At 48.0% G+C, this 72,089-nt stretch overlaps 1 protein-coding gene across 1 annotated transcript; it reads left to right on the top strand.

Moving 5' to 3' along the window:
• The first annotated feature begins 35,391 nt into the window (after window positions 1–35,391).
• On the top strand, window positions 35,392–70,710 carry LOC125724004 (V-set and transmembrane domain-containing protein 2A-like). The gene is made up of 5 exons (XM_049000836.1): window positions 35,392–35,807; window positions 36,582–36,748; window positions 54,333–54,383; window positions 56,163–56,485; window positions 70,038–70,710. The coding sequence occupies exons 1-4, from the start codon at window positions 35,729–35,731 to the stop codon at window positions 56,472–56,474; spliced, it is 609 nt and encodes a 202-aa protein (XP_048856793.1). The 5' UTR covers window positions 35,392–35,728; the 3' UTR covers window positions 56,475–56,485; window positions 70,038–70,710.
• The last annotated feature ends 1,379 nt before the right edge of the window (window positions 70,711–72,089 follow it).

The raw sequence follows: 72,089 nt of genomic DNA, 5'->3' as shown, positions 1-72,089 counted from the left end.
CTAATCCGTTATACCTGTGCCATGTGTATGCCCGGCCGCATGGGGCCCCTCCTCATACCCTAATCCGTTGTACCTATGCCATGTGCATGCCCGGCCGCATGGGGCCCCTCCTCATACCCTAATCCATTGTACTTGTGCCGGGTGCATGCCTGGCCGCATGGGGCCCCTCCTCATACCCTAATCCATTGTACCTGTGCCGTGTGCATGCCCGGCCGCATGGTGCCCCTCCGCATACCCTTATTCATTGTAACTGTGCCGTGTGCATGCCCGGCTGCATGGGGCCCCTCCTCATACCCTAATCCGTTGTACCTGTGCCATGTGCATGCCCGGCCGCATGGGGCCCCTCCACCTACCCTTATCCGTCGTACCTGTGCCATGTGCATGCCTGGCCGCATGGGGCCCCTCCTCATACCCTAATCCGTTATACCTGTGCCATGTGCATGCCCGGCCGCATGGGGCCCCTCCTCATACCCTAATCCGTTATACCTGTGCCGTGTGCATGCCTGGCCGCATGGGGCCCCTCCTCATACCCTAATCCATTGTACCTGTGCCGTGTGCATGCCCGGCCGCATGGTGCCCCTCCGCATACCCTTATTCATTGTACCTGTGCCGTGTGCATGCCCGGCTACATGGTGCCCCTCCTCATACCCTAATCCGTTATACCTGTGCCATGTGCATGCCCGGCCGCATGGGGCCCCTCCTCATACCCTAATCCGTTATACCTGTGCCGTGTGCATGCCTGGCCGCATGGGGCCCCTCCTCATACCCTAATCCATTGTACCTGTGCCGTGTGCATGCCCGGCCGCATGGTGCCCCTCCGCATACCCTTATTCATTGTACCTGTGCCGTGTGCATGCCCGGCCGCATGGTGCCCCTCCGCATACCCTTATTCATTGTACCTGTGCCGTGTGCATGCCCGGCTACATGGTGCCCCTCCTCATACCCTAATCCGTTATACCTGTGCCGTGTGCATGCCCGGCCGCATGGTGCCCCTCCGCATACCCTTATTCATTGTACCTGTGCCGTGTGCATGCCCGGCCGCATGGTGCCCCTCCGCATACCCTTATTCATTGTACCTGTGCCGTGTGCATGCCCGGCTGCATGGTGCCCCTCCTCATACCCTAATCCGTTATACCTGTGCCGTGTGCATGCCCGGCCGCATGGTGCCCCTCCGCATACCCTTATTCATTGTACCTGTGCCATGTGCATGCCCGGCCGCATGGTGCCCCTCCGCATACCCTTATTCATTGTACCTGTGCCGTGTGCATGCCCGGCTACATGGTGCCCCTCCTCATACCCTAATCCGTTATACCTGTGCCGTGTGCATGCCCGGCCGCATGGTGCCCCTCCGCATACCCTTATTCATTGTACCTGTGCCGTGTGCATGCCCGGCTGCATGGTGCCCCTCCTCATACCCTAATCCATTGTACTTGTGCCGGGTGCATGCCCGGCCGCATGGTGCCCCTCCGCATACCCTTATTCATTGTACCTGTGCCGTGTGCATGCCCGGCCGCATGGTGCCCCTCCGCATACCCTTATTCATTGTACCTGTGCCGGGTGCATGCCCGGCCGCATGGTGCCCCTCCTCATACCCTAATCCGTTATACCTGTGCCGTGTGCATGCCCGGCCGCATAGTGCCCCTCCTCATACCCTAATCCATTGTACTTGTGCCGTGTGCATGCCCGGCCGCATAGTGCCCCTCCGCATACCCTAATCCATTGTACTTGTGCCGGGTGCATGCCCGGCCGCATGGTGCCCCTCCGCATACCCTTATTCATTGTACCTGTGCCGTGTGCATGCCCGGCTGCATGGGGCCCCTCCTCATACCCTAATCCATTGTACCTGTGCCGTGTGCATGCCCGGCCGCATAGTGCCCCTCCGCATACCCTAATCCATTGTACTTGTGCCGGGTGCATGCCTGGCCGCATGGGGCCCCTCCTCATACCCTTATTCATTGTACCTGTGCCGTGTGCATGCCCGGCCGCATGGGGCGCCTCCTCATACCCTAATCCATTGTACTTGTGCCGGGTGCATGCCCGGCCGCATAGTGCCCCTCCGCATACCCTAATCCATTGTACCTGTGCCGTGTGCATGCCTGGCCGCATGGGGCCCCTCCTCATACCCTAATCCATTGTACCTGTGCCGTGTGCATGCCCGGCCGCATGGGGCCCCTCCGCATACCCTAATCCATTTTATTTGTGCTGTGTGCATGCCCGGTGGCATGGAAGCTGTGGTTCACAACGATGATTCACAAAAACTGCATAGTAGCTGATGCAACCGAACATGCCAAGCACATTAACTTGTTGAGAGTCTGAAGTAGAGATGGCCAAACCGACATTTCACAAACCATATTCTGTATTTTTTGACCCCATTAGATGGTGCTCCCTGTTTAAAAAAGGGCTCAAAGTGTGTCCCAAAGCAAACCAATTAATTTTGTTTTGGTGTAAGTTAATAAGTTTTGGATTCACATTCCCATAACCCTATTTTTCCCATTGATATGTGTATTTTACTATGTGATTTTCGTGAATGTGAGTTTTTTTAGGAACGCATTAGTCGCATTGTAGCAGGACTGACTGCAGTAGTTCTTCTCTCAGTGTTTCCAAACCTCAGTCTTTGTCTGAGGTGTCCACTGAGCCATTGGCCATTAGATACGTTTCATTCCTCCGTGAAAAGGTGAAACCAGCACTGCAGCACAGACTAACACTCTATTTTCTGTTTGCAGTCTATAGTGCTAGACTGTTTTTCAGCCATATATACATTTTTTTTAATTTAAGCCATGTCTGTTGCATATGTCCTGGTTTATTAAATTGATTACATGAGTTTAAATTAAGTTAATCACTTCTATTTTGTGGTTCAGAATTACAGTGCAGTGTTTAGCACAATTGTCTCACACCTGAATACAAAAGATAAGTAGCAATAATAATAAAGCAAATAATTAAATAAATAGATAATAATAGTAACAATAGCAATAATTAAAATAAAAATAATAACAGGAAACGGTTAATATGGTGAAAAATGTGCATTGCAATATTGAAATATACTGAAGATATTTTGGAAGGCTGCCGTTTCCGTTTTCTTACACTCCTGTAACATTTTGTAACCGCTGTACTGCTCTTCCTTTTCAGAATTCATTCTACTCCAAATTGATATTGGTCCTGAATGGCTTAGTTCTGTTTTGCAACTTAATTATTTGTTTTCAGGAGAAAAAAGTGTTCCTCTCTTTCTAGCGGGAGCTGCCCCAGGTAACAGACGTATGAATCTGCTTTTTAAATTAAGGAATCCCGTGGGTAAAATCTTCAGACCTATTTGTAGCATGTATTCATAAAAGTATATGCAGAGGACAAATCAAGAAGGCTTGTACTATACAGCATCTATTTGTCAGGCTTATTTGAAGGCTTGGGCAACTAGACCGATACGTCCTCAGCGCAGATATATACTATATACACAGCATGGCGGCCGCCGCGACTCCGCGCGGATTGAGTTTGCCTGCACAGATATATACTGTATATATACACAGCATGGCGGCCGCCGCGACTCCGCGCGGATTGAGTTTGCCTGCACAGATATATACTGTATATACACACAGCATGGCGGCCGCCGCGACTCCGCGCGGATTGAGTTTGCCTGCACAGATATATACTGTATATACACACAGCATGGCGGCCGCCGCGACTCCGCGCGGATTGAGTTTGCCTGCACAGATATATACCGTATATATACACAGCACGGGGGCCGCCGCGACGCCGCGCGGATTGAGTTTGCATGCACAGACATATACCGTATATATATATACACAGCACGGCGGCCGCCGCGACTCCGCGTGGATTGAGTTTGCATGCACAGATATATACTGTATATATACACAGCATGGCGGCCGCCGCGACTCCGCGTGGATTGAGTTTGCATGCACAGACAATGTGACCCCGATTAGGACAAGCAGTTTCAGACAGATGGAGGGATGGATGAATGGATGGATTAAGTGGAATATCATCAAATGGCAATCTGGCAACCACAGAAAAAAATATATGCAAAAATAGTTCATCCATACTGTAGTTTGTTATGACCATTATAGGATGGACCGGCATCCGGTCCAGGGTGTCCCCTGCCCTGTGCCCTGCAATGGACTGGCATCCCATCCAGGGTGTCCCCTGCCCTGTGACCTGTGATGGACTGGCATCCCGTCCAGGGTGTCTCCTGCCCTGTGATGGACTGGCATCCCGTCCAGGGTGTCCCCTGCCCTGTGCCCTGTGATGGACTGGCATCCCGTCCAGGGTGTCCCCTGCTTTGTGCTCTGTGATGGTCTGGCAGGAGCTAGAGCATGCTCAGAGCGCTTGGGCCAGTTTGAGTCCAATTGAACATTTACATCTAGGAGTAAATCGACTCCCATTTGCATTATCTGGGTGTCTTAGTCCGACTCTGAGAAATTCAATTTGGCACGATTTCTGTCGGACTGACATGTTTACATGCACTTTAAAAGTCAAATTTAAGTTGGACTAACTCAAAATTAAATTTTCTTAGTGTGCATGTGAATATAGTGATTATGGTATTGAACCCCAAACCCTCCATGAAGACTCTTTTCAACAAACAGTTTTATGCACACAAAACTATTCTGCATGAAAATACTGTTTTGTGTTGAAACAGAGCCATTCACTCTGGAAAAACATGTGTACTGATCTCGGATGCTGCCGCACCCATGATATGAGGTGATGTGAAACTGCACAATGGTGTTGATATCTGAACAATTAAGTTACATACATTACTCATGAATATTTTAAGAAAGTGCTGCTAAGCATTGAAAGTATTTTTTCCTGTACATGTTTTGGTTGCTATGATGATGAAATTACTGTGAACTTGGAAGGAAGATAGTAAACAGCATAGAAAAAGTGCAAGTTGAAAATACTGCACTTCCATTTGTGGGTTTTAGTTTTGTGTTTGTGTGTCAGGTAGACTTGCAGGGTTTAAATATAGACAGAGCGCAGGTCCACCATCTTATGTCCAAATCGCACCTTAGAGAGTGCAGCTCCGCCCATTCAACGCTAACCTTTTTTTCTTAAACTCCCAAAATTAGTGAAAGATTCAAAGTGAACGGCTTAAGAAAAGGTTAGTTATGCGCTAACAATCATGCTTTTCCATCAGCTTTAATGCTGATTTTCATTACTTGCTCTAATTTCTCAAGTCACTGAGGTCTCCATACATGACGCCTTCATTTCTGCTCCATATGTTTGCATTTTGACTTATTTTTCTTACCATACCGTTGCCAAAACTTCACTTACTAGCTAGACTCTGCTAGAGGTAAGATGTGTAAAAGACGTAATCTGTGATATCTATATAATTCAGTTGAATAAGCAAGTATGTTACTTGTAGCAAATTTTGGTGCATTTTTAAGTTTCATTTACATGTTATGTTTAAAAAAATTCAAGTACTATGTAACAGTACTATATCCACATCAATCAAATCAAACACATCAGTATTGTTTTAACAGAACATCTTGGCAAATGATCTTAGTGCGTCGAGAAGAATGAACATAAATATTTATAATAACAAGTGATCTAACGTTGAGAGAGACTAACTGAGCACCTACCCCCCCCCCCCCACCCCCCCGCCTTCTGTACCTCACAGGGCCCCCTTCCTGTCTGTTTCTGATGTAACCCTTGTGGTTTGCCAATTATACGGCAGAACAATGAAATGTGTCCTATTGTTGTTTTGGCTCCCAAACTGGGGCAGCACTTAACACTTCAAGCAGATACGAGAAAGAGAAGATAAACTACAGGAAATGCAGTTCAAAATGAGCTCTTTAATGTACATGTCCTTTCTGGGCCAGTGCCGCATATATGTTGATAGAAATCTGGAGTAATATTGCGTCCTCTGGAAATATATATTTTTGGAAGTAATAGTAAGATTTAAATTTCGCATGTTAATGTTGTCACTCAGCTTGGTGTTGATTTCCTAAGCGTGTGTATGTCTTATAATGTTATAGTGTTTTATGTTAGCAGAGCTGATTTGGCTTCTGCATGGACGTCGTGTTGTACAGAGATGAATTCGTTCTCAAGTAGCAACAATCTGACAGAACACTGCAATTTCAATAAAATCCCACTGGCCTTGTTAGCGTGTGTTATGGTCTCCCATCAGGAGCCACACTGGTTTCCCAATTTGGCTATGTGGGAAATTAAATTATTTCAGGAAGCTGGTGAACAGACTGATACCAGCGGAGGGAAAGAGCTGGCGGATCGCTCTAAATTAAGCGGCATTAATTTAAGTGGTTAGTGCCCGCTGACTCAGAAGGCCTTGGCAGGAAGAGAGAGCTGAACTTTAAATTGGCAATCTGCTCCTGTTTCTGGAACTCAGAAAAAGCATTCAGGTTTTTTTCCTCCTCGGTGCTGTTGAAGCCCTTAGCTGTATTCTAAGTAGCATGTAAAGCCATGTTGCAATGGACAAAAAGACTGCCATGATCTGGACATCCAGCCCTCATGTGTGCCACGCCCCCCAGATCGACCACGTGTGCTGCCGCGCCCCCCTGATCTACCTCATGTGTGCCAGGCCCCCCAGATCGGCCACGTGTGCTTCCGCGCCCCCCTGATCGACCTCATGTGTGCCACGCCCCCCAGATCGACCACGTGTGCTGCCGCGCCCCCCTGATCGACCTCATGTGTGCCACGCCCCCCAGATCGACCACGTGTGCTGCCGCGCCCCCCTGATCGACCTCATGTGTGCCACGCCCCCCAGATCGACCCCGTGTGTGCCACGCCCCCCAGATCGACCCCGTGTGTGCCACGCCCCCCAGATCGACCACGTGTGCTGCCACGCCCCCTGATCGACCTCATGTGTGCCACGCCCCCCTGATCGACCACGTGTGTGCCACGCCCCCTGATCGACCACGTGTGTGCCACGCCCCCTGATCGACCTCATGTGTGCCACGCCCCCCTGATCGACCACGTGTGTGCCACGCCCCCTGATCGACCTCATGTGTGCCGCGCCCCCCTGATCGACCTCGTGTGTGCCACACCCCCCTGATTGACCTTGTGTGTACCACGCCCCCCAGATCGACCGCGTGTGTGCCACGCCCCCCTGATTGACCTTGTGTGTACCACGCCCCCCAGATCGACCACGTGTGCTGCCACGCCCCCCTGATTGACCTCATGTGTGCCACGCCCCCCAGATCGACCTCGTGTGTGCCACGCCCCCTGATTGACCTTGTGTGTACCACGCCCCCCAGATCGACCCCGTGTGTACCACGCCCCCCAGATCGACCTCATGTGTGCCACGCCCCCCAGATCGACCTCGTGTGTGCCACGCCCCCCTGATTGACCTTGTGTGTACCACGCCCCCCAGATCGACCACGTGTGTACCACGCCCCCCAGATCGACCACGTGTGTGCCACGCCCCCCTGATCGACCTCGTGTGTACCACGCCCCCCTGATCGACCTCGTGTGTGCCACGCCCCCCTGATTGACCTTGTGTGTACCACGCCCCCCAGATCGACCCCGTGTGTACCACGCCCCCCAGATCGACCTCATGTGTGCCACGCCCCCCAGATCGACCTCGTGTGTGCCACGCCCCCCTGATTGACCTTGTGTGTACCACGCCCCCCAGATCGACCACGTGTGTGCCACGCCCCCCAGATCGACCACGTGTGTGCCACGCCCCCCTGATCGACCTCGTGTGTACCACGGCCCTCTGATCGACCTCGTGTGCTGCCACGCCCCCTGATCGACCCCGTGTGCTGCCACGCCCCCTGATCGACCCCGTGTGCTGCCACGCCCCCCTGATCGACCACGTGTGCTGCCACGCCCCCTGATCGACCTCGTGTGCTGCCACGCCCCCTGATCGACCACGTGTGCTGCCACGCCCCCCTGATCGACCACGTGTGCTGCCACGCCCCCTGATTGACCTCGTGTGCTGCCACGCCCCCCTGATCGACCCCGTGTGCTTCCCCGATTGTGCTCAGCTGTTTCCCATCAGTCTGATGTCATGTCCTGCATTTAGTCGGCGTCTGAGTCTGTTTTCCCCAGATCTGTCACTGATGTTAGTCCGTCGCCGTCTGCCCTGTGTTTCCCCTAATAAACCTCATATCCTGCATCCTCGCCTGCCAGCCTCGTCCTTCCCCGCTTCCTACCTGTTCACCAGCCGGCGATCATTACAAAGACGGCAAAGTTAGATCTCTGAATGGAGCTGCTTCTCAGCTATGAAATGCTAGAATACTGTCGTATGCAGTGTCAGCATGTACATAAATGCACGTCACTTATGCTGCTTGGAAGTGTATTCAGTGTCTTGCTGATTTGTAGTCTGGTAGGAAAATGTAAATCTGACGAGTTGCACATTGAGTCTCAAAATGTTTCTTCTATTGTGTTCTTGAGGGAGGTGTCAGCTCCTATTTTCCTTGGTAAAATTAATTGTGCTGTAACTGTGATCTACCCCCGAAACGAATGCGATTATAACAAATTTCACATGTGTACTTTGTTGCTAATATGCTGCAGGCTTGTCAACTTTGGTCAGCTGGTAAGACAAATCTGCACACACATGCAAATATATTTACATGTTTGTAATAGTTTTATTCCACTGTAAATAGTCAGAATAATATATTTGCTGTGAGATTCCTTGCGCGAGAGTCGGGAAGGACGAGTGTCACCCCAGATGCGCAAGAGTCTGGAAGGGTGAGTATCATGCCAGATGTGCAAGACTCTGGAAGGGCGAGTGTTACGGCAGATGTAAGAGAGTCTGGAAGGGTGAGTGTCACGCCAGATGTAAGAGAGTCTGGAAGGGCGAGTGTCACGCCAGATGTAAGAGAGTCTGGAAGGGCGAGTGTCACGGCAGATGTGTGAGAGTCTGGAAGGGCGAGTGTTACGGCAGATGTAAGAGAGTCTGGAAGGGTGAGTGTCACGGCAGATGTAAGAGAGTCTGGAAGGGCGAGTGTCACGGCAGATGTGCGAGAGTCTGGAAGGGCGAGTGTCATGGCAGATGTAAAAGAGTCTTGAAGGGCGAGTGTCACGGCAGATGTGCCAGAGTCTGGAATGGCGAGTGTCATGGCAGATGTAAGAGAGTCTGGAAGGGCGAGTGTCACGGCAGATGTAAGAGAGTCTGGAAGGGTGAGTGTCACGGCAGATGTAAGAGAGTCTGGAAGGGCGAGTGTCACGGCAGATGTAAGAGAGTCTGGAAGGGCGAGTGTCACGGCAGATGTAAGAGAGTCTGGAAGGGCGAGTGTCACGGCAGATGTGCGAGAGTCTGGAAGGGCGAGTGTCATGGCAGATGTAAGAGAGTCTTGAAGGGCGAGTGTCACGGCAGATGTAAGAGAGTCTGGAAGGGCGAGTGTCACGGCAGATGTAAGAGAGTCTGGAAGGGCGAGTGTCACGGCAGATGTGCGAGAGTCTGGAAGGGCGAGTGTCACGGCAGATGTGCGAGAGTCTGGAAGGGCGAGTGTCACGCCAGATGTAAGAGAGTCTGGAAGGGCGAGTGTCACGCCAGATGTAAGAGAGTCTGGAAGGGCGAGTGTCACGGCAGATGTGCGAGAGTCTGGAAGGGCGAGTGTCATGGCAGATGTAAGAGAGTCTGGAAGGGCGAGTGTCACGGCAGATGTAAGAGAGTCTGGAAGGGCGAGTGTCACGGCAGATGTGCGAGAGTCTGGAAGGGCGAGTGTCACGGCAGATGTAAGAGAGTCTGGAAGGGCGAGTGTCACGGCAGATGTAAGAGAGTCTGGAAGGGCGAGTGTCACGGCAGATGTAAGAGAGTCTGGAAGGGCGAGTGTCATGGCAGATGTAAGAGAGTCTGGAAGGGCGAGTGTCATGGCAGATGTAAGAGAGTCTGGAAGGGCGAGTGTCACGGCAGATGTGCGAGAGTCTGGAAGGGCGAGTGTCATGGCAGATGTAAGAGAGTCTGGAAGGGCGAGTGTCACAGCAGATGTAAGAGAGTCTGGAAGGGCGAGTGTCACGGCAGATGTAAGAGAGTCTGGAAGGGCGAGTGTCACGGCAGATGTAAGAGAGTCTGGAAGGGCGAGTGTCACGGCAGATGTAAGAGAGTCTGGAAGGGCGAGTGTCACGGCAGATGTGCGAGAGTCTGGAAGGGCGAGTGTCATGGCAGATGTAAGAGAGTCTTGAAGGGCGAGTGTCACGGCAGATGTGCGAGAGTCTGGAAGGGCGAGTGTCACGGCAGATGTAAGAGAGTCTGGAAGGGCGAGTGTCACGGCAGATGTGCGAGAGTCTGGAAGGGCGAGTGTCACGGCAGATGTGCGAGAGTCTGGAAGGGCGAGTGTCATGGCAGATGTAAGAGAGTCTGGAAGGGCGAGTGTCACGGCAGATGTAAGAGAGTCTGGAAGGGCGAGTGTCACGGCAGATGTAAGAGAGTCTGGAAGGGCGAGTGTCACGGCAGATGTGCGAGAGTCTGGAAGGGCGAGTGTCACGGCAGATGTGCGAGAGTCTGGAAGGGCGAGTGTCACAGCAGATGTAAGAGAGTCTGGAAGGGCGAGTGTCACGGCAGATGTGCGAGAGTCTGGAAGGGCGAGTGTCACGGCAGATGTAAGAGAGTCTGGAAGGGCGAGTGTCACGGCAGATGTGCGAGAGTCTGGAAGGGCGAGTGTCACGGCAGATGTGCGAGAGTCTGGAAGGGCGAGTGTCACAGCAGATGTAAGAGAGTCTGGAAGGGCGAGTGTCACGGCAGATGTGCGAGAGTCTGGAAGGGCGAGTGTCACGGCAGATGTAAGAGAGTCTGGAAGGGCGAGTGTCACGGCAGATGTAAGAGAGTCTGGAAGGGCGAGTGTCATGCCAGATGTGCGAGACTCTGGAAGGGCGAGTGTCACGGCAGATGTGCGAGAGTCTGGAAGGGCGAGTGTCACGCCAGATGTAAGAGAGTCTGGAAGGGCGAGTGTCACGGCAGATGTGCGAGAGTCTGGAAGGGCGAGTGTCACGGCAGATGTGCGAGAGTCTGGAAGGGCGAGTGTCACGGCAGATGTAAGAGAGTCTGGAAGGGCGAGTGTCACGGCAGATGTAAGAGAGTCTGGAAGGGCGAGTGTCACGGCAGATGTAAGAGAGTCTGGAAGGGCGAGTGTCACGGCAGATGTGTGAGAGTCTGGAAGGGCGAGTGTCACGGCAGATGTAAGAGAGTCTGGAAGGGCGAGTGTCACGGCAGATGTAAGAGAGTCTGGAAGGGCGAGTGTCACGGCAGATGTAAGAGAGTCTGGAAGGGCGAGTGTCACAGCAGATGCGGGAGAGTCTGGAAGGGCGAGTGTCAAATAAAGTGACAGCGAGTGTAAAAATACTTTTAGCATTTTTAATGTTTTGATTGCAGTTACAGATTTTTGTAAAATTGAATTTTCTTTTGTGAGGACTGAAAAAAATGGTCAATACAGACACATGCACGCGGACACACACACACACACACACACATGCTAGGATAAACCTTTGGTTAGTTCCTGCTTTGCAAGCTGAAAGGGCCTTGCCACAGGAATGCGTTCCTGTAAACACAGTGCTGCGGGGGCCTTTGCAAACGGAGTGACAGCGGTCCTTGATTTTATAAGACCTTGAGGTTGTTCGAAGATGGCTTTCAAAATCCGACTGGAAAACTGCTAAGTCTCTTTCCAGCATAGGAGGGAAAAGAAACACGCTTTTTGTGCCAGTTTGAGGAATCAAAATAGTCTGATTTTGATCCCATTTCAGAGTCCGGTAGAGTGAATGCATGGCATCCCGCAATGGGTCACTTAGCTCTTGACTAACCTATGAATAGTAGTTTCATGTTATTTTGTTCCTCAATTTTTGTGAAATCATTTTGATCTTCCAGTCACTGGAGAAATATGCAGCATAATTTTCTGTGTATCTTCTGTGTTCAGTCTCCTTTCCATGTAGAGTCGATGTAAACTTTTGAGCCTGTTTGTATTTCACTTTTTAATGAAATTTTTCAACTGTTAATTCTAATGTAATGGTCAAAATGAAGACCAGGTTCATGTATAATGCAGACCTGAAGGGTCTCCTCTGGGGGGGTCCATGGAATCCCTGGTTGTTATGTACAGCAGATACCATTTCCCATACTGCTTAGCTACTGTGAACTTGTCCTCACCTGTGCTGGTCAATCTCCTGTAATCACAGCGCTTCTACATGATGCTGAAGTATTTTCTGTGATGAAACACAAATATACCACGAGAAAACCAAAGAGCATCTATATTTTCCATCATATTAATCTGTGGTGTAAACACAGCAGTCTAAATATTGCTGAAAACCGGCATTTTGAAAAGGCTAATTTGTTGTGAAGGTTGGGATAGCTAGTTAACATTTTTACAGGTTACAGTATGAGCGTGAGACAGTCTCACTAGTTAGAGACGATCTGAACAGTCGGTCAGGCTGATTTTATTAGAAACCCCGTATCACCCAAGGTTATTACTTTAATTAGTTTTTTTCTTCTGAATCTGTCATGATTTCAGTATGAATCAGAATGAAGCCCAGACCGCAGCGCCTCTTCCTTCACATGGAGCTGCCTCAGCAGGACCATGCTGCTCTTCTGATTGGATGTTCAGAGAGCCAATGCCCTGGGCCCATGCTCCACAGCAGCAGCAGGGGGCAGCAGTGGGCACACAGGCTCGCTCCGGCCCGCCAGTCTGCCATACGATCCTGGCATGCCTGAGGAAGAAGCCACCACAGAGTGAGTAGATTTGTGTGGCCTAATGGGTATGAATGTCAATGTTAAAAACCGATTAGCGGAATGGTGGACAGTCTAATGCAGTACAATTTGGAAGGTTTGTTGGTTTTGATTTAGTAAATTATGTAGTCAAGAATCTTTTATCTGAAAATAAGTAAATAAATTAATAATTTTGAAATGAATAATCAAAAGTGTGTGCCCTGTGATGGACCGGCATCCCATCCAGGGTGTCCCCTGCCCTGTGCCCTGTGATGGGCCGGCATCCCATCCAGGGTGTCTCCTGCCCTGTGACCTATGCTTCCAGAATCTCAATTACCAAATATTTACAGGATTAATGGATGGATGGGTGGACCTTTTTTATTCATCCTTGTCAGATCAGGTATTTTGTTCATGGAGTATATTTTGATAACAGTTTTTGATATCCATGATATTATGGACAAGTGATTGTATTTCAAATTAGTTGTAGTTAAATTAGTTCATTAGCCAATAATTGACAAGCATCACGAACACCCAGTCATGTGACATGGTAACACAGTGGTGTCCCTAATTACAGTCTCAGTGACTTAAAAAAAAACCTCTTTGAAGAATACATCTGCAAAATTTATGTACTAAACTGTTGTGGTCTAACTGGGTTCTTGAAATATGAGGTGCCAAGGGAATGGTCTAATTATAGTTTAAAAAGATTTTATGATATGTAAGGATTTGAGGAAGATGTTTGAATTTAAAAACTCATTTAATGTAAACTAAGGGAAGCAGCCCAGGATCACCGTTTCCCGGGGTCACCGTTTCCCGGGGTCACCGTTTCACAGGGTCACCGTTTCCTAGGGTCACCGTTTCCCAGGGTCACCGTTTCCCGGGGGCACCGTTTCCCGGGGTCACCGTTTCCCAGGGTCACCGTTTCCCAGGGGCACCGTTTCCCGGGGTCACCGTTTCACAGGGTCACCGTTTCCTAGGGTCACCTTAGAGATGGCTAAGTCACACAGTCATAAAATATGAGTCACAACCGGGGAGCAGGAAGATGAGCAGGCGGTGCTGGTGCTCCTTCCTTTCAGTAGTAGTAAGGCAGCGGGTCATACTGTGCATGGAGGATGACAGGCAGAACGGCGAGCTGGACCGAAGAGACCTATAGGCTCAGAAACAACAGATGAGATCATTGTAAAAACATGTGTTTCTTAATAACAGCACTTACAAGTCCTAAACACAGAGCAACCACATCTCTGACAAACATGACAGGGAAATGCAGGGAGATATAATGCCGGATGGTAAGGCACACGCACGGTGGGTAATTTACACAATAGCTAGAGACGTGTGGGGATCAGATGGGATTCACGAAGGACACAGGCAATGGCACACATGACAATCAGGAGCACAGAAAGTTCACACGATAACACAAACATGGGATAATTACAGTATCTCCCAGCATGCTCAGCACTGTTAATACACTCCACAATATGGAGCCTTATTGCTGGTGCTACAATATTTTTGTTTGAGTTTGTCCTGCTAAGTCTGAGGGATGTTAATTAAAACAAAGTTCAAGAGAAGATATGTACTGAAATCGTGTGTGTGACAAGGGGAATAAGGAATTGGAAGGGATACTCACTTTTGCTCTGCTTTCCCATTCCCCAGTGCGCAGTGCTTTTTGTACAAAATCACTTTGAAATTATATTGATAAAAAAAAGCAGCCAGAGGATGCATCTAAAAATAAAATTAATCCTAATCAAGAAAGAAAAATCAGAAAGTCAACAAGAAAGTTAGGATCAAAATATTAGTTGAAGCACTGCCTTTGTTAGTGAGGCTGATTTTGTGTTGAATATTAGTTATATTAGTAATGCACAGTGATTTACTTTATATTTAATTAATATATACCTTATACACTACAGGACAAACATGTTATATGAATCCAGTTGATACTAATACTAACTGATTGTTGAGGACTTACACTCCTGAAAATACACCAGGTCTACTTACATTTCGGATTCTCTCTCAATATCTGCATTGGATGTATGGTTCTATATGGGAAGGCATTCCTACTGTATATTCTCTTTTCCTTCAGAAAGTGAAGTGAAAAAGTGTCATTGTTGATGCACCACAGCACGCAACAACAAAACATGCCCTCTCTATAGTACTGGGAAGCTACTGCTTAGGCAGAACATTGCACATGGTACCTTCCTGGGCAGAGATTTGATCCAGCAACCTTCCGACCATAAGTACCCATCCCTAATTTTTAGGCCACCGCTGTTAACCTTTGGATACTCTCAGCATGAAAGTGAGGTTTACTTATCTATTTAACAATTCTCTCTTCACTTAATCTTTTAATGAATAATGAAATAAATTAACTGATGGTATAATCTTTCTATATCAATTAGAGTTTTATGGATCTATTCATTTTGGCTGCAGGGAGAATCTGGAGGTATTTGAAACACAGCTTGTAAGTGTATTCACATCCATCCCTAATTGTGTTTACTTTGAAGGCTGGCCTTCTCTGCGAGGCCCGTATTGATCAGGAGAATATTTCATCTTGCCGTTTGATATTGTGCACTTTTTTTGTTCATAATGAATAAGAAAATGCATCTGAAGCTTAGTCAGCTTTCTTTAAGATAAATGGGAAACCAGAATTATGAGTTATTTTCACTCAAAATATTTCCCTTTATTCTTAATAACTTTGTGTTAAAAACTTTTTGTCTTTCCCTTGAAATACTTCTAATTACTATGATTGCTATCATCAAATAAACCCATTATTTAGATTTTTTATTGCTTTAACAGTTTACATTAGAGTTAAAACTGAAAACATTGGTATTTTGTGTTCTGTAAGATTATCACTCGTGCCGCACCAGATTCCAGTCCGCAGTTTTGGTGATCAGGCTTAGCCAGATCAGACACATCCTCACCAGAATGCCGGAAATGCCTGCAACCACAATTGCAAGTGATGCCAGTCACCCTGCACACAGACTGTTCAACCTCCTGCCCTCTGGAAGGAGGTACAGGAGTCTCCGTTCCCGTACCACCAGACTCACTAACAGCTTTGTCCACCAAGCCGTCAGGATGTTGAACTCCTCTTCTTCCAGCCCCAGAGTAAACAATTCGGACCCTGTATCCTCTGAGTCACAAAAATAGCAAGACTATCCTCATATATGGAAATTGCACAACCTGCTGCTATTTTTTATTTATTATATTTATTTTTATCTATCAATGCTGCTATTGACTTTGCACTGACAACTCATTGCTGCCAGACCCTGACTCTAAGTCTCCTCGAGTTCAATTCACATGCACTTTATATGTTGTTCCCTGACTACATACTGCAAAAATTGTTATACACGCAGGATACGTTCTTGTTATGTTGTTGTTCTGTGCGATTTATGGTTCGTCCCGTCCTGTATTGTTTGTCTATCGTACGCAAGGGATAGTGAGAAACGTAATCTCGATACCTTATATGGCTAGTACATGTAAAGGAATTGACAATAAAACTCTCTGACTCTGACTCTGACTCAGTCCATCTCATGATTAGTCTGAGGGAGATATAAGGCACCTGACTGGTCTAGAACCTTTGTGAGGCACTGAACTTGCTGAACTGTGTTTAGTCTTCAATATATAATCATTTAGCAGGTGATGGGCGATCATTGTCTTGGATTTCTGGATGGCTTCAGACCCTGCTTATGGACTGTCATGTGGTCGCTGGTTAATATACTACTCTGGCTCATTGGAGACCTGAGCTAGTCTGTTTACCTTCATTTGAAGCAGTAGTTCTGAAACCACAACTGAACTTGGATCTCTGATCTCGATTAATACATTGAGAACGCCCCCAAATCAACGGGTGATCTCTGTTTTATTCTGTAGAGGAAGTGGATTGGGTACGGGCTGCTCTGTGCTGCTGCTCGTAATCACGCTCCACTGTAGTGACCCACTAGAGTGAGCAACAGCTGGAGAGAATCAGAATGACGCATCACCCTGTTTCCGGAATGCTCCGTGCCTCTGCTTAGCCATCGACAAGCAGGGAGACCTGCGTTCTTCAACAAGCCTTTGCGGGGGAAGCCACACAGTCACTGGTCCTGTCAGAGGGAACAAGTCATTAACTTTCAAGTAACAATTAAGTCTCAAGTCCTACCACTCAAGTCCTAAATCAAGTCCTAAGTCAAAATAGGCAAGTCTCAACTCAGGTAGTCTAACACCAAGTCAATTTCTGACTCAACAAACCAGTGTCTTGAATCAAGTCTCAAGTGAAGTAATGTAATGTCATGATGAAGTTATATAATATAAACTGTATATACTATATAACTTTGCTGTGGCATTAAATTAGAAATAAAGGAATTCAGAATTGCAGCTTAGGACTTGAGACTTTACTTGAAACTTTGGTTTGTTGACTCAGGACTGAATTTGGTGCTATTTTGATTGGAGACTTGATTTGGGACTTGCCTGTTTTGACTCGACATTTGATTTCGAACTTGAGTGAAAGGACTTGAGACTTATTTGTTACTTGAAAGTTAATGACTTGTTCTCACCTCAGGGTCTGAATTCTACACACTAGCTGTAGCGTAGATGCACTAGCTGTAGCGGATCATATGAAGCCTTGGAGGAGGAGTTGATGTGGCAGGACCATGAAAAAGATGGACCCTTCAAGTGCAGTGATTGATCAGAACGATCAGATAAGAGGCACAGAATATTCAATCAGAGGCAAGGTCCGGTCCAGCCCCCACTGATCCCCAACCTCACCTCACACACCTCACATTCTCAGAGCCAAGTTAGCAACTGAGGGAATATGCCCAACAATCCAGCCACTTTAGCAAGCCAGAAGGTTGTTTTTTACAAAGGAGAGGAGGCCATTTGGCCCATCAAACTCGTTTGGGGAAACGAGAATTTAATCCTTGTCCATCAGTATGACTACAGTAGTGGTACATGCTTTCTCCAAAAAATTATGCAATAGCTGGAAATTCTGGACTACTTGACAAAAAGTCACACTGGTTCCCATTATTACATCCAGTTACTGGGCCCTCAAATTTGTATTATGGGGCCCCGATGAAGAACTGGGATCCCCGAATCTGCCGGGGTATCGATGCCCCCCCGACGCCTTAGGCTCTGTGCTTGCCCCCCCCCCGCCGGTCACATGATTTACACACATCCCTGGATGAGTGTGAGGTCTCAGTGCGCTAAAGTCACAGGACCCAAACATCTGACAACATCCTGAAGCTGAGGAGACCCATAACCTACCGTCCTTAACTTCTGAAATACACATCAGTTAAGCCCAGAATTAATTTTCATGTCAAAGTGCATTCAAGTGTTTCTTATAAAACTTGACATAGACAGTTCTTTACATGAAAATTGCGTTACTGTTATATTTCTTCTAGTATGGCTATTTTTACTTTAATTTTGCCTTTGTAACTTATTTTGTAACTTGAGGTTTACTGCTGTCAGGTTCCTAGTTTGAGATCAGCAGAAAATGCGCCGTGGCTCAACTCTGTATGGGTGTGAGCGGGCTGGGTTATTTACATGCCATTCTTATTATGCAGCATAACATGAAGATCGATGAGGGAGAAGCAGAGATACGCTTATCAGCAGGAACCTTACATGCTCCCCTACCCTCAGACACCAGGACAGACTGGAAAAATCACTGGAAAATCAAACAATACTAAAATGCCTCACCTCCTGTCACTCAGGATCCAGATCAGTTATTGGCATAAAAAATTCCTGCACCAAGTAATTTGCCTATACATGGAAACAAATCCATGTTTACTCAGTTTGACAGCTTGTTTGTCCTATTACAAATCCTTCTAGAGTATGAGATGGGAGAGAGGTCAGGTGACGAGCCCGGCAGTCAGGTGACGAGCCCGTCAGTCAGGTGACCAGCCTGTTCAGTCACTCATGCATATTTACCAGGCATAAAAACAGACTTTTTATCTTTTGGCCAGACCCGGAAAATTGTATTTTGTATTCACTACACAAAAAGCCTCCATTTCAGCCTTTTATCCAAATCCACATGGTTCAGTTAACTATCCAGCTGGACAATGTTTCACAAGTGCTTATAGTGACATAATCTGATTTAATCATAGAATTATCCCTCAGATCTTTGGATCAGAATGGGCGTGTGAGTTTTGTGTGTCTTGAGAAGAAAATTGATCTTTTTGTTGTCCTTTATTCAGCAGTTTGTAATACATGGAGCTGCTCTGGTTTTATTTTTGGATGTTTGGATATATCCGTAACCACATTACGTTTATAACAAACTTTGATCATTTGGGGAGGGAGTCCCTTGTTTACATGAAATATAAAAAATATTTCAACGTGCTGTTCACTTTTTGTATATTGAGGACTGTTTGAAGAATCAAATAATCATTCGGCACGTTTCATATAACGGTTGTCGTTCATTGGTTCTGTAGTTTATCTGAGGAAGAATGAGAGCCAGGTATAGGAGCAGGTACTGGAGGGCAGGTACTAGAGGGCAGCTACAGGAGCAGGTATAGGAGCAAGTACTGGAGGGCAGGTACAGGAGCAGGTACTGGAGTAGGTATAGGAGTAGCTACTGGAGGGCAGGTACAGGAGCAGGAACTGAAACCAGTACTAGAGGACACGTACAGGAGCAGGTATAGGAGCAGGTACTGGAGGGCAGGTACTGGAGCAGGTACTGGAGGGCAGGTACTAGAGGGAAGGTACAGGAGCAGGTACTGAAACAGGTACTGGAGGGCAGGTACAGGAGCAGGTACTGGAGCAGGTATAGGAGTAGGTACTGGAGGGCAGGTATAGGAGCAGGTACTGGAGCAGGTACTGGAGGGCAGCTACAGGAGCAGGTATAGGAGCAGGTCCTGGAGGGCAGGTTTTATGACCTTAATACTGGTGGCTCAAATCCCAGTACAGACAGAGCTGCAGCAGAGAAAGCTGCTCATGTAGACTATGCTGTAGAGGCACAAAACTGCACGTCTCTGTAGATAAAAGCTTTCGCAGAGCGATAGTTGCATAACTTGTAAGTCTGCATCGTTTGCAGCTTCTATGGGAGATAAGTTCACTTTGGGACAGCAGTCTTTCCTGTGTAATGTCAGTGCTCTCAGCCAGATAGCATCATAAACCGAGAGGACATTCCCATTCAGTGTTGCAGTGATACCTGGCAGATCTTAGCTATCAATGTATACTGTATCTTTTTGGTTATTCAAGACACAGCTGAGAGTAGCCTGTTTAGAAGTCAATCTAATAGTGATTTGTCCGTCATCCTTTGACACCTTTGCCTGTTATCGGTGCTGATTGATTTTGGGGGGAAACGAAGGTGTTGTATTGCAGTGTACGCACCTTCCCCTGCCTGCCCCAGATAACCAGGCCAGCGTTTTTTTCGGGCCACGGTGTGCATGGTCATGCATTAGTGAGACAGGGATTATCAGCAGCGGTATGATTCAAAGGCAGCACAGCGCCACCTTGGGGACAGACAGCAGCCGTGCTGCCTTATACCACACTGATAGGCTCTATGCAGCCCTGACCCTATGCTCGGACAGATCAGGCCATGTTCCGCATGCTCTGGGGTACCTGGCAACCGCACGGAAACACAGCACAAACCCACATTATCTTTCATTACCACTTTTCTTTTTTATTATTTCTAGTTGCAGCATAATAGGTTTTGAAGGCCACGGCACAGAGGAAGGCAGCCTTCCGAAAATTTAGACTATGATCAGAAGCAGGACAGAGGATAAGCAGAGTGACTGTGCCTGAATACCTGCGGTCTAAAATGCACCTGAATATTTGCAGCCCAGAATGCACCTGAATATCTGCAGCCTAGAATGCAGCTGAATATCTGCAGCCTAGAATGCAGCTGAATATCTGCAACCTAGAATGCACCTGAATATCTGCAGCCTAGAATGTACCTGAACATATGTGTCAGATAAAATGCAGCCTGCATCATGTTCAATATGATGATGTGTAGTTCTGAGCTTCTGTGTGTGTATGTGTTTATGTCTTTTGATGATGGAAAAATGAGTAAACAACCATTTAGAATGAAAATTAAATAATTTTATTTGGTGTTTTTGGGGGGGTTTTGGCTTAGCCTCACTTTAGATCTGACGAGGAATCCCTGGGAGCGCAAAATGGCCTGAATGGAGTGACTGCTATGTTGTTTTGCGCACGTGTGGCTTATTCTGTGTGTTGGTTAGGGAGTTAGGCTTAGTCTGTGTCATTTCTTTTCTCATCTTTTTCATTTTGTTTAGAATTAGTTTAGTTGTGGACGGGTTCGGTGGTACTGAAAGACAGAGTGTGGTTTTATTCCAGACAACCCCAGGGCGGAGTGAGGAAGAAGCAGAACACAAGAGCTTCGGGGACAATTAGAGATAACAGAAGTGAAATATAAACAGCAGGGCGGCACAGTCTGTGCGAGAATGTCACTGCTGTGACTGTGCTGGGTTCGAGGAGCCTGTGATCCAGGCTGCTGGTATGAAACAAAGCACTATGAAGCACAGAGAGACCCATCGGTGATCATGGCTTTAAATTAAGAGCAGCTCCTTTAGATTATTCACTTCCTGACATAATCTGTGTATCTCCTGAGCATGTGGAATATCTAAGTGAATATTTTAGCTACATGAAAAGTTCACTGATTCTCTTTAGCAGCTATGCTGGGAAATTGAAAGACTCCTGCGGATGTCATTGTTAAAGGGACTGATTTCCAAAAGGCTTTCAGAAATTCAGATGTTCCTGAGATGGATTTCCCATTGTGCAGCTGCTTGTACTTTCCACAGAAAGGTGCGGATCTGCAAATCTAACACAGCAATGTTTCCTCAAGGTCAGGTTCTCAGTACGTTTGCCAATCCAGTGAACAACATGATTTTCTGTCCTTGTGTTTAAAATGTCTACAGGGTAATCCCACTGTTATGTAAAACAATATACAGGCCATTAAATCCAGTCAAATAAAGACTAGTTTTAAATATTCCTGATGAAAAGTACATTCCCCGTTAGCGAACAGCACCAAGATCTTGCACAGAATGCAGACTGTTTTGAATTGGATGGTTCTTCTCTGTGTTACACAGAAGTATAGAGAGAAGGAAGCTAACCGCAAATACACTGATGTTTACATTATTGGAATGAGCTGATGGCTTTTTACAATACAACATTATTTGCTGTGTTTTGCTCTGACAACAAATGGCTACGGGTATTATATGTAGAAGGAAGAGATCGATTTGTAAACTCGACAAAACATCAATTTACATGTTTTTTTAATAATAATAATAATAATTGTTTTAATACAGTTTTAATGTACAAATATGAAGCTAACATTATATATCTATATAATGTTACATAGACAGTGCAGAAACCACGATGCTGCTCACCATTCCATCTACATACAAAGTGCATAAACCCACAATACTGCTCACCGTTCCATCTACATACAAAGTGCATAAACCCACAATACTGCTCACCATTCCATCTACATGCCCAGTGCAGAAACCACAATACTGCTCACCATTCCATCTACATACACAGTGCAGAAACCCACAATACTGCTCACCATTCCATCTACATACACAGTGCAGAAACCCACAATACTGCTCACCATTCCATACATACACAGTGCGGGGTTAAGGGTGTCGTGATTGGGATTAGGGTTTTTCCTTTAGAAATAAATGGACAGTCCCCATGTAGATAGGTATATGTCTATGTGTGTCTGTGTGTGTATGTATGTGTGTGTGTGTGTGTGTATGTATGTGTGTGTGTGTGTGTGCATGTATCTTTGTTTGGAATATATTTCCCACACCCCTCCTTGATCATTATGTGACTCCCAGACATGTGTTGGCTACTTACTGCATTTGTAAGCCTGAGTTATTATAAACAAGAAAATCTGCATGTTACACCGTAGATATAAATTACATGTGATAGATATGAATTACATCTGGCAGAGGAGAAATTTTGTGGGAAGAATATTAGATTAGGCTTTTAAAATTTCAAATATAGCCGCACAACATTTCATGATCAAAAATAAGTTGTTTTATTCCTGTGTTTTAATTAACAAGGATTGATAAGGAAACACAGAGTTGACTTCTCAAACTTCTTCTCATTTAATGAGCAATTAAACAGCAGAAAGGAGGCAGCCAACTAAGGAGCCAAAGCAAGTGTGAAAGACGCGGATGAATTATTTATATTGCTTACTAATTTGAAGCTCAATCCACTTTTACCATCAAAGCTTCGCTCACAAAATCAGCAGTATTCAGGGAACGGTGCCGACAGCCATACTCAGCGATGGCTTCCCCTTCCTATTGCCAAGCGACGTTTTCCTCCTGAGCGTTTTGGAAATGGGAAACGGCCGATGCTTCCTGTGAGGATCCGTTGCCTGTATGTCATGCTGCCCAGGATCACCCTCAGCACTCAGCCGCTTCCCGTCGTAGGTCTGCTGGCTCTGAGGACGGCGGCGTTCTTACACCAGGCACTAAGAAGCCGGCAACCTCACTGAATGCTTAGCTATCAGATGGTGATGACACGATTTTCCTTTAATATTATTGTTATTAGTAACTTAGCATAGTTCACCACCCTACTGTGAAAGTCCTAGTAGAGCTGAAAGTTTAACTCCTCTGAGAAGAGCTTGGTGGAATCCGAGCACTAACTGCCTGCCCTGCATTTGTATGTGCCGTTAGAACGGTTTACTGTACATCAAGCAGCATTGAAAAGGAGCCGATCAGCAGTGCTCCCACGCTATTCGTAGCGAATTTCAACACTCTGAGAAACCAAAGACCCCTTTGTCTGCTGGGAAATGTGGCGGATGCTCGCATCACGAAGTCTGTTCTCACTTTGAAGGCCCACCTCCAGCTTTATGAACACAACAGGTTACTGATCTGCAAGGAATCTGAGGTGTAGCCTGGATTGGAGGGAGACTGATCTGCCTGGTGTCTGAGGTGTAGCCTGGGTTGGAAGGAGACTGATCTGCCTGGTGTCTGAGGTGTAGCCTGGGTTGGAAGGAGACTGATCTGCCTGGTGTCTGAGGTGTAGCCTGGGTTGGAAGGAGACTGATCTGGACTATTACCCTATGTTGTCATGGATTATTCCCCTGTGTTATTGTGGACTATTACCCTATGTTGTCATGGATTATTACCCTATGTTGTTGTGAATTATTTTCATACTACCACACACTTCACTGTGGTTTACCTTATCGCCGTTGGTGTTGCTAATATTGGATTTTGAAAAATCAGGGCTCTACAATGGAAGTGCAAGCTGGATGATGCCGATGGTTTGATGTACGTCTCAACCGCTTTGTCTCCATCGCAGTGCCCCGAGGCGGACATTTATATTGCACTGCGGCAGCTCTTTAAAGCGTGGTTTGTAACAGATGTTACATTTTCGAGAAATAAAGAAACATCGTGGCGCTTCAGTTGATTAACTTCTGTTTTGTGTGATTTTGGGGAATTTCTGTCTTTCATTTGTGGGAAATTAAAAGCTTTGTGTTAAAACAGAGTACCAGATTAATTCTTGAATATTTTCTGGGGATGATATGAATTTTATAGCTTTCACAGCACAAAACTGTGCAAAATTAAAATTGACACTGAAAAGGATATGAAAGACATTTACACAGAAGCATTATTCAACTAATACTAATAATTAAAAATCATGTTCAATTTTTCCCCCTTTTTTGTAGAAATTAGCTCACTTGCATCTTGATTGGATGATAAATGGACACATCAATTTGCATTTTAATCAGACCAAACGATAATGAAATTCATTTTCCTTGTGGTTCCCTGTGGTTCTGTCACACAATAGAAGTGTACGCCAGTAGCGGGATTCCCCATAATGCACTGCATACCTCTAACGTCCATTAATGATGGGGATATTAGACATGCTCATTTCAGATTCCAGCCAGATTCGCTCTCACTTGAAAACACCCTCTGCACTCGCAATAAGCTACAGACACTCCTGTCACACTTATCTGTGAAATGGAGAGAAATTGCCAGGCTTGGGCGGGGAACGAAGATTGCAAGCCCACCACGTGTGTCACCTTTGAATGCCTCCGGATCTAAGCTGGAACGGGGAGCGTGTCACCAGCCCACGATGCAGACCGCGGCGCGATTCTAACATGAGCTTTGATTGGAAGATCAGTCACCGGCACAGGGCTCGTATGACACACGATCTGTGAAGGCCTGGAGAAGGTGTGCTGGCATACACTGAGCGAGAAGTTCTTAGTAAACATAAGCTGTTACTCTGTAGAAAGGGGGCTAGACAGCACGCCCATGCCCTGTGTGTGACTTTAAGGGGGCTGATTTCAGGTGAAGGACTCGTGCCGAGCTGCACGACGGAGGCAGCAGTTAAACCGAGCGCCGAAAGACGTGCAAGCAGAGAGTAAATAAGTGAGTCTGGCACGCCAGCGGCTGCACATCGACGTGCTAACGAGCGTGAGAAACGCGAGGCAGTTAAGCGGCAGACTTCAAACATTCTGCGGATTCTGAATTCAGGAGGCCTGAATGTGTCAGCGCTGACATTCGGGCTGCTGTGGACACGTCCTCGTCCTCGTCGTCATGACATCGCCAAGGAGACGCACCTGGCTGTCGGGTCAGGGCTGCAGGTCCCCCATTAGGACAGCATCACCTGGCAAATGAGGGTGCAGATGGGGTGGAATTGGGACCCGGCAAAGCGCCGACGGCAGGCCGGGGTGGTTTGTGCGGTGCGACTGTAGCTTCTGGCTCTGTTTGATCTTATTACTCAGGGTGTCCGTCATGTACAGGAAGGGTGCAGGGTTAATTAGAGCGTGTGATGGACCAGTGGCTCATCTGATTTTGTCAAACTTGGCTTCTCCCAAGGAGAGGGGAGGAGAAGAGAGGAGAGGGGAAGAGATGAGAGGAGAGGGGAATGGAGGAGAGAAGATGAGAGAAGAAGGGAGGGGAGGGAAGGAGAGGAGAGGAGAGGGGAAGGGAGGAGAGAAGATGAGAGAAGAAGGGAGGGGAGGGAAGGAGAGAAGAGGGGAGGAGAGGAGAGGGGAAGAGATGAGAGGAGAGGGGAAATTAAACTGAACATAGAGCTAAACTAATTTAAATGATAGGTTGCTCCAAAGTGAGAATTTCCAGGAGATGTGGTCCAGATGCCATGTTTTACAACATGCCCCCAGAACAGCATAAAAGTGGGTTCAGACAGAAATGTTCTCACAGAGGAGATCACCATACCATTGTCACTGCTAATCCTGCTAATATAAATTCCCGTCACATATGGGCACTGTTCAGAGCTGTGTTCTTTTGAATGTTTAATGATTAATGTGGAAACACATGTTCGGCGCTGTCAACTGTCACGCATCCGGCTTGACACTCACGCTTTCAGACTCACAAGCAAGAAATCTTACAGCAAATCTATACTATTCCATTATAAACCTAAAATTGGCTATATCAAAAGCGTTTGGGTAGCTTGCAAAGCCTACAGACTAATAAAACTGCTACATACATGTAAATCTGTATACAGACTTGTGTCAAATTGAAAATTTCACTCCAGTCAACTGACCAAAGTTGGAAACCCTGCATTCTGAAGGCATGTGAAGACGCTTACATTCTCATGAACACACTTACATGCTCATGAACATGATTACATGCACATGAACACGCATACATGCACATGAACATGCTTACAGGCACATGAACACACTTACATGCTCATGAACATGCTTACATGAACATGCTTACAGGCACATGAACATGCGTACAGGCACATGAACACACTTACATGCTCATGAACATGCTTACATGAACATGCTTACAGGCACATGAACATGAGTACAGGCACATGAACACGCTTACACGCTCATGAACATGCTTACATGAACATGCTTACGCACACATGAACACACTTACATGAACATGCTTACGTGCACATGAACACGCTCATGAACATGCTCACATGAACATGCTTACAGGCACATGAACACACTTACATGCACTAGAACATGCTTACATGAACATGCTTACAGGCACATGAACATGCGTACAGGCACATGAACACGCTTACACGCTCATGAACATGCTTACATGAACATGCTTACGCACACATGAACACACTTACATGAACATGCTTACGTGCACATGAACACGCTCATGAACATGCTCACATGAACATGCGTACAGGCACATGAACACACTTACATGCTCATGAACATGCTTACATGAACATGCTTACAGGCACATGAACATGCGTACAGGCACATGAACACGCTTACACGCTCATGAACATGCTTACATGAACATGCTTACGCACACATGAACACACTTACATGAACATGCTTACGTGCACATGAACACGCTCATGAACATGCTCACATGAACATGCTTACAGGCACATGAACACACTTACATGCACTAGAACATGCTTACAGTCACATGAACACACTTACATGTACTAGAACATGCTTACAGGCACATGAACACACTTACATGCACATGAACATGCTTACAGGCACATGAACACACTTACATGCACATGGACATGCTTACAGGCACATGAACGCACTTACATGCACATGAACACGCTTACAGGCACATGAACACGCTTTCATGAACATGCTTACAGGTACATGAACGCACTTACATGCACATGAACGCACTTACATGCACATGAACATGCTTACAGGCACATGAACACGCTTACACACACACGCATGCTCCTGGTTACAGTGGCTCCCTCGGCTGATGGCGCCGCGGTGTTCATGCATACCTGGCTCATCAGCGCGGGGGAGCTTGGAGGTGCAGGTCAGGAGAGGAGGTAACAACACTGGAGGGCGGCCAGCGGGATCCTGAGGACTCCGGGGCTTATTAAAGCACAAAGCGCCGATGAGATGCAGCTGGAGAACCGGCCACACACTTCCTGCTCCTCGGGGTACGAGAGCAGCTGCCTGCACCTCACAGCAAGAGGACAGAGACTTCCTTGGAAATCAAATATAAACAGGTGCACAGGGGGTAGTGCTATCGTTCAACAACCTGAGGGTTGCCAGTTCGAGTCCTGGTTCCTCCTGACCCCATCAAAGTGTCCTTGAGCAAGACACTGAACCCCAAATTGCTCCTGGTGAGCAGGTTGGCACATTGTATGGCAGCCTCCGTCACCTGTGTATGAATGAGTGTGTCGATGGGTGAATGTGAGGCATGAAAAGTAAAGTGCTTTGAATATCCGTAGGAGTAGAAAAGCACTATATAAATGCAGTCCATTTACCATTTATGTTTGTTACTGTACGCTCACGGCTCTGCTTTTACCTGAGTTTCCTTGTCCAGTTGACTTCATTCATTTTATGGTCCATGTAGTGTAAATCTGACTCTTAGAACTGATATAAACAGAACGATGTATGAAATGGGCGGGTCTGGACACCAACCACACGGGGCCTCACTCCCCTGCCTTCCATACTGTAGCTGTCCAACAGGAGCAAGATATGTGTCACCTTCGAGCCCATGAAGGTAAATGAAATAATACCTTTGCTCTTATACAGTCTATGCTATATCTTATATTTCATGACAACACACAATTATTTCTAAATTAAATTACATTTTTCATCATATCTTTACAGTTTTAATCCCTATTTTTTACAGCGAACTTTTCTATAAAATATTGAGATTGTTAATGAACTTTGTAGTATATTTTGTTATCTCTGTAATCTGTTCCAAGGCTGGTCTCCAGTACATGCAAGCTGTGCTTGTTTATTAATCTCTGCTCTCGTAATTCCCTTTGTGACTGAGAGGATATAGCTGTGGGACAGGAAACACATTAACTTGCCTAGTCGTTCTGCATTGGAAATATTCCAATTTATCGGGACATATTTTACAAGGCGTGGTAATTATGCGTCTGCTTCGTTTAGTTTGGCCCCGCGGTTCCAGGGCTAACGGCGTTTTCCTGTGGTGGGGGGTACGTCCAACGCCAGCTGACCCTGCGGAGAGCCTCATGCAGTGGGAGACTGCCTGTGATCTCTGCCTAAGGAGGCCTGCCGTGTACCCGCCTACAGGCCAGCAGCTCCCACTGCACTGTGGGGACATGACAGGCAAGGGGGCCCAAGCCGCGAGGGGGCTGAATATGTAGGACACTGCAACAACAATTCTGCCTTTTTAGTGTGTCCTGTTTTTCACAAAAAGGGAGAATAAAGGACTTGTGTTTATTAAATTATCTTTGTTGATGTTAGTAATTACGACTTCACGCTGAAGGACGGGTGGGGGGGCCATGGAGTTTTTCTTTTGCCCCCAGAAACACCTCTGGGAACAGTAAGTGGAGAACCTCTGTCCTCTGTTGAGTGAAACGCCTGGAATATGCCTCTGTTTTTCCTTTAGTATGTGATGAAGCAACACTGTCCAGTTTCAGTGGGAAGGAACGGCCTTTCCGTGTGAGCCAGAGTTCTGCTGCTATCCCAGAATGCATTCTGTCACATACCTGGGTGCCTGTTCCACTGAATGAACGCTGACCTGCTGCGGAAGAGTATCCCCAGCGACAGTTAAAGTATACCTACGCCCCCAATTGTAATTTGATTCAGTAAAAATCTCATTCTGCTAGTCTTTCAAATCTCACCGCCATCCGATGCCAGGCATTCAGCATCAGAGTCTGGAATAATGTATTTGTAACGGAGGACTTGCATCTGATCTGCTCCGTTGTACGGTGACACCTCCTCTTCTTAACATCGGGGGAGGGGGGAGGACCTCCTGAGAACGACACACAGAGCCCCACCCGGTCGGCCAGATCCGTCTGGGATTTATGTACTGAAATCCAAGAGAATCAGCATTCCAACATTAGAGTATTGCAGTGCCGTATCTGTGAGTGGAGTATTGCAGTGCCGTATCTGTGAGTGGAGTATTGCAGTGCTGTATCTGTGAGTGGAGTATTGCAGTGCCGTATCTGTGAGTGGAGTATTGCAGTGCCGTATCTGTGAGTGGGGTATTGCAGTGCCGTATCTGTGAGTGGGGTATTGCAGTGCCGTATCTGTGAGCAGGGACGGATTACGGACCGGGCCAGCAGGGCCGCTGCCCAGGGGCCCTTGGGGTGCAGGGGGCCCGTGGGGCCCCTAGCCCAAAACAATTTGCAACACTTACCAACAATGTATTTCCGTTTGTCTATTTTAGAGGGCCTACATTCTTTGATCCTCTGCCTACAAGGGCCCCTGACCCTATAGGGGGGGGGGGCGTTTGGCTGCCAAGGGCCCTTGAATTGTGGTGGTTGTAGTGGTGGTGCTGGTGGTGGTGGTGGTGGTGGTGGGGGGGGGGGGCCCTCGCGAAAGTTTTGCCCAGGGGCCCACACAACCCATAATCCGTCCCTGTCTGTGAGTGGAGTATTGCAGTGCCGTATCTGTGAGTGGAGTTTCCGGGTCCCGACTGAGCTCCAGTTTTACCCAAAAACAGGTCGGTGAGTCTGAGATTTGCTTACGGTGTGTCAGCATGTGTGCACATACAGCAATAGCCTAGAGTCCCATGCAGTGCTTCTCCGGTCTGGGGAACCTTCCGATTAATGGGATTGGCTCAAGGCTTAGCCGTGACCCCGTAACAGTCTTGGACGATGGACAGGTGGATGTGATACATATCACCCGGCCTTCTAACGACTCGCCTTATTAACGGAATGATCTGTAGCCTCTTGCTTCGGCTACCCGAGGACCAAAGCGAGTGGCTGTGGCATGCGCTCCGACGAGGCGATGCTTCCTGCCGCCTGCTCAGACCTTCGCATGCCTTGCTTTCGCATGCTGTCGTTTTATGTGCCTCTGCTGATGGCATCTGCCCAGGGCGAGAGAGGCAGGATTACGGAAACGCTCCTTTCACCAGCCACAGCGATAATGTCTAACATAAGGGAACGTGTGGGATGCGGAAGACCTTGACAAACGCGAGATATCCAACTAAACGAGGGTATGGGGCTGAAACTTACAGCAAGGGAAGTTTCATTTTTATTAATCTTTTGAAAAACGTCTTCCTGAAGGTACGCGCCCGCATTAGAATTCCACTTCAGGACCTGTGATATGGACCAAGGTGCAAAGTGCCCCCATCTGATAAGGGTGGTTCCTGCGGAATCAGGACACGGCACTCAGATTCCAGGCGTTAATATCTACCTTGAAAAGTCAATGCTTCACGTTAGCATAAAGGAAGCAGCGCACTCTTCCCCGAAATGGAACCAGGCGGGTCACAGTGCAATGTTACTGAAAGCAGAGGGCATTTCAGCTTTATCAGGCAGGATCAGGCACCAAGTCCAATTCGACCTTCACATAAGTGAGTGGCCAGGGCTCAGGACACTCATAACCCCCCCCCCCCCCCATTTAATTGGTGCCTCCTAAGGTCTGTATTCATGCTTAGTTTTATACTTTGCTTCTTCTGAAGTCATACGTGTGAAAAGGGCAAATAGTGAATATTTTCTCGATGAATAGTGATGCCAGGAAATATTCATTGTGAATGACAATCACTGAACCTGTGGATGTCAAATTAAAGCTGCCTGCACCACGGTCTTGTTAATCAGTAACAATGCTGAAAGGCAGCAGAGATGTTAGGACTGACACATTAAGCTCTTACACAGAGCATCCGTATTGCATTTCTGAATGCGTGCGCTGATTAGGACGCATCATTGTTCATTCCCGTCCATTTATTCCACATGAGCTTTTTTCCCGAGATGTGTGAGTGTGGATTAGAACACAAACTCAGCCTGTCACTGTACAAATTAAAAGGCTCAGGAACCCACCGCTGAAATCATTCTGCCAGCTGCAGGATTCGAACCAGTGACTTTCCGGTTGAGGGCATAGAGCCGCACACCATCCCCAGCCTTTGCCTCTCTGTCTCCAAGACAAATGTGAAACAACCCCATAGCGAATGCTGGGATATAAACGGAGTGCCGCTTCAGCTGTTCATGTGCGCTGGTTTATCTGTATCGCTGATTAAGATGTAACTGCAGACAAACTGCAAATGAATTGGCCATAACAAGCACAAAGATGCACTATGTCTTTGTTTTTTTTCCCTTTCTCTTTAGAAACTTGCTGTTATGTTTGGCACCGTAACAGATAAACTGGCACTAATGTGTGTCCTATCTACCCTCAGCTTCATACAAGCAGAGCGACTATCTCCGTGACAGTGTGGGACTTTGTTTTTCATGAATGTGACCACAGGACGCAATGGCTGTCCACCCCAAAAAGCTGGATGGATGGATAGATAGATAGATAGATAGATAGATAGATAGATAGATAGATAGATAGATAGATAGATAGATAGATAGATAGATAGATAGATAGATAGATAATTTAGTTATACAGTAGCTCAAAAAAGTCGCTCGGCGTCTCTATTCTTCATACTGTGTCCCCAGCAGACCAGCACATAGAAGAGGATGCTGGTGATGACCATCTTTGTCCTCCAGTTTGTCCTCCAGTTGTAGCCCCAGGTACTTGTAGGTCCTGACTACTTCCACGTCAACCCCATGGATAGAGACTGGTGATAGAGGGGGCCTGGAAACTCTTGAAGTCCACAACCCTCTTTTTTGTTTTGGAGGGGTTCAACTGCAGATGGTTTGATCTGTACCCCCCCCTCCAGACGATCCCTAATACACCCCACAACTACCATATCATCTGAGAACTTCTGCATGGGGTAGGTGGAGTCAGATGTGTATAGGGTTAGCAGGACCGGGGAAAGCACAGTCCCCTGGGGTGTACTCATGCTGAGTCTCAGAGGAGCCAAACCTGAAAAACTGTGGTCTGCCTGTAAGGTAGTCAGCAATCCAGAACACCAGGTGAGAGACCACCCTCATCCCTGCTACAGTAGCTTCTCTATCAGTAGCAGGGGCTGGATTGCATTGAAGATGCCTGAGGAATCAAAGAAGATCATCCACACAGCCCTGCTCCCCTTGTGTACAGGAGAGTAAACCCTGTGTAGCAGGCATAGGATGGCGTCCTCTACACCCACCTTCTCCTGGAACTGCAGCGGGTCAGTTGTGCGGCAGACCTGTAGTCTAAGGAGATGGAGTGGCAGCCCTTCCAGGGTCTTCATTATGTGGGATTTCAGGGTCACTGTCCTGAAGTCATTCAGGTCACTGAGGTGTGGCTTCTTAGGATCCAGGATGATGCGTGATGTCTTCCAGAGTGCAGGGACCCTTGAAGACATGTTGAAGTGACTCCCCCAGTTCGACAGCACAGCACAGCCCTTGAGCATTCTCGGGCACACCTTGTTCAACAAATTTGAGGCTGACTTCTGAACAGCCATGAACCTACATCAGCAGGGAATCACAGTACTAGTTCTTGGCTGCATGCTTAGCCTGTTCAACCAGGCGGCCCAAGGTGTAGGAGAATATACTAGGAACAGAACGGAAAGCTAAACCTAATGAAACAGGGAAAAGAACAGCATGACCAGCGACACCTGCTGGCCAAAAAGGGAGACAAAGACAGGAACAGGACAAGGAGGACCGATCCTGGCACACAGAGTAGTCATTCTCTTGAGTCGCGTAGATTGTGCATAGAGCTATTCTGCATGAAGTCGCTTTCAAATATTAATATTTTGACAATTGTTTTACTGCAAATGCATATATATACCAAACTAATCCCATTAATCAATATACCAAGAAGACGAACACAATCCAACTTTATTTTAACCAGAGTCTGTCATGACCTGTTCGTACGAGCCTCGTGTGTGCCACGCCCCCTCATTAACCACGTGTTTTACCCCTGTTTTCTGTCAGTTTGAATAGTCCTGTGTGTTTAGTTGGTGTTCAAGTCTGTTTCCCCAGTCCGGTCATTGACGTTGTTCTCCTGTGTTGTTCTCTGTCTGTAATAAACCCCGTTTTCTGGACTTCCTTGTGCCCAATCCTGCTTCCCCGCTCACTGCTTGCTCGCCCTGCACATGGACACAACAAAATGACTGGACTCCGCAAGAAGACGCTTCACCTTATAGAAGCTAAATATAGCGAGGCGGTGTACTGGTTTCAACAGCCAGAGGTCCAGGAAGACCCCACAGCTCGCGCCCTGGCGGTCGATACTGGGGATATCCTGTGGGGGATTCCCCGACTAAGGACGCCTTCCTCACCGAATAGGGTCGTTTGAATCTGCAGCAGCTCAGGAACAGGGTAGCGGAGGCAATGATGCACCGAGTCGCCCTGGACAGTGGAATACCCGAGGGTCCTCTGCTGGAGTGACCAGAGTTGCTCACCCTCCCTTGCCTTGGCTGGGGCTCGGGGGGGGGTCCATTGGCCTGCGGGTCCTTTGGCTCCTGTTCGGTGGTTGCCTGCAGGTCCCCCTCCTCCGAGTCGTCGGTCGGCTGCACCTTCGCTGGCTGTGGCTCCACCTCCCTCCTCACCTGCGTCGGACTCCCCTCCAACTTTCTCCTCACTTCCCCTGGTGCCCCCTCTGACTTCCTCCTCAACTCCACTGCCTGTCTCTTAGCCTGTCTCCTTGCCCCCTTCATGGTCCCCTCCTGCCTCCCTGTCACCTGTGGCCCTTCCAGCTGCCGCCCATTGCCCGCTGTGGCTCCCTCGGGCTCCTCATTATCCCCCGACCTTTCCCATTTGGCCTCCCTGTTTTGTCCCTCCTGTGTTTGCTCCACAACCCTCTTCCCATCCTGTCTCAGCTCCTCATCCTCCTGTGGTTCCTCTGTTCACTTCCGGTCCTTTTGTCCCTCCCGTTGATGTTTCCCCTGTGTCTCCCGTCCTAGTCTGCCTGTCAGCGTTTCCCGTCTTGTGTCAGGTGTTGTCTTGGTTGCTTTCTCTGTGCCTGATCTGCGTGTCTGTCCTGTTCCCAGTGTCTTGTTGATGGTTTTTGCTTTTGTTTTCCAGGTCCTGTGTTCCCGGTCCTGTCTAGTCCGTAGCCTCCTCTGAGGCGCGCACTCCGGGCGACTTTTTGTTCTGTCATGACCTGCTCATAAGAGCCTCGTGTGTGCCACGCCCCCTCATTAACCACGTGTTTAACCCCGATTGTAACCAGCTGTTTTCTGTCAGTTTGAATAGTTCTGTGTATTTAGTCCGCGTTCAAGTCTGTTTCCCCAGTCTGGTCATTGACGTTGTTCTACCGTGTTGTTCTCTGTCCGTAATAAACCCCGTTTTCTGGACTTCTGTGTGCCCGATCACTGCTCGCTTGCCCTGCGCACGGTCACAGCAGAGTCAGTGAGCAGTTTTACCACATATATTTATTAATAAATGAGAAGGAAGTTCGGGTGTAAGAAAGTTTTCTGCAGCTACTGTATACGCGATTACAGTAACATAAAAAACGATGGTCCCGTCGCTCGCTATTGTACTGATTCTTATAAGGCTGAAGTTATTGCATATAACTAGCCTGTTACCAGTGGCTCTGAGTCCACCAGGACATAGCCTGTTACCGTAATGGATAACGTGCCCTGCAGGGCTATTTTTTGTAGAAGGAGGAATCTGGAGGACTGGAAAGCAACCGAATCGTTTCATCACTTTTAAAATACGGTAGATTGTCAATAAAGGTGCACATGTTGTGTATTAAATTAGTACAAAACTGGTTATAAGAAATCTTATCAGTGAAGGCACTTCATCATTGCAAAAATATTCCAGGACATTGCTGGTGATTTTACAAGTAAAAACGAAAATAATAATAATAATAATAATAATAATAATAATAATAATAATAATAATAATAATAATAATAATAATAATGAAAAGAATGTAAGTACTAAAAGAGATAAAACAAGTTGTTAAAATTAAAATAACAAAGATCAACGACGGTTAGTTTTACACAAGGTCTAAAAGTGAAAAGGCATTTCCCCAGCAGGGATCACAGTGGACTTCTGTATATTCCTTATGTTTGTACAGGCTATACGTGAATCTGTCACAGCTTCCGCCGAGGGCACCGGCCACTCAATAGGCGGCTGCATACTGTCGTTTCGTCACTTATGCAGAGACAGAGCCTGTTATTACACACTTCACACCGACGGACTGGTGTCAGACCGTACAGTGCCGGCGCAGATACCCGCACATGTTAGATATTTACAGTGTCAAACCGTACAGTGCCGCGCAGATACCCGCACATGTTAGATATTTACAGTGTCAGAACGTACAGTGCCGGCGCAGATACCCTTACAAGTTAGATATTTACAGTGTCAGACCATACAGTGCCGGCGCAGATACCCTCACATGTTAGATATTTACAGCATGTCAGACGTTTGCAGCTCTGCTACCAAAACGACCTGGGCTGTGTCTGAATAATTTTCAGAATTGCGTCTCAAGGCTGATTCTTCAAGGCTGATGTGACTTTTTCCTGCCTTTGGAATGATGTGGACCTTTCATGACTGTGTTGGATTTGCTTTTATTTCTAGTTTCTGCGTCCAGTTTGGACTCTCCCTCGAAGGTAGGCAAGGCATTTTTTTATTAAACTGTGCCATTTCTGCATCACTAATGAGAAATCCATTGCTCTAAATCCGATTATTATGACATTGGTACTTATATAAGGTACATTTTAACAGCATTGCAATTAGAGATGTATTTTACACGCTCAGATCTAAACATGTTATACTGGTGAATTAACATAAATTACGCAAAAAAAAATGTATAGATTCGTGGGGAAACAGCTCGGCGGTAAATAGTAAGATTGACAGCGTAACATTTAAATAAGCCCTGACTCCGCATGAGTAACACAGCCCGGTAGGTTTCCCGTTTATTCCATTTTCTTTACAAAAGACCAACTTTGAAGGATGGCCAGTCGCGACCGGCATCCAAAGCAGCGGTCTGCAGAGTCTGCATGGGCGGTTATGTTCCGGCTCCGGACGGCGAACAGCGCAGCTTTCACGGCTCTCTTTCTTTATAAGCTTGGCATCTGCGTCTTTCACTTTTTTCGGTGAACTTGCTTTAATTTGCATTTGCAACACATCCGCGTAATAATGTTGACTTAATAGCTGAATAATTGTGGACGACTGTTTTTCTGATTAAATTGGCAAAATTATTAATTATTATTCATTAGTTCATCCATTTTATACGTATATATACATTATATATAATTAAATATAATTATTACAGCTTTATATCTCGGTGATATTAATGCTTTTAATGCGACATAGTGTTGCTTTATTAACTCCTTCAGATTTTCTTTGGAAAACATCCTTACATGTCTGTTTATACCTTACAGGGAGGTTCACCGAATTACCCTCAAATGTAACAGCAAAAGAAGGGCAAAATATCGAGATGGCTTGCGCCTTCCAGAGCGGAACATCCTCCGTTTATCTGGAGATTCAGTGGTGGTTCATCAAAGCCCCCGAGGAGCAGAACGCCAGCGGCGCAGAGACCGGCTGGCAGGTAGCGTCTCCCGGCGGCCGCTGGCTGCGTGCGGCGCCGCTCCGCGCCGCTGTCTGTCCGCCCCATCCGCCGCACTCCAACTTTTCGGCTTCGTCATGCGATTCCGCACCTTCCTCTTTTAATTCTGACGCTGCACACGCTACGCAGACTTAGCACCCATTTACCCACGCTAAAATGTAGACTTTTCGTATAATGAAACAATGTAAATAATGCTTTCTAATAAAATGTATATTTACACGTAGGCTACGGTGATTTAGCGGACGCTTCTGTTCTAACACAAGTCTAACACAAGCGCGGTGGGTAGTAGCCCAGCATACAACTGTCAAAAAACTGTCAAAAAACTGTCAAAAACTGCCAAAACTGTCATCGCTTTAAGGATACCAGCCCACTAAACTCAGCAACAGCAGTAAGCAGATCTACAGTACAGTATGAAAGGAGGGCAGCGTACGGCGATCGCACTGACGGCTGAGCTGCGAGTACTAAGATCGCCAAGTGCCCGTAAGATTTCAGTGAATTACCGATAAAACAGACCAGTGACAGCGGCCCCCAAACATCATGCGATAGCAGCTTACGGAAGCTGAATTTATTTGTAATAGGATGCTGCGCAATAATCCAGTCATCAAACTAATTTACGTAGTGTTGTAACGACAGTTGGTATTTGTTGGCATGTTATATAACTTCGTATATGGTTTGTTACATGCGATGCATTTATATTCCCATAACATAAACATATTTAGTCACCTTTTAAAATTTGCGTAAGAAATATTATGTTTATAAATCAACATAACAGATAGCAAATTGACTGAATGCATTTTAAATTTGTAATTATTTAAATAATATAATTTCCTTTTGATTTGATATGTTTAGCTGTTATAGCTGTACTGTAATTATAGCGTATATTTTCTCATCATTTGCCGTGACTTCTTACATTGTCTCTCCCGTGGTACAGCCGCGCCTCGTTTATATTTTATCGACGTTTCAACATTAAAATGTTAAAAGGCGTATAGAACTACGTCACTGGCCAGTATTTATGCAGACATGGGGACAACGAGAGAATGACAAAAGTCCTGGGCCCGAAAAGAATGGCAGCATGGCTCTGTAAGACTAGTCGCTGGACGCCTCTGCTGGCCGGGGTAGGAAGACCAGGAATCAAACAGAATACGACACCGTGAATAAAACACAAAATAAATTCATTTTAATGTATTATGTTGTCCTGCTGAGGCCGGCTTCAGATCATGCTGCTTTTGTGGTCTGTGAAGGTATTGACTGCACAATTGTTTCATTGTTCTTCGTTTTTATGTCATCCTAATTCTGGGATGCAGTTACACATTGCTAAGCATATTTAGCTGTTTCTGGTGCCGTTTACTCCGGCATTTTCCAGGATTTAAGATGCACAGGTACTGTAAATAGATTTTCTCCTTATTTTAACTGGAGAACATTATCATACTGGTTTCTCTGGTAACAGGGTTATCAGCTGGGTGAATGGTAGCTGAATCCGACTGTCGACCTTTGTATGACATCTGCAAATCTTTTCATGAACAATCAAAGCAATGGTGCTAAAAGGAGGCAGCCTCTGACGGAGGCTTCCGGATGTATAGGCAATGCTGTGTATTCTCTGCATGCGCTGGTAGGCATGTTCAGTTATAATGTGGCAGTATGCAGGATACAGGGAGCTCATCCGTGTGGATATACCACATCTGAGAAGGAACATACATATACTCAGTTTCACCCTCTAAAGCCATTTAATTGTATTCCATATTGGATACACTTTATGTTTTTTTTTTTTTTTTTAAGCGTTACATTTCAACGTTAAACAAAATGGGAAAAGGGAAAGATAAAAATAAAAGTTATTAAACATATTTCTCTTCAAGGTAAGACTAAATTAAACTCTGAGCTGAACATATTGTTGGAGTGCAGCAGATCTTCAAGACTGCATGCAGCAGTTTTGTATAGATTTGTTAATTTGCAGTATGCGCACGGTTTTGTAAGAGTTCCAGAATAAAAATGCTTCCTATATCATTCATTGCTGCACTGAGTCATTCATAGGATTCACATGCCCGCTGGTTTATTTCCACATGCCGGGAATTTACATCTTGCCAATGCATGAATGATTAGTATGCAAATTTCTGTGCATGTTCTGTTTGAATTTGACACATTTGTAAGCAGGTCATTGCTGTCAAAGGAAGCTCACCTGCACAATAAGCGAGAATGAGGAATGTGAAATACCTGCAAAGCATCGACAGGAGGCGATCAGATGCATGTGATCATAGAAAAGATGCGGCAGCACACTGTCGCAGAAGTGCTTCACTGAAGCCAGGCACTATAGCTACTTCATCTTAATCCTACTGAATGCTCCCTGAAATGTCTGTAGACAGCTGCTCCTAGAAGAAATGGAAATTTTCTATATAAACTCAATGCTCTGATGCAATCTGGCATTGCTAAACCATCCATTGTTATTTGGGTGCCTACTGAGTATTTTAAGCCTGGAAACAGAGGGGTAGGTGGTGTGGTGGGCCAGTGTGTGGCAGTGTGGCCATACACCTCCAGGCCTGCAGTGCACCATTGTGTGGCAGTGTGACCTCACACCGCCGGGGCTGTGGTGGCCGTCTGTGTGGCAGTGTGGCTTCACACCTCCAGGGCTGTGGTGGGCGTCTGTGTGGCAGTGTGACCTCACACCCCCAAGGCTGTGGTGGGCATCTGTGTGGCAGTGTGGCCTCACACCTCCAGGGCTGTGGTGGGTCAGTGTATGACAGTGTGACCTCACACCCCCAGGGCTGTGGTGGGCCAGTGTGTGGCAGTGTGACCTCACACCCCCAAGGCTGTGGTGGGCCAATGTGTGACAGTGTGACCTCATCCCTTCAGAGCAGTAGTAGGCAGCTTTGTGGCAGGGTGGCCTCACACCTCCAGGGCTGTGGTAGGCCAGTGTGTGGCAGTGTGGCCTCACACCTCCAGGGCTGTGGTGGGCCAGTGTGTGGCAGTGTGACCTCACACCCCCAGGGCTGTGGTGGGCCAGTGTGTGGCAGTGTGGCCTCACACCTCCAGGGCTGTGGTGGGCCAGTGTGTGGCAGTGTGGCCTTGGCCTCACACCTCCAGGGCTGTGGTGGGCGTCTGTGTGGCAGTGTGGCCTCACACCTCCAGGTATGCAGTGCACCATTGTGTGGCAGTGTGACCTCACACCCCCAGGGCTGTGGTGGGCCAGTGTGTGGCAGTGTGACCTCACACCCCCAGGGCTGTGGTGGGCCAGTGTGTGACAGTGTGACCTAACACCCCCAGGGCTGTGGTGGGCCAGTGTGTGGCAGTGTGACCTCACACCCCCAGGGCTGTGGTGGGCCAGTGTGTGACAGTGTGACCTAACACCCCCAGGGCTGTGGTGGGCCAGTGTGTGGCAGTGTGACCTCACACCCCCAGGGCTGTGGTGGGCCAGTGTGTGACAGTGTGACCTAACACCCCCAGGGCTGTGGTGGGCCAGTGTGTGGCAGTGTGACCTCACACCCCCAAGGCTGTGGTGGGGCAATGTGTGACAGTGTGACCTCATCCCTTCAGAGCTGTAGTAGGCAGCTTTGTGGCAGGGTGGCCTCACACCTCCAGGGCTGTGGTGGGCCAGTGTCTGGCAGTGTGGTCTCACAGCTACAGTGCTGTAGTGGGCGTCTGTGTGGCCTCACACCTCCAGGCCTGCAGTGCACCATTGTGTGGCAGTGTGACCTCACACTCCCAGGGCTGTGGTGGGCCAGTGTCTGACGGTATGGCATGCATGCCCTGCAACACAGTAGCACCCTGCCTGTAACAGCATTAATGTACCCCCAATGGTACCGAAATATCCCTGAGTCTATTTATATACTTTAACTGGCATATTTACCTACAGCTGGAGTAAAGTTGACAGGCTGTTGAGGGTACAGCCCCAGTGAAAAGTACCAGTGCCCTCAAATATATAAATTTCTACTTTTTCTGTCAGTATGGATGGGAGCTTCCTTGGATAAACTGCAGGCTGCAACCTTTCATTGGATCAGCAGTTGTGGAAGATTGATAGACAGGTGTGTCAGAGAGGCATGGATACCCTGCAGATTCAGGGGGCTAGTACTTTATTGGGGCCCCTGAATATGAATAATTATATGGGTCCAGCTATCCTGAGCCTCAGATCTGTATGGAGCAGAGACATCCACATCTGAAAAAATATAGAGGAGTGCCGGCACATGAAACCCGTGACTAGATTAAATGCAGACAGTCTCCTTGATGTGTGTGACAACATCGACTTGGGCTGTTAAAGAGCCTTCTGTCCTCCCACTGGATTAGTCTTTGAGTGCTGTTTAGTGGAGCTGATGTGTCTCTGGAAGCTGCCTCCTTCCTGCGATGGTATGTTGCCCTCTTCCTTCCTTCCTGCGTTTGGTGATGCTCCTTTCAGGCCGCCCTCTTCCTTCCTTCCTGCGTTTGGTGATGCTCCTTTCAGGCCGCCCTCTTCCTTCCTTCCTGCGTTTGGTGATGCTGCTTTCAGGCTGCCCTCTTCCTTCCTTCCTGTATTTGGTGATGCTGCTTTCAGGCCGCCCTCTTCCTTCCTTCCTTCCTGTATTTGGTGATGCTGCTTTCAGCCTGCCCTCTTCCTTCCTTCCTGCATTTGGTGATGCTGCTTTCAGGCTGCCCTCTTCCTTCCTTCCTTCCTTCCTGTATTTGGTGATGCTGCTTTCAGCCTGCCCTCTTCCTTCCTTCCTGTATTTGGTGATTCTGCTTTCAGCCTGCCCTCTTCCTTCCTTCCTTCCTGTATTTGGTGATGTTGCTTTCAGGCCGCCCTCTTCCTTCCTTCCTGTATTTGGTGATGCTGCTTTCAGGCTGCCCTCTTCCTTCCTTCCTGTATTTGGTGATGCTGCTTTCAGGCCGCCCTCTTCCTTCCTTCCTGTATTTGGTGATGTTGCTTTCAGGCTGCCCTCTTCCTTCCTTCCTGTATTTGGTGATGCTGCTTTCAGGCCGCCCTCTTCCTTCCTTCCTTCCTGTATTTGGTGATGCTGCTTTCAGCCTGCCCTGTTCCTTCCTTCCTGTATTTGGTGATGTTGCTTTCAGGACGCCCTCTTCCTTCCTTCCTGTATTTGGTGATGCTGCTTTCAGGCTGCCCTCTTCCTTCCTTCCTGTATTTGGTGATGTTGCTTTCAGGCCGCCCTCTTCCTTCCTTCCTGTATTTGGTGATGCTGCTTTCAGGCTGCCTTCTTCCTTCCTTCCTGTATTTGGTGATGTTGCTTTCAGGCTGTGCTCTTCCTTCCTTCCTGTATTTGGTGATGTTGCTTTCAGGCTGCCCTCTTCCTTCCTTCCTGTATTTGGTGATGTTGCTTTCAGGCTGTGCTCTTCCTTCCTTCCTGTATTTGGTGATGTTACTTTCAGGCTGCCCTCTTCCTTCCTTCCTGTATTTGGTGATGCTGCTTTCAGGCTGCCCTCTTCCTTCCTTCCTGTATTTGGTGATGCTGCTTTCAGGCTGCCCTCTTCCTTCCTTCCTGTATTTGGTGATGCTGCTTTCAGGCTGTCTTCTTCCTTCCTTCCTGTATTTGGTGATGTTACTTTCAGGCTGTCTTCTTCCTTCCTTCCTGTATTTGGTGATGCTGCTTTCAGGCTGCCCTCTTCCTTCCTTCCTGTATTTGGTGATGCTGCTTTCAGGCTGTCTTCTTCCTTCCTTCCTGTATTTGGTGATGTTACTTTCAGGCTGTCTTCTTCCTTCCTTCCTGTATTTGGTGATGCTGCTTTCAGGCTGTGCTGTTCCTTTGCATCCAGGCAAACCCTCATTTGCAGTCTCTCCTGCACGTGGCTGGGGTACGGGAATTGGATGTATAGATGGATGTTTACTCTTACTGTATACATGTGCACATGTACATTAAAAGGCTAAAAGGAGTAGATCTGATATGAACAGACTGCAAAACAATAAGAGCACCCTAGGGTGTATACAGTGGTAATACGGTACCCTTGTATATTACATTTTAGGGGCAGGAACTGATATTTTCTGTGAGCAGGTACTTCAGTATCTGTCGATCTGTTTGCTGTGAAATCTTTCTTACTGTACATCACAACCTTTCACGACATAATTATTGCATGTGTGCCCATTGTGATGTCGCAATGCACATTGCACGCCCCCCCCCCCCCCCAATATCAAACTCCTGCCGATGAAGTTAAAGGGGAGGGGGCCTAGGTGCTGTTAAAGGGGGTTTCAGACTGATCAAGTGCACAAAAATATACGCACATCCATGGTGTCAATGTCAAATGAAAAATGTAGACATTTTCTTTGCAGATTTTTACATTTTCTCATAGTGCTGTTATTGTTTGATATGTAAAGTGAACAAAGTCTTTCATGTCATGTATCTGTTAGCTTGCTGAAATGTTCAGTGAGAAAATCGTCCGCCTTGTTTACTCTGAGGCCAATGGGAATAACGCAGCATGCCAGGGTGATGTCAGAAATGTATATGATTCGATAAGTCGAAGTGAACTGTGTGCTTTGTTAATTTTTATAGGCTGATCCATAAAAGCATGACTCCTGAAGGGGGAATAGAACATAGACGAGCAGGGACTGTTTAATATTTAGTTTCCCTTGTCGTACCGCAGGACTGGTCAGTCCTATAGGCGGCATAGGCGTTGGCCTAGGGCACCATACAGGCTAGGAGCGGCACGGTCATACAATAATACTCATGTCCCTTTAATTACCAAGCAGCTAGCATTAATGCATAAGTATGTATATGTGGGTATGTAAATGTGTATGTGTGTCAAGGTGCATGTTGTATGTCTCCCAAACTTGGTCTTAGGTGCTTCCAAACAAACAGATAGATGCTCGCATAACAAACAGTAGATGCTGTTTGGGAATCCATTCACAATCAAGACACTCGCAAGATCTGGGAAGTCGAGGTTGTCATTGGACTAAGAGCCTTTGTTGAGTGTCCTCAGCGCAGATCCTACAGTAGCTGTCCACCTGTTTGCTGTCTCTCAAACGGAGATGCCTGCCCTTAAGCATGAGTGGCGCAGAGCGCTTACGGACCTCTGACTGCATTCATTTCTGTGATTCCATCAGGACCTGCAGGCTACTAACGGCCCAGAATGCCGGAGCTGGGCTGAGATGCTGCTCTGCGCGCCTTTGTTAGTGTAGCCAAGCAGCTGAATGGCATATATTCAGTTTTCTCGGGTGGAATCTTCTGGATACAGATTACCTGAATGTTTGGGCCACAGGGGCAGGAGCTGTTCTGAGCTAAGAACTCTCCTTAGATGAAAAGTAGCAGGGGTGTCGGATGTGCACGGCTGAATCTCCCTTAAAGCACGCTGCCACACCCCAGCCCCGTTACTGCTAACGCGATCGACACACTGGGCCATCGGTACCCTGCCATCGCGGCTTTTATGTTGACCTCGTGTTTTTCCGATCGCTCCCGCATCAGGCAGGCGCTCCGTCTCTGGAACTGTCCTGACTTCCTGTTCATCTTGCCTGACTGTCAAATTGATTTTTCCACGTCGCATCTCTGCAATGTCAGAAATGCTGCTGTGGGGGCCGTCTGTGGGTAAGGAGGGCGGCTTGGGCTCTAGCATAGATTTATTTGAACTTTTACCATTTTCTCTCCACAGCTGAATACTGCTGCCATATTTTTCTGTTCGGCCTCCAGGAGACTCCAGTCATAGATATATGCATTTCTTACAAATAAGCCGTGAAGATGCAGAGTTGAAGTGAGTGTTCTGCTGGGATACGGTTTAAGAGGCTCTGGCTGAATGCTGGCGGAGGTGCGGTGGCTCGGGACGTTCATTCCAAAGACCTGACTTAGGCTGAATGATTTTTGGCTGAAGATTCTTATGGTAGGAGAAGCAAAGCAGAGACTGATTATTAAGCTATATTGTTGCTCCTGAATTTTTCAAACACTTCGAAGCTAAAAAAAAATTGTTTCACATACGAATACATTCCGCCCTGATTAATGAGACAGTTACTGGGGATTAATTTCTCATGAACGAGAGTATAAGTAAAAAACAAAATTAGCTTCAACATCTATACACAAATAAATATGTACCATATTATGAAGAGGAAAAACAATCAAGCTTAATGGTCTTAAAACACAATAATTTTTATAATAACTGTGAATAATTGTTGTCTTGGCATAACAATCATTAGGGAAAATATGAAGTTTATATACAGGACTATGATCTAGGATTAATAACAGCAGGAATAAACAAACATCCATTAGTGCCTGTCTTCCTGTGGTCCTATTCCTGCTGCTGGAGACTGACCTTGGATAAATCCTGGTGCCTGTGGTCCCTGCATGTGATCCATGGAACAGATGTGTTCCCTGTCGGGATTGCAGTGCACATGCCTGTCACACTAATGGCTGGCTGGCTTCCATCAAGGCCATTCAGGGGAGATGCAGGCCTGTCACTGCGAAGGATTGTGTTTTCCTCGTCTGAAATGACCAGTGCGGCATAAAATGACAATATCACCTCTTAAAAGATGTAATAGGAAATAGCACAATGTTTAAAAATCATAATGAAAAGCCATTTAGTGCTATAAGAAAGACAAAAATGAGGAACTGTATGGTTGGACTGGTGTAGCATTTTATCCTAAGCAGGGTCATGGGGGGGACACATAGTCCACGTGGCTGGGAGGGGGGACACTGTATCAATCCGTATCCGGAAAGGGCGGGCTTTGATGTCGGATGTGGGCCTTCTTTGGAAGGAGTTAATTAGTTTTGTGGATATTTCCATATGGAAAAGTCTTATGACATAATTTATTAAAGTATTATGTTTGATTTAAAATGCATATAATTACATTATTGGCCACTGGTAAGACTGTGTTTATATTTGATTAATTTTGTTTGGTGTAAATTACAGGACTGACTGTATTGGGAAAAAACTGTATATATATATATATATATACATACATACATACATACAACCAGGACACGCTGGAGAGACTATGTCTCTCGGCTGGCCTGGGAACGCCTCGGGGTCCCCCCAGAGGAGCTAGACGAAGTGGCCGGGGAGAGGGAAGTCTGGGTCTCCCTGCTGAGGCTGCTGCCCCCGCGACCCGACTCCGGATCAAGCGGGAGATAATGGATGGATGGATGGATGGATATATATATATATATATATATATATATATATATATATATATATATATATACCGAGATATAATGTCTGAATGGTATAAAGTAGAGCTGTCAATATCAAACATATCAGTAATCAAATAATCTATAGATTAATCTGATGATCGGACAATATGTTCACAAAAAATAATAATTATTATATGCTTAATGATATTATTTTCTTAATATGTGTGTGTGTGTGTATGTGTGTGTGTGTGTGTGTGTGTGTGTGTGTGTGTATGTGTGTGTGTGTGTGTGTGTCTGTGTGTGTGTGTGTGTCTGTGTGTGTGTATGTGTGTGTGTCTGTGTGTGTGTGTGTGTGTGTGTGTGTGTGTGTGTGTGCGTGTGTGTGTCTGTGTGTGTGTGTGTGTGTTAGTTCACTTTATTAAAGTAGGTCCAAAACAAGGATAATTAATGATAGTTACAGTGGCTGTGCAGCTGCTGTGCAGGTGACATAAATAGCGCATTACAAACACGCAGATGCTGTGCAGGTGACATAAATAGCGCATTACAAACACGCAGCTGCTGTGCAGGTGACACAAATAGCGCATTACAAACACGCAGCTGCTGTGCAGGTGACACAAATAGCGCATTACAAACACGCAGCTGCTGTGCAAGTGACACAAATAGCGCATTATAAAAACACAGCTGCTGTGCAGGTGACACAAATAGCGCATTACAAACACGCAGCTGCTGTGCAGGTGACACAAATAGCGCATTACAAACACGCAGCTTCTGTGCAGGTGACACAAATAGCACATTACAAACACGCAGCTGCTGTGCAAGTAACACAAATAGCGCATTATAAAAACACAGCTGCTATGCAGGTGACACAAATAGCGCATTACAAACACGCAGCTGCTGTGCAGGTGACACAAATAGCGCATTACAAACACGCAGCTGCTGTGCAGGTAACTAGGTGTAGGTGTGGCTGGGCTGAGCTTCCAGTGAAGCTCAGGTAGAAGTGTAAGCTGTTTAAAAGCACGAGCTACACTGCAGCTTCCAGAAAAACTGTGGCAAACTGTAACACTGAAAGAGGCATGTAATTGCTGAACAGGGTCAATGATCAGTGTCCACAGTCATAATTTAAAATGGAACATTCATTCTGTTCTCATTAAGACCAGCACAAAGGCTAATGGACTTTCTCAATTAAATACTCAGGATGGCATTGTATGAATTTTGGTGATAAGAGACTGGTTTTAGATTCCAATCAGGTTTTTAATGTTATGATTATGCCATCAAATACTTTCTTGTCTGATCATTTTAATTTATTCTGTACTATTTGATTAGTGGACTTTTAGTATATTAATTATTTAATGCCCACTCAATCACATGCAGCTGTTTGTTTATAGGTAAACGTTGTGTTTATGTCAAGATATTACATCATGTTCAGTTATCACTTAGCTAAAAGTATGAAACTTACTTACAAGCCATCAGCTGGTATTACTGGCACTTCTGCTGGTGACATTTATTCTGACATTGTAACAGCTGCAGGCTAACTGAAATTTTCTAAAAGCTGTACATGAATTTCTTTTCACTGCATTTTCATCGCAGAAATATGAGGGAACTTCTGTGAGCGCCGGCCAGAATTGTGATGTTTCCTTTCGGCAACATCTTGCTCCCTCTCATCTTGCCTTGTTTGTGATGTAATGCACTGAGGTAATAGTGCTGTGATCATCACAGTACACTGGGCTGCGCCGACATAGGTGGCATAATTATGGGATGGCAGGGTGCCATTTAGACAAGGGGGGACCACTGCAGCTCTGCATGACCTGAATAGCATGAGATTAACACCCGGAACAGCAGTGAGATGAGCTACCATCCCACTAAGTGCTTTAATAACGAGCTCCAGTTGAGCAGGAACCAGAGTATCTAATATGTTTCAGGTTCGTCTGTGTCCCTGATTTAAAAAAAATTAAAAAGCCAGTCTGGATGGTCCCAAAATATGGAGAAAATTAAATCATTTGCATGCCTCATCGAGGCACTTTGCATCTGATCGTGGCTGTTGTGTGTGGTTCACGCTCTAGTAGTCGTTATTCTCACTTATCCCGTTGTCTCAGTAGTGGATTAGTATCTACAATGAACTGATCTGAGACCAGACTATGTGAGTATGATCTGCCCCATTTGCAGTCTATGCACTTCTCTTCCACTGCTCTGCATGCCGTGGGGAAGGTGACATTCCTTTGTGTATAAATCCAGACTCCAGCCCCGACAGCAGCTGTGTTGCACTTGTCTCTTTACTTACTGCCATCACCATTTGCAGACATTTTGAAGGCAGGCTTCCTTCTGCTATAGCGTACCTTATTTCCCGAAGACTCAAACTGAAGAGTAATACATTTAATGTTTTTCATGTTAATCTTTAACATTAATGTTAATGTGGTATTCAACAAGCATATATTACACTATGAATTCCTGCTCAGTCTGTGCAGTGCTTCCCAGACAGTTCACATTTTTGCTCCCTGCTAGCTCCCTGCCAGACAGTTCACATTTTTGCTCCCTCCTAGCTCCCTTCCAGACAGTTCACATTTTTGCTCCCTCCTAGCTTCTAGTTCAAAAATGTGTTTTGTCTACAGGTCCATGAGGACTGGAGTGGGAAGCACTGGTCGAGTACATTGTAAGATTTTTGGTACAACGGCCAAATCTTGAAGCAAAACGGTAACATGGCTTTTTATTCTCAGTATATCATTGGTATACTACTCTCTAAAAATTAAATTTGACCATATAAGACAAGGCAGTTCAGATGAGAGGCAAGAAGACGACAGCCCAGTGGAACCTCGTCTGATCAGCACTGTGCCTATGAACCAAGTTGATCCCCGAATAGTCGCCCAGTCAGGGAACACTCCTTAGAGGCTGTATGGCAGCTGCTGTTTTTAGAACTGCGTGATTCTTTCTCCGTTCTTTGCAGTTCCCGAGCATTCAGCCCTGTAACTGTACCCCAGCCCCGCCCCAACGTCTTTGTGATCCTCTCAGTTCCACTGTCACAGACTTGGGCACTACCAGTGATTTCAGCCCTGTAACTGTACTCCAGCCCCAACGTCTTTGTGATCCTCTCAGTTCCATTATCACAGGCACTACCAGTGATTTCAGCCCTGTAACTGTACTCCAGCCCTGCCCCAACGTCTTTGTGATCCTCTCAGTTCCACTGTCACAGACTTGGGCACTACCAGTGATTTCAGCCCTGTAACTGTACTCCAGCCCCAACGTCTTTGTGATCCTCTCAGTTCCATTATCACAGGCACTACCAGTGATTTCAGCCCTGTAACTGTACCCCAGCCCCGCCCCAATGTCTTTGTGATCCTCTCAGTTCCATTATCACAGACTTGGGCACTACCAGTGATTTCAGCCCTGTAACTGTACTCCAGCCCCAACGTCTTTGTGATCCTCTCAGTTCCATTATCACAGACTTGGGCACTACCAGTGATTTCAGCCCTGTAACTGTACTCCAGCCCCAACGTCTTTGTGATCCTCTCAGTTCCATTATCACAGACTTGGGCACTACCAGTGATTTCAGCCCTGTAACTGTACTCCAGCCCCGCCCCAACGTCTTTGTGATCCTCTCAGTTCCATTATCACAGACTTGGGCACTACCAGTGATTTCAGCCCTGTAACTGTACTCCAGCCCCAACGTCTTTGTGATCATCTCAGTTCCATTATCACAGGCACTACCAGTGATTTCAGCCCTGTAACTGTACTCCAGCCCCAACGTCTTTGTGATCCTCTCAGTTCCATTATCACAGGCACTACCAGTGATTTCAGCCCTGTAACTGTACCCCAGCCCCGCCCCAATGTCTTTGTGATCCTCTCAGTTCCATTATCACAGACTTTACCAGTGATTTCTAAATGCCAGGGTAAAGGCTCCTCTTGAATCTCTTTAGGATTTTACCCTGAACTCCAACCACTGTAATGTGACTGTTATCCTTCCACTTCAACTGTGACTGGCTGCAGATGCTGAAAGCATGCGAGATACGCATCATATCACAGGGCAAGCTCCTCTCGGGGCCTGGAATGTGGGGGCCAGCAGGCTACATTACCGCGGTCCAGGCCGCAGGGCAGATAAGCACACGTGTGTCTGCTTATTCAGCTGTGAAAATCAGCCAGTCCCAGCCAACTAGTGGTAACAGGCTACTTTGCTGTGCCATCTACAGCCATGTCCCCAAGCATCGATGGATATCAACAAGCTTTACGCTCCGCAACTTTCTTTGATGATAAAGCCGAAATTATAGGAGAATGACTTAAAGATGAGAAGAGCGTGATAGTATATTAGGCTGCCCTGTGACCTTACAAGTACAAGCAAATGCATGTAGATTTTGCATGTTAATGTGTGTGTTTGTGTGTGTTTATGTGTCCCCTGCCCTGTGCCTTGTGATGGACTGGCATCCCGTCCAGGGTGTCCCCTGCCCTGGGCCCTGTGTTGTCTATGCTGGATGCAGGCACAATGCTTCCCTGTACTGGATAATCGGAATGTACCTGAATTTTGTCAAAATGGAATTTGGTTGTTCACTATGAATATTTTACCATTCATTTTTTCATATAGGCTATTCGTCAATTGGAAAATCCATTGGAAGGAGTTTCGGTGATGATTTTGATGGCGTGCAACTTGTAGTTTGGCTTGAGTGCCCCAGATTGCTTTTCTGCTTTGGTCTCTTTTGTTCACGATATCTATTTGTTGGAACAATCAGACAGGCAGGACACTTAAATCAAGTTCTTATAAGATAATGTGTTTTGGTGAATCCTGCACTGTGCGTGCTCTACCCAAAGCTCACAGAGTTTGCTCACACAATAGCAGCGCAATGCACAACCACCGCTTACTTACTTGGAAATGATATTCATTATTTTGACATGTTTGCGATGGCGTAGTGCCAAACTGCACCTGTCATTCGATACGCTCCCAATAAATCGATAACAGAGAATGTGCTTCTTCCATTATCATTCAAATCATTTCGTAACTTGCTCCAAAAGATCCAGCTGAATTGAAATTGAGTGCACCTGCTGCCCTGTAAGTGACTGAATATTTGGATCGTCAGCTTTCGGGGGGGCAACCCCCTACCAGGTAAGCAGTTATGAAGGATGAACAGATACATTAGCATGATGCTTGTGGGGGGTGAGGAAGGTCAGACGACCAGCTCACTCCCCCAGTATGAAACACACCTCCATTAGAGTACTGGACCCCTACCTGTGACCTAGACCCTCCCCCACACTATGCCTGGCTGCAGCCCCTCCCAGTCCAAGTGACTTCCTTTTGTATTCATTCCTCTGTACTCTTTTGTTAATCCTAAATCCCCCTTCATCCCTCCCATCTCTACATAGTCTTGTTGACCCTGTTCCTTACCCCCCCCCTCCCATAATGTCATCTGTATGCTTCTTGTGGGGATAGTGCTGTTTGTGCGTAGCAGATGTGGTGGGATGATTTCAGTTAGCGCCTCTCCAGAGAAGGAGCTTATGGCGACAGTGACGTCTGTGTGGATTTAGTGTCTCTCGGGAAAGTGCTTCAGGCTGATTACCTCCCACGTCTGGTAGGAGTCCCTGACAGAGTACTCCCCGCTTAATTTCAGCGGTATCATTTATTCTGTCCAACTTCAGTTTTTGGGGGAGAAATAGGAAACAGAGTTTGAATGAAATTGGCTCTTCTTTTCTCATAGCTGTATTGTAGAAAAACACTGTATAATATAATTTAAATCTCATGGCTTCAAGAGTCAATTTGTCCTGGACAGTTAGCTAAGTATTAGAAAGTGTTCAGTCTGATTTGCCTCTCACCACTGCGTATCCACGGCGACAGGGGCTGGCCGACACTCGCTGTTTGACAGACGGAAAATTGTACTGCTGATGGCTGGGGTTGCTGAGCTTCTCTAGACAAAGTCAATTTGGCTGGTATAAATGAATAAATTATAGCGGTTTGAGACCAATGACATGTTCAGGCATTAAGCCGCATACTGCACCCCGCGTGAGGGAGCTTATTACAAAGGCCTGCTGGATATTCTACTTCTGACATATCAGCCTTCAGTGAACATTGGCTGGGCTCATGAATATTTCTAACACAGTATTAATATGAAAATTATCATCCCTTACAATGTAATAAGTGTCTCCCTGTGTTATATTAATTTCAACCAATCATTAAATTTCCCACTGTCCTGGAATAAATCATAATCCCAGACAGCTTAAAAACATACCTGCACATTTCAATATGTATAACGGTCCTTGTTTAATTTATTGATTTATTGTCAATAATAAAAAAAGTTATATATATATATATATATATATATATATATATATATATATATATAATTTAATATATTAAGGTGTAAATAGAAATTATGCAACAGAACCACAGAAGACACAAATGACGATGGCATAATAAACATCCTATAGCTGAATATGGGAGCCGCTTTCCTTATATGCAGAGGCTCCTTCCCCACGAAGGCGAGTTTTCCCCGTTAACAGCAGAGATTTTGAGGCGTTTCCGCTGCCCGTCGCAGGTCGTCGTTATTAGCTGTTTTCCCCGTTAACAGCAGAGATTTTGAGGCATTTTCTCTGCCTGTCACAGGTCGTCGTTATTGGTTGTTGTCCCCGTTAACAGCAGAGATTTTGAGGCGTTTCCGCTGCCTGTTGCAGGTCGTCGTTATTGGTCGTTTTCCCCGTTAACAGCAGAGATTTTGAGGCGTTTCTGCTACCCGTTGCAGGTCGTCGTTATTGGCTGTTTTCTCCTGTAACAGTAGCACTTTTGAGGTGTTTCCTCTGCCTGTCACAGGTCGTCGTTATTGGCTGTTGTCCCCGTTAACAGCAGCGCTTTTGAGGCATTTCCTCTGCCCGTCACAGGTCGTCGTTATTGGCTGTTGTCCCCGTTAACAGCAGAGATTTTGAGGCGTTTCTGCTACCCGTTGCAAGTCGTCGTTATTGGCTGTTTTCCCCGTTAACAGCAGCGCTTTTGAGGCATTTCCTCTGCCCGTCACAGGTCATCGTTATTGGCTGTTGTCCCCGTTAACAGCAGAGATTTTGAGACGTTTCTGCTGCCCGTTGCAGGTCGTCATTATTGGCTGTTGTCCCCGTTAACAGCAGAGATTTTGAGGCGTTTCCGCTGCCTGTCGCAGGTCATCATTATTGGCTGTTTTCCCCATTAACAGCAGCGCTTTTGAGGTTGTTCCATTGCCCATCGCCGGTTGTCGTTATTGGCTGCCTGCATGTCTTCTTTTCCTTCTGCAAAGGGGGTGCCACTATTTTCGGGTCCAATCAGAGCATATTATACTGGGCCTGCAACCCAGATCTATCCAACTCTGTTTTTAATTTTTAGAGCCCCCGTCACTCAGTGGCCCTTGGAATTACCCTGACAGCCCCCCGCCCTTCAAGGCGCCCCTGTTTTGGAATATCAGATACTGCTTTCTCTGCTACCCATTTCCTGCAAGATACTTATATGGCTTGATGGTATTAGAACCAATACCCAGGATGCAAAGGAAATCTGTTCTTTAAGTCTGTCTTTAAGTCGAATTTGTGGGTAAGTTTGAACAGCAGTATTACTGTATGGAGTGTCCACTGCCTGCACTGTCTTCCTTCTCTGCTTAGTAACAGCGCTCACCTTCAGCATTTGTTTCTTAAAGTTTTATTCAATTTTTTGGCTTTTCTTGTGAATCTTGCCCATGCTGCTTTGCATGGATACGTGAGAGGCCTTTACTCCAGTAAATTGACCCTTATTTGTAATGTGGACTCAGTGTGAACTGGGAACGTTGCAGTTTAAAACACATCAGAGCTCCCAGTAGCTAACTACCCAACTCGCCATTAATCCCAGTTAGCTCCCCTAAACTACTGTCGTAGAATACATGATTCCTGATAGGATGCATATTTTTCTTATAGGACTGGCTGGGAGTTCTGTTTGATACAAAGGCTAAGCTGAATTAGACCCACAGCTATTAATATTACTAATGAAAATAAATCTAATCAATGAAGATAATGAGATATATAATTTCATCAGCAGTATTAAATGACGTGGCTCCTCAGCGGGATTACCCGGCGTGTGAATATGGTGATCACATGACGTGACTCCTCAGCGGGATTACCCGCCTTGTGAATACGGAGATCACATGACGTGGCTCCTCAGCGGGATTACCCGCCGTGTGAATACGGAGATCACATGATGTGGCTGCTCAGTGGGATTACCCGCCGTGTGAATACGGCAATCACATGACGTGGCTGCTCAGCGGGATTACTCGCCGTGTGAATACGGCGATCACATGACGTGGCTGCTCAGCGGGATTACCCGCCGTGTGAATACGGCGATCACATGACGTGGCTCCTCAGCGGGATTGTACTGTTTGCTCTGTGAATGTGTGTGTGTGCGTGTGTGTGTGTGTTTGTATCTGCGCATGTTTTTTGGATTTTGTCATCATTAATGATCAATGGTTTTGCAGCAATCATAATATTTGCTGGTATGAATATTAATGAACATTTTCTCTGCTCTCTCTAAAATTTGCCATTTAAGTACATTAATGTGCATAATTCTGTTTGTATGTGATTTTTTATAGACTGATTTTTTACCAGCGAGTGATCCAGATGATGAAGGCACGAAAATAAGCGTAAGCATCAAGAGAAACATTAACTCTCTCTGCAAGTTGAACAAAGTGTTAACAGGATCTAATAAGTGGAACATGTAGAATATGAGAGCTTATTTCACAGAGAATGACCTGAGGCTGTGCATTTTGTTCTGACTACACTAGCTGCACAGCAATATAAAACCATTATTTTTATTAACAATGTTGCATCTTAATTGAAAGATTAATATATTCAGATTGAAGTCATGTCATTCATTGATTGTTTCCAGGAAGCCAGAATTAGCTGAATTAATTGATAAGATTCTCTAGAGGAAAAGCTCAAACTGCCCAGGGAGTCTCCACTAACTTCTGCAAGAATGTCCTCCACCAGACGACTGGGCATCTGAAATTTCTGGATGCCAGCAGTGGTGGCAGAACTGGGATATCCATGTGATGTGATTTTTGGCATGGGACAGGACGCAGATTGCCAGGAATGTGATTTTTGGCATGGGACAGGACGCAGATTGCCAGGAATGTGATTTTTGGCATGGGACAGGACGCAGATTGCCAGGGATGTGATTTTTGGCATGGGACAGGACGCAGATTGCCAGGGATGTGATTTTTGGCATGGGACAGGACGCAGATTGCCAGGGATGTGATTTTTGGCATGGGACAAGATGCAGATTGCCAGGGATGTGATTTTTAGTATGAGACAGGGCACAGATTTCCAGGGATGTAATTTTCAGTATGAGACAGGACACAGATTGGCAGTGATGTGATTTTTAGTATGAGACAGGGCGCAGATTGCCAGGGATGTGATTTTTAGTATGAGACAGGACGCAGATTGGCAGGGATGTGATTTTTAGTATGAGACAGGATGCAGATTGGCAGGGATGTGATTTTTAGTATGAGACAGGACGCAGATTGGCAGTGATGTGATTTTTAGTATGAGACAGGGCGCAGATTGGCAGGGATGTGATTTTTAGTATGAGACAGGATGCAGATTGGCAGGGATGTGATTTTCAGTATGAGACAGGACGCAGATTGGCAGGGATGTGATTTTTAGTATGAGACAGGACGCATATCGGCAGGGATGTGATTTTCAGTATGAGACAGGACGCAGATTGGCAGGGATGTGATTTTTAGTATGAGACAGGGCGCAGATTGGCAGGGATGTGATTTTTAGTATGAGACAGGATGCAGATTGGCAGGGATGTGATTTTCAGTATGAAACAGGATGCAGATTGGCAGGGATGTGATTTTCAGTATGAGACAGGGCGCAGATTGTCAGGGATGTGATTTTCAGTATGAGACAGGACGCAGATTGGCAGTGATGTGATTTTTAGTATGCGACAGGGTGCAGATTGTCAGGGATGTGATTTTCAGTATGAGACAGGATGCAGATTGGCAGCGATGTGATTTTTAGTATGAGACAGGACGCCTATTGCCAGGGATGTGATTTTCAGTATGAGACAGGATGCAGATTGGCAGGGATGTGATTTTCAGTATGAGACAGGATGCAGATTGGCAGGGATGTGATTTTCAGTATGAGACAGGACGCAGATTGGCAGCGATGTGATTTTTAGTATGAGACAGGACGCATATTGCCAGGGATGTGATTTTCAGTATGAGACAGGACGCAGATTGGCAGCGATGTGATTTTTAGTATGAGACAGGGCGCAGATTGCCAGGGGTGTGATTTGCCCGCTGCTTCTTGGCAGACAAGGAGGCCTCCATCTCAGCTATAGAATTAGATACCTGCTAATGACAAAGTGTGAAACCTCAGCCTTGTAGCGTTGAACGGCCTTGTTTGCCTGCCTGCAGACGGTGAAGGTCCAGGGGAACGACATCTCCCACAAACTGCACATATCCAAAGTGGGCAAGAGCGACGAGGGCTTGTATGAGTGCAGAGTGACGGACGCCAACTACGTCGAGCTGCTGGAGTACAAGGTGCAGGCCTACCTGCAGGTGAACGGCAGCACGCGCCCGCAGAGCCAGGCCACCAAGAAGACGTCGCCTCTGCACCTGACAGACAAAAAGCCGCGGAGAAGCGGCGCGGGGGGCAGGACAGGAGAGCCCTCAGCATCAGCACACCCCTTCCACCTCCAGGTCTCAGGTGAAAGCACAGCCGCATAGCCCCAGTGCAGGTAGGACCACCTCTGACAGCCTCAATGCATGTGAAATTCAAAGTGATTCCCAATGCAATATGGGTGGCTCTGTCACCAGACAGTTGTTGGTTCAAATCCCACGGTTGGCAGATTGAGTTCCGTTAACCTAACGCTACTCTCTTACTCTACTCTCTCAAATGTATGTCACTTTGGGGAAATGTACCTGCTAAATAAATGTGAAAATAATAGACATAAGCAAATTACAGAGTATTTCAAAATGGAGGATTTGACCCAGTTGTGTGTCATAAATGTTTCTTTACATTTGATTTTCGAACATGTCTGTTACTTCTGTTCACTTCTATTGATGAAGAGCGCAGCCATCTTGAATTCTAAGGTTGACGCTACAGAGGGTCCGGCTTTCAGAGTCTGACTCAGGCGCGGAGTTTCTGATTTCTGATTAGGAACGTGAAGAATATGACTTCCCAGTCTGAACAGAAGACCTTAAGTGGAGCTCTTGCAAGGCGTGGAAAGTGAACTGGCAGGTCATTCAGTAGCAAATAGCACCATGCTTTTACTTTATTGGACTAACAGCAAAGATTTTTCCCAACATACTTCCATGCTATTTTTCTCACTTGGACAAAAGCATTTGCCAAATATATATCTGTAAATGTGACTGTCCTACAAGCTGAACAAAGCAGGATTGGTTTGGCTGCATCTCACAAATAAGCTACTGCATACTGGGACAATTTGTTTAAAGAGCAGGACACACATTTAACACTCAGAAGACCTCCATTTTCCAATGTCAGCTGGGGAAATGTAGTAATTATTACAAAATGGGGTGGGGGGGGGGGGGGGGGGGGGTTAAGAGAGAGTACCGGATAATAACATTACAGAAATCCACATATTCAGCTTTTAATTAATACCACACTGCTATGGACTTCAACTCTGAAAGCTTTTCTTAAGGTTTTCCAGCATCCGTTATGCAATGTATCAGTTTAACATGACATGAAATGGGTAGCAGTTACTCTCTCTTTTAATATGACAAGCAAAGTAACAGAATTGTTTGAAATGTAATGCGTCACTTAAAGATGCAGGACTCTCTGAAAACAGCAACCTACACTATATGGACAAAAGTATTGGGATGTACCTCTCAATCACTCAATTCAGGTGTTTCATTCAGACCCATTGCTATAGGTGAATACAATCAGACACCCAGCTATGCAGTCAGGTTAACGAAAGAGTGTATAAGAATTGGTCATTCTGAAGAGCTCAGTGAATTCAAGCATAGTACTGTCATAGGATGCTACCTTTGCAATAAGTCAGTTTGTGAAATATATCCTCCACGGTTACCTGTAAGTTGTATTATTGCAGTAGAAGCATTTAGGAACAACAGAAACTCATAAAGTCAAGGAGGGCTGAGGCACATAGTGTGTGAAAGTCGCCAACTCTCTGTTGTCTCGGTAACTGCAGAGTCACAAACTTCCTCTGACATGAATCCCAGCACAAAATACTGTGGAGGAGCTTCAGATAATGGGCTTCCATGGCTGAGTAACTGCATGCGAGCCTCACAACATTAAGCATAATGGCAAGTGTCGGATGCAGTGGTGTAAAGCACACCACCACTGGACTCTGGAGCAATGGAAACGTGTTCTGTGGAGTGACGAATCACGCTTCTCTGTCTGGCAGTCTGATGGACGAGTCTGGGTTTGCTGGACGCCAGGAGAACGTTACCTGCCTGACAGCACTGTGCCAACTGTAAGGTTTGGTGGAGGAAGGATAATGGTGTAGGGTTGTTTTTCAGGGGTTGGGCTTGGCCCCTTAGGTCCAGTGAAAGGAATTCTTAATATTTCAGCATACAAGACATTTTGGACAATTCTATGCTTCCAACTTTGTGGGAACAGTTTGGCGAAGGAAGGCCCTTTTTTGTTCAAGCATGACTGTGCCCCAGTGCTCAAAGCAAGGTCCATAAAGACATGGTTAGTTGGGTTTGATGTGGAAGAATTGACTCTCCTGCACTGAGCCCTGATCTCAAACCCATTGAAAACCTTTGGGGTGAACTAGAACAAAGGTTGTGAGCCAGGCCTTTATGTCCAACATGAGTGCCTGATCTGCCAAATGCTCTTCTGGATGAATGGGCAAAAATTCCCACAGACACCCTTCAAATTCTTGTGGAAAGAAGAGTGGCAACTGCAAAGGGAGACGAGCCTCCATATTAATGCCTGTGGATTTAGAATAGGATGTTATAGAAGTTCCTGTGGGTGTAATGGCCAGGTGTGCCAATACTTTTGTCAATATAGTGTTTATGTAAAATTGTATATAACAAAAAAATGAGGTGAATAACCTTATACTTATAACATTGCATTTAAAACGTATTGAGAGAGAGTACTCCATGCAGTGTAACATAAAGGCTTTTGTGCTTCTTTAACCCTCCTCCCCCATCGTAGTAATTCTCTGGGGCTGCCAAAACTCGGGGGGGGGGGGGGGGGGGGGCTCCAGCACAAACGCATAGGTTGAGTGGATGTAAACACCGTCTCTATTCTTATCTTTTGAAAAAATGTCGATGTGTTCATTAGAGGTACATATGTAATATCGTTATGCAATATAGCTCAGCAATATAGCTCAGTAGGGAACAGCGAGTAAGTGCAGCATTGAAGCAGAAGTAAAATACATTATAAGATTCGGCATAGTTAAGTCATATTTATGTAAGTGCACTTAAGAAATTTACATTTAAATGGTGAATAGACTGCGAGCTGACCAACGGCAATGCCATTTAACTGAACAGCGATTAAAATGTCCATTTTAAATCTGCTTGTCAGGGATGATACCGTGTGCCGCGTTACTTTGGCAAAGGCCGCCCCCCCAGTCTCAGTGTGCCGCGTTACTTTGGCAAAGGCCGCCCCCCCAGTGTCAGTGTGCCGCGTTACTTTGGCAAAGGCCGCCCCCCCCAGTGTCAGTGTGCCGCGTTACTTTGGCAAAGGCCGCCCCCCCAATCTCAGTGTGCCGCGTTACTTTGGCAAAGGCCGCCCCCCCCAGTCTCAGTGTGCCGTGTTACTTTGGCAAAGGCTGCCCCCCCCCAGTCTCAGTGTGCCGTGTTACTTTGGCAAAGGGTCGCCCCCCCAATGTCAGTGTGCCGCGTTACTTTGGCAAAGGCCGCCCCCCCCAGTCTCAGTGTGCCGTGTTACTTTGGCAAAGGCCGCCCCCCCAGTGTCAGTGTGCTGCGTTACTTTGGCAAAGGCCGCCCCCCCCAGTGTCAGTGTGCCGTGTTACTTTGGCAAAGGCCGCCCCCCCCAGTGTCAGTGTGCTGCGTTACTTTGGCAAAGGGCCGCCCCCCCAGTGTCAGTGTGCTGTGTTACTTTGGCAAAGGCCGCCCCCCCCCCAGTGTCAGTGTGCTGTGTTACTATGGCAAAGGCGGCCCCCCCCCAGTCTCAGTGTGCCGTGTTACTTTGGCAAAGGTCGCCCCCCAATGTCAGTGTGCCGCGTTACTTTGGCAAAGGCCGCCCCCCCCAGTCTCAGTGTGCCGTGTTACTTTGGCAAAGGCCGCCCCCCCAGTGTCACTGTGCCGCGTTACTTTGGCAAAGGCCGCCCCCCCCCAGTGTCAGTGTGCCGCGTTACTTTGGCAAAGGCCCGCCCCCCCAATCTCAGTGTGCCGCGTTACTTTGGCAAAGGCCGCCCCCCCCCAGTCTCAGTGTGCCGTGTTACTTTGGCAAAGGCTGCCCCCCCCAGTCTCAGTGTGCCGTGTTACTTTGGCAAAGGTCGCCCCCCCCCAATGTCAGTGTGCCGCGTTACTTTGGCAAAGGCCGCCCCCCCCAGTCTCAGTGTGCCGTGTTACTTTGGCAAAGGCCGCCCCCCCAGTGTCAGTGTGCTGCGTTACTTTGGCAAAGGCCGCCCCCCCAGTGTCAGTGTGCCGTGTTACTTTGGCAAAGGCCGCCCCCCCCAGTGTCAGTGTGCTGCGTTACTTTGGCAAAGGCCGCCCCCCCCAGTGTCAGTGTGCTGTGTTACTTTGGCAAAGGCCGCCCCCCCCCCAGTGTCAGTGTGCTGTGTTACTTTGGCAAGAGGCGGCCCCCCCCCAGTCTCAGTGTGCCGTGTTACTTTGGCAAAGGTCGCCCCCCACCAATGTCAGTGTGCCGCGTTACTTTGGCAAAGGCCGCCCCCCCCCAGTCTCAGTGTGCCGGTGTTACTTTGGCAAAGGCCGCCCCCCCCAGTGTCAGTGTGCTGCGTTACTTTGGCAAAGGCCGCCCCCCCAGTGTCAGTGTGCTGTGTTACTTTGGCAAAGGCCGCCCCCCCCAGTCGCAGTGTGCTGTGTTACTTTGGCAAAGGCCGCCCCCCCCCCAGTGTCAGTGTGCTGTGTTACTTTGGCAAAGGCCGCCCCCCCCCAGTCGCAGTGTGCTGTGTTACTTTGGCAAAGGCCGCCCCCCCAGTCGCAGTGTGCTGTGTTACTTTGGCAAAGGCCGCCCCCCCCAGTCGCAGTGTGCTGTGTTACTTTGGCAAAGGCCACCCCCCCAGTCTCAGTGTGCCGCGTTACTTTGGCAAAGGCCGCCCCCCCCCAGCCAGTGTCAGTGTGCCGCGTTACTTTGGCAAAGACCGCCCCCCCCCCAGTGTCAGTGTGCCGCGTTACTTTGGCAAAGGCCGCCCCCCCAGTGCCAGTGTGCCGCGTTACTTTGGCAAAGGCCGCCCCCCCCAGTGTCAGTGTGCTGTGTTACTTTGGCAAAGGCCGCCCCCCCCCCCAGTGTCAGTGTGCCGCGTTACTTTGGCAAAGGCCCGCCCCCCCCCCCAGTGCCAGTGTGCCACGTTACTTTGGCAAAGGCCGCCGCCCCAGTGTCAGTGTGCTGTGTTACTTTGGCAAAGGCCCGCCCCCCCCAGTGTCAGTGTGCCGCGTTACTTTGGCAAAGGCCGCCCCCCCCCCCAGTGTCAGTGTGCCACGTTACTTTGGCAAAGGCCGCTCCCCCAGTGTCAGTGTGCCGCGTTACTTTGGCAGAGGCCGTTCCCCCAGTGTTGGTGTGTCGCGTACCGCGTTACTTTGACAAAGGCTGCCCCCCCAGGGTCAGTGTGTCACGTGCCGCGTTACTTTGGCAGAGGCCGCCCCCCCCCCAGTGTCAGTGTGCCGCGTTACTTTGGCAAAGGCCGCCCCCCCCCCCCCAGTGTCAGTGTGCCGCGTTACTTTGGCAAAGGCCGCCCCCCCAGTCGCAGTGTGCTGTGTTACTTTGGCAAAGGCCGCCCCCCCCCAGTGTCAGTGTGCTGTGTTACTTTGGCAAAGGCCGCCCCCCCCAGTCGCAGTGTGCTGTGTTACTTTGGCAAAGGCCGCCCCCCCCCAGTCGCAGTGTGCTGTGTTACTTTGGCAAAGGCCACCCCCCCAGTCTCAGTGTGCCGCGTTACTTTGGCAAAGGCCGCCCCCCCCCAGTGTCAGTGTGCCGCGTTACTTTGGCAAAGGACCGCCCCCCCCCCCCCAGTGTCAGTGTGCCGCGTTACTTTGGCAAAGTCCGCCCCCCCAGTGCCAGTGTGCCGCGTTACTTTGGCAAAGGCCGCCCCCCCCAGTGTCAGTGTGCTGTGTTACTTTGGCAAAGGCCGCCCCCCCCCCCAGTGTCAGTGTGCCGCGTTACTTTGGCAAAGGCCGCCCCCCCCCCCAGGTGCCAGTGTGCCACGTTACTTTGGCAAAGGCCGCCGCCCCAGTGTCAGTGTGCTGTGTTACTTTGGCAAAGGCCGCCCCCCCCCAGTGTCAGTGTGCCGCGTTACTTTGGCAAAGGCCCGCCCCCCCCCCAGTGTCAGTGTGCCACGTTACTTTGGCAAAGGCCGCTCCCCCAGTGTCAGTGTGCCGCGTTACTTTGACAGAGGCCGTTCCCCCCAGTGTTGGTGTGTCGCGTACCGCGTTACTTTGACAAAGGCTGCCCCCCCAGGGTCAGTGTGTCGCGTGCCGCGTTACTTTGGCAGAGGCCGCCCCCCCCCAGTGTCAGTGTGCCGCGTTACTTTGGCAAAGGCCGCCCCCCCCCCAGTGTCAGTGTGCCGCGTTACTTTGGCAGAGGCCGTTCCCCCAGTGTTGGTGTGTCGCGTACCGCGTTACTTTGACAAAGGCTGCCCCCCCCCAGTGTCAGTGTGCTGTGTTACTATGGCAAAGGCGGCCCCCCCCCAGTCTCAGTGTGCCGTGTTACTTTGGCAAAGGTCGCCCCCCCAATGTCAGTGTGCCGCGTTACTTTGGCAAAGGCCGCCCCCCCCCAGTCTCAGTGTGCCGTGTTACTTTGGCAAAGGCCGCCCCCCCAGTGTCACTGTGCCGCGTTACTTTGGCAAAGGCCGCCCCCCCCCAGTGTCAGTGTGCCGCGTTACTTTGGCAAAGGCCGCCCCCCCAATCTCAGTGTGCCGCGTTACTTTGGCAAAGGCCGCCCCCCCCAGTCTCAGTGTGCCGTGTTACTTTGGCAAAGGCTGCCCCCCCCCAGTCTCAGTGTGCCGTGTTACTTTGGCAAAGGTCGCCCCCCCAATGTCAGTGTGCCGCGTTACTTTGGCAAAGGCCGCCCCCCCCAGTCTCAGTGTGCCGTGTTACTTTGGCAAAGGCCGCCCCCCCAGTGTCAGTGTGCTGCGTTACTTTGGCAAAGGCCGCCCCCCCAGTGTCAGTGTGCCGTGTTACTTTGGCAAAGGCCGCCCCCCCAGTGTCAGTGTGCTGCGTTACTTTGGCAAAGGCCGCCCCCCCAGTGTCAGTGTGCTGTGTTACTTTGGCAAAGGCCGCCCCCCCCCAGTGTCAGTGTGCTGTGTTACTTTGGCAAAGGCGGCCCCCCCCAGTCTCAGTGTGCCGTGTTACTTTGGCAAAGGTCGCCCCCCCCAATGTCAGTGTGCCGCGTTACTTTGGCAAAGGCCGCCCCCCCCAGTCTCAGTGTGCCGTGTTACTTTGGCAAAGGCCGCCCCCCCAGTGTCAGTGTGCTGCGTTACTTTGGCAAAGGCCGCCCCCCCAGTGTCAGTGTGCTGTGTTACTTTGGCAAAGGCCGCCCCCCCCAGTCGCAGTGTGCTGTGTTACTTTGGCAAAGGCCGCCCCCCCCAGTGTCAGTGTGCTGTGTTACTTTGGCAAAGGCCGCCCCCCCAGTCGCAGTGTGCTGTGTTACTTTGGCAAAGGCCGCCCCCCCAGTCGCAGTGTGCTGTGTTACTTTGGCAAAGGCCGCCCCCCCAGTCGCAGTGTGCTGTGTTCCTTTGGCAAAGGCCACCCCCCCAGTCTCAGTGTGCCGCGTTACTTTGGCAAAGGCCGCCCCCCCCCCAGTGTCAGTGTGCCGCGTTACTTTGGCAAAGACCGCCCCCCCCCCAGTGTCAGTGTGCCGCGTTACTTTGGCAAAGGCCGCCCCCCCAGTGCCAGTGTGCCGCGTTACTTTGGCAAAGGCCGCCCCCCCAGTGTCAGTGTGCTGTGTTACTTTGGCAAAGGCCGCCCCCCCCCCAGTGTCAGTGTGCCGCGTTACTTTGGCAAAGGCCGCCCCCCCCCCAGTGCCAGTGTGCCACGTTACTTTGGCAAAGGCCGCCGCCCCAGTGTCAGTGTGCTGTGTTACTTTGGCAAAGGCCGCCCCCCCCAGTGTCAGTGTGCCGCGTTACTTTGGCAAAGGCCGCCCCCCCCCCAGTGTCAGTGTGCCACGTTACTTTGGCAAAGGCCGCTCCCCCAGTGTCAGTGTGCCGCGTTACTTTGGCAGAGGCCGTTCCCCCAGTGTTGGTGTGTCGCGTACCGCGTTACTTTGACAAAGGCCGCCCCCCCAGGGTCAGTGTGTCACGTGCCGCGTTACTTTGGCAGAGGCCGCCCCCCCCCCAGTGTCAGTGTGCCGCGTTACTTTGGCAAAGGCCGCCCCCCCCCCCCCAGTGTCAGTGTGCCGCGTTACTTTGGCAAAGGCCGCCCCCCCAGTCGCAGTGTGCTGTGTTACTTTGGCAAAGGCCGCCCCCCCCCAGTGTCAGTGTGCTGTGTTACTTTGGCAAAGGCCGCCCCCCCAGTCGCAGTGTGCTGTGTTACTTTGGCAAAGGCCGCCCCCCCAGTCGCAGTGTGCTGTGTTACTTTGGCAAAGGCCACCCCCCCCAGTCTCAGTGTGCCGCGTTACTTTGGCAAAGGCCGCCCCCCCCCCAGTGTCAGTGTGCCGCGTTACTTTGGCAAAGACCTCCCCCCCCCCAGTGTCAGTGTGCCGCGTTACTTTGGCAAAGTCCGCCCCCCCAGTGCCAGTGTGCCGCGTTACTTTGGCAAAGGCCGCCCCCCCAGTGTCAGTGTGCTGTGTTACTTTGGCAAAGGCCGCCCCCCCCCCCAGTGTCAGTGTGCCGCGTTACTTTGGCAAAGGCCGCCCCCCCCCCAGTGCCAGTGTGCCACGTTACTTTGGCAAAGGCCGCCGCCCCAGTGTCAGTGTGCTGTGTTACTTTGGCAAAGGCCGCCCCCCCCAGTGTCAGTGTGCCGCGTTACTTTGGCAAAGGCCGCCCCCCCCCCAGTGTCAGTGTGCCACGTTACTTTGGCAAAGGCCGCTCCCCCAGTGTCAGTGTGCCGCGTTACTTTGACAGAGGCCGTTCCCCCAGTGTTGGTGTGTCGCGTACCGCGTTACTTTGACAAAGGCTGCCCCCCCAGGGTCAGTGTGTCGCGTGCCGCGTTACTTTGGCAGAGGCCGCCCCCCCCCCAGTGTCAGTGTGCCGCGTTACTTTGGCAAAGGCCGCCCCCCCCCAGTGTCAGTGTGCCGCGTTACTTTGGCAAAGGCCGCCCCCCCAGTGCCAGTGTGCCGCGTTACTTTGGCAAAGGCCGCCCCCCCCCAGTCTCAGTGTGCCGTGTTACTTTGGCAAAGGCCGCCCCCCCAGTCGCAGTGTGCTGTGTTACTTTGGCAAAGGCCGCCCCCCCCCAGTGTCAGTGTGCCGTGTTACTTTGGGAAAGGCCGCCCCCCCAGTCGCAGTGTGCTGTGTTACTTTGGCAAAGGCCGCCCCCCCCAGTCTCAGTGTGCCGCGTTACTTTGGCGAAGGCCGCCCCCCCCAGTGTCAGTGTGCCGCGTTACTTTGGCAGAGGCCGCCCCCCCCAGTGTCAGTGTGCTGCATTACTTTGGCAAAGACCGCCCCCCCAGTGCCAGTGTGCCGCGTTACTTTGGCAAAGGCCGCCCCCCCAGTGTCAGTGTGCTGTGTTACTTTGGCAAAGGCCGCCCCCCCAGTGTCAGTGTGCTGTGTTACTTTGGCAAAGGCCGCCCCCCCCCCAGTGTCAGTGTGCCGCGTTACTTTGGCAAAGGCCGCCCCCCCCCCAGTGCCAGTGTGCCGCGTTACTTTGGCAAAGGCCGCCCCCCCAGTGTCAGTGTGCTGTGTTACTTTGGCAAAGGCCGCCCCCGCCAGTGTCAGTGTGCCGCGTTACTTTGGCAAAGGCCGCCCCCCCCCCCAGTGTCAGTGTGCCGCGTTACTTTGGCAAAGGCCGCCCCCCCCCCAGTGCCAGTGTGCCGCGTTACTTTGGCAAAGGCCGCCCCCCCAGTGTCAGTGTGCTGTGTTACTTTGGCAAAGGCCGCCCCCCCCCAGTGTTAGTGTGCCGCGTTACTTTGGCAAAGGCCGCCCCCCCCCTAGTGCCAGTGTGCCACGTTACTTTGGCAAAGGCCGCCCCCCCCAGTGTCAGTGTGCCGCGTTACTTTGGCAAAGGCCGCCCCCCCCCCCAGTGTCAGTGTGCCGCGTTACTTTGGCAGAGGCCGTTCCCCCAGTGTTGGTGTGTCGCGTACCGCGTTACTTTGACAAAGGCTGCCCCCCCAGGGTCAGTGTGTCGCGTGCCGCGTTACTTTGGCAGAGGCCGCCCCCCCCCCAGTGTCAGTGTGCTGTGTTACTTTGGCAAAGGCCGCCCCCCCAGTCGCAGTGTGCTGTGTTACTTTGACAAAGGCCGCCCCCCCCAGGGTCAGTGTGTCGCGTGCCGCGTTACTTTGGCAGAGGCCGCCCCCCCCCAGTGTCAGTGTGCTGTGTTACTTTGGCAAAGGCCGCCCCCCCAGTCGCAGTGTGCTGTGTTACTTTGGCAAAGGCCGCCCCCCCCCCAGTGTCAGTGTGCCGCGTTACTTTGGCAAAGGCCGCCCCCCCAGTCGCAGTGTGCTGTGTTACTTTGGCAAAGGCCGCCCCCCCCCAGTGCCAGTGTGCCGCGTTACTTTGGCAAAGGCCGCCCCCCCAGTGTCAGTGTGCCGCGTTTCTTTGGCAAAGGCCGCCCCCCCCCCAGTGCCAGTGTGCCGCGTTACTTTGGCAAAGGGTGCCCCCCCAGGGTCAGTGTGTCGCGTGCCGCGTTACTTTTGCAGAGGCCGTCCCCCCAGTCTCAGTGTACCCGCGTTACTTTGGCAAAGGCCGCCCCCCCAGGGTCAGTGTGTCGCGTGCTGCGTTACTTTGGCAAAGGCCGCCCCCCCAGTGTCAGTGTGCCGCGTTACTTTGGCAAAGGCCGCCCCCCCAGTGTCAGTGTGCCGCGTTACTTTGGCAAAGGCCGCCCCCCCAGTGTCAGTGTGCCGCGTTACTTTGACAAAGGCCGCCCCCCCAGGGTCAGTGTGCCGCGTTACTTTGGCAAAGGCCGCCCCCCCAGTGTCAGTGTGCTGTGTTACTTTGGCAAAGGCCGCCCCCCCAGGGTCAGTGTGTCGCGTGCCGCGTTACTTTTGCAGAGGCCGTCCCCCCCAGTCTCAGTGTACCGCGTTACTTTGGCAAAGGCCGCCCCCCCCAGGGTCAGTGTGTCACGTGCCGCGTTACTTTGGCAAAGGCCGCCCCCCCAGTGTCAGTGTGCCGCGTTACTTTGGCAAAGGCCGCCCCCCCCAGTGTCAGTGTGCTGTGTTACTTTGGCAAAGGCTGCCCCCCCCAGTCGCAGTGTGCTGTGTTACTTTGTCAAAGGCCGCCCCCCCAGTGTCAGTGTGCCGCGTTACTTTGACAAAGGCCGCCCCCCCAGGGTCAGTGTGCCGCGTTACTTTGGCAAAGGCCGCCCCCCCCAGTGTCAGTGTGCTGTGTTACTTTGGCAAAGGCCGCCCCCCCAGTGTCAGTGTGCCACGTTACTTTGACAAAGGCCGCCCCCCCAGGGTCAGTGTGCCGCGTTACTTTGGCAAAGGCCGCCCCCCCCAGTGTCAGTGTGCTGTGTTACTTTGGCAAAGGCCGCCCCCCCCAGTGTCAGTGTGCCGCGTTACTTTGGCAGAGGCCGCCCCTCCGGTGCCCATGTGTCCCCTGGGGGGAAGTGCTCGCCGTCGGCCAAAGGGGCTCCTCTGCCATCCTTTCTCAGGCTGTGCATCTTCACGACCGGCTGCCATTCCCCAAAATCACCCCCTGCCTTCTTTTCCATTTAATTATGAGCGCGACACGCAAGGCTTCATTTGTTGTAATCAATTATTCTTGAACTTTTAGTTGTATTAGGGTCAAGCTCATTGCAATAATTATATGCTTGCTGAGGTAGAAGATGTAGTAAAATTAATGCAAAATAGATGAACTCTGCTACTCTAATAATAATTATTTTGGCATAAAGCAGACATTCAATGAGCAGCCCTGTATCGATTCAGCTACAGGGGGTTACTGGAAAAGCGCTTCTGTGCTCGTGGGGGACGGCCGAGTTCCATCCTTCAGCATACTGATAATCCTCAGTATCCACACGGATTAATTAGCTACATTTCATCAGTGCATGTATGTAAATGAGTATCTAAACTAGTGTGGAATTTAGTCACAGTCATAATTATTATATGAGATTTAAATGCTCTGATTTTGGCACTGCTCTCTAATAGGATTTTAGCTCCCGCAGTGATATCCTGTAACTTTGATAGTACCACAAAGTGTCTTGTATTTCTGAAGTTATGATATGTTTTCTCTTGTTGCTGCATTATTGGAATGTTTTCCATGATTGTGATACTATGACATATTTGCTGAGGTTAGGAAATACTTTCATCTTTCTCACATTGTGACATTTCCCATTATTACAGTATTGCTGTCATACTCGTTGACGCTTTCCACAGTTACAATGTTGCTGAAATATGATTAGTCTTTCTGGCATCACTGTTATGATATCACTGATTATATATATGACATTGTCACCTTTTTCCACTGATATGACAGTATTATCAGCCTTCTTTTATACCTGATGTCACATGATTTCCATTGTTATGACAGTAATAGAGTTTCTTATGCCTGACATTGTCACACACTTTCTATAATTATGACATCATTGTGACATGTCCTTGCTTACCATTGTTCTGACATATTTGCATTGCTTCATGTGTGATGCCACATTTTCCATTTACATTAACACTGCATTGTTTCTTGACTGTCTAAGTCATATCATCCCATTTGCCCTTTAAGTCTAATTCATTTGCAGAAATCCTTGTGATATTCTTATTTCTGCTGTGGTTGCCACATCCTTTTGCCAAGCCTTTACTCTTCCCGCGGTTCTCGCTTGCACTGCAGGCTGGCACCCTGCTCTGATTCATTACCACTGGCTCTGGAGTCTGCTTCGCTCCGGTTCGCTTCCAGAAAGTTCCCGAAGGCCACTGCTTCCCCGTTTTCTCTCCCAGACTACAAGCGAAACATTTGAGGCCCCGCCCTCCTCTCTTTGCCAGCCGGCTGTGCCCCGTGCGATGCCCTCTGGAGCACCCTGCCGCGTGACTTCGTTATGACACTGGGTCATTTGGAATGACGTCTCTGTCTGTCGGTCGCTCTGCATTCTGATTGTAGTGCCTGCCTGTCCATGTGCTATCAGTGTCTCTGCGGCAGAAATTGTGCTGAAATCACTCCAGTGGTGGATGTGTACAGTATAACCCTCTTCCTTCCTTAATCATAGCCAGCTGCCAAGCTGAGAATCATCCATTAATCAGATTTGGACTTAATCATTTTCAATAGGTGGGCTGCCGCCCCCATTTCTGCTCCGTCCATGTCTGCTCGCTTCTCGAAATTACATCCAGAAGAAGTTAGAGAATAATGTTTCATTGTTTTTCATAACAACGAACCAATAGGCTTTGTCACATATATTTATATTCAGTCAGGGTTGGGGTTATTTGAAGCGCATCTGGGAAATGGGAGACACATCATACTGGATTCCAGTACATCACTGGGCACATGCATAAATGACACACACTAAAAATTTCACCAAAAGCATATACAGTATATGTGCCAAAGTACACACACTACCCATGTGGGCAGTACATAGGCATTCACAGATGATGCAGAGTTTACAGTTGTTAAGAAGCCCTATTCAGCTTGTTTAGAATGTGACTGTTTGCTCTACACATGAGCAGAAAGGTTAACGATTTAACGAAAGGTTAAGCATGACATCACATCTTGTAATTTCCCTGATGTGCTTTTGGACTGAAAAGTGTGAATAAATGATTCAGTCCTGCGAGCCCATTTACTGGAAGGAAGCCTTAGCGATTCCGCTGCTGACTCTCAGAGAGGCTGCTCGGAAAGGCTTCAGAAAAGCTGACTCTCCGGAGAGGCAGTGACACCACTGCATGCTCACTGCATTGAGCGCATGATTAGGGTTAAGTTATTTACCTTAAGGAAATATTCCAAGCTTATTGTGCTGTGAGTGTTTAATGCTCTGTGACAATATCTTGCATTTCTGCCGCAGCCAGTCAGCAGTGTATTTCCTAAAATGCCGTGCAGAATTAACCATGGATCATGGCGACCTAAAGAAAACGCATGTCTTCTTCTGCAGGTTCGAGGACAGCTACAGGCCACGCACATGCCATCCTCTTCTTCGTCTGTGGCTTTGTGAAGGGCGCCTTGCTATAGCTGAAAGCGACTCTGCCCCAAAAATCCACTCTCTTTCTGTAAAGCTTTTTTCCAAGGACTGCACAGCACTCTTTGCCTCCTACTCTCCAGATGTTCAGATGTATTTGAAGCACCTGCACAAACAGCAAAGCGAACCAGAGGCAGAAGGACTTGGACTGACAGCGTAAAACCTCGAGGAAGGTGGGAGCTACAGGTGTTTCCCTTTGTGATGCACTTGTTCTCTTTGCTTTTTATCCCCAGATGTATCACTTTTTTCTGCGTGTATGTGTGTTAATATGTGAAGTTTTCCGGAAGTCCGTAATTGTGTAATAAGTAATTAACTGTTTGGTTTCACGGACATCAGGGACGATGTATTTCTCTCTCATTAGATGACCACTACAGGCAAAAACTCCATTATTGCTTTCACAAACGAGGACACTGTATGTACTGTAATTGAAAATGTTTGATTGCTAAATAAGTTCAGCTTTACTGTGGGGGACATTGATTCTACGTATCACCACCTTTTTTATTTGTTCGCGCAGAAACACTCTGTGTCTATTAATCGTTTCAACATGCTTGTTTTGGGCAATTTCTTGACAAAATAAATGTGGACTGTTTCTGTTTTAATAACATCCATCATTGTGATTTTTGCTACATCGCTTCTACTACACTCTGCAATCAAAAGTTGTCCTTGTAACTGCGTTGAATAGAACAATTTTATAACGTCTTCTTTTCGCGATTCAAATTTATATTAGATTACTAAGATGTCTTAGGTTTCTCAAGCCCTTTCAAGACAACCCTTACATTAATGGATTAAAATCTATAGCAGTATATTTTGGTAAATTATTACTTTATACTACATTAACTTCAAAGCAAATATATTTGTTCTGATCTCTTTTGGGATGTTTGATGCCAGCATTAATTAAGCCAAGAACCACCGTATTTGCTCAGGGAGTGTATCAGAATACTACTGGAGTAACACTCTAGGTTTACTCTTAGATTTAAAACCAGCATTATTTTCTTGCATATTGTGCTATTAGAGTAACATGCTCAGCTGACGTCAAACAAAGTAGATAACGGTGCAGAGTCTGACGTTACGGTAAGTCCTGTCTACAAGACCACTCTGAAACCCGAAGTTCTGTAAATCTTCACCTTAGACAGGGATTTACAAAGGCTCCATTTTTAGCTGCGTAAAACACCGTTTCCATATGAATGAAAGGCCAAAGGGCATAGAAAAAGGTACATTTTTAAACATACCTGTGTACATGTTGACAAGGCCCTAATCATAATAATAATGCAAGTAACTCCATATAGTATTGTACTGTACCATGAGCAGACGAAATGCTGACTACAAACAGTACTGTACTATACCATGAGCAGACGAAATGCTGACTACAAACAGTACTGTACTGTACCATGAGCAGACGAAATGCTGACTATAAACAGTACTGTATTGTATCATGAGCAGACGAAATGCTGACTACAAACAGTACTGTACTATACCATGAGCAGACGAAATGCTGACTACAAACAGTACTGTACTGTACCATGAGCAGACGAAATGCTGACTATAAACAGTACTCTATTGTATCATGAGCAGACGAAATGCTGACTACAAACAGTACTGTACTGTACCCTAAGCAGACGAAATGCTGACTATAAACAGTACTGTACTGTACCATGAGCAGACGAAATGCTGACTACAAACAGTACTGTACTGTACCCTGAGCAGACTAAATGCTGACTATAAATAGTACTGTACCCTGAGCAGACGAAATGCTGACTACAAACAGTACTATACTGTACCCTGAGCAGATGAAATGCTGACTACAAACAGTACTGTACTGTACCCTGAGCAGACGAAATGTCGGGCAATGTTTTCATGAACATCACAAAGTAGTGTGTACATTTGTTATCACAAAATGTTGTAATTAAGCCAAATTTTTAATAAAATAGCCTTCATAGCAGTCCGTTTCTAAGTACGAGTTGTCCGTAA

This window comes from Brienomyrus brachyistius, unplaced genomic scaffold (genome assembly GCF_023856365.1).
Source record: "Brienomyrus brachyistius isolate T26 unplaced genomic scaffold, BBRACH_0.4 scaffold53, whole genome shotgun sequence".
Taxonomy (NCBI): Eukaryota; Metazoa; Chordata; class Actinopteri; order Osteoglossiformes; family Mormyridae; genus Brienomyrus; species Brienomyrus brachyistius.
This window is presented reverse-complemented; position numbering and strand designations above follow the sequence as displayed.

Bases quoted from the DNA above. Each gene is read 5' to 3' on its own strand.
- LOC125724004 (XM_049000836.1), top strand. From the start codon at position 35,729: ATGATGTGGACCTTTCATGACTGTGTTGGATTTGCTTTTATTTCTAGT. The intron at 35,808-36,581 runs GTAGGCAAGGCA...TATACCTTACAG, and splicing joins GTTTGGACTCTCCCTCGAAG to GGAGGTTCACCGAATTACCC. The intron at 54,384-56,162 runs GTAAGCATCAAG...GCCTGCCTGCAG, and splicing joins ATGAAGGCACGAAAATAAGC to ACGGTGAAGGTCCAGGGGAA.